General features: G+C 41.6%; 2 protein-coding genes across 4 annotated transcripts; both read left to right on the forward strand.

The window, feature by feature from the left end:
• Positions 1 to 24,899: 24,899 nt before the first annotated feature.
• Positions 24,900 to 42,534, forward strand: waca (WW domain containing adaptor with coiled-coil a). 2 transcript variants are annotated; one of them, XM_030773881.1, is made up of 14 exons: positions 24,900 to 25,109; positions 25,303 to 25,336; positions 26,180 to 26,366; positions 31,239 to 31,330; positions 34,212 to 34,327; positions 34,575 to 34,690; positions 36,041 to 36,295; positions 39,229 to 39,351; positions 39,618 to 39,766; positions 39,998 to 40,113; positions 40,682 to 40,755; positions 40,810 to 40,925; positions 41,915 to 42,042; positions 42,242 to 42,534. In XM_030773881.1, the coding sequence occupies exons 1-14, from the start codon at positions 25,069 to 25,071 to the stop codon at positions 42,309 to 42,311; spliced, it is 1,617 nt and encodes a 538-aa protein (XP_030629741.1). In that variant the 5' UTR covers positions 24,900 to 25,068; the 3' UTR covers positions 42,312 to 42,534. The 2 variants fall into 2 exon arrangements, with proteins under 2 accessions (XP_030629741.1, XP_030629739.1); XM_030773879.1 differs by having other exon boundaries at positions 40,682 to 40,925.
• A 5,720-nt stretch (positions 42,535 to 48,254) lies between these two features.
• bambia (BMP and activin membrane-bound inhibitor (Xenopus laevis) homolog a) lies at positions 48,255 to 52,642 on the forward strand. Of its 2 annotated transcripts, none has more exons than XM_030775232.1 (3): positions 48,255 to 48,662; positions 50,703 to 50,989; positions 51,620 to 52,642. In XM_030775232.1, the coding sequence occupies exons 1-3, from the start codon at positions 48,587 to 48,589 to the stop codon at positions 52,061 to 52,063; spliced, it is 807 nt and encodes a 268-aa protein (XP_030631092.1). In that variant the 5' UTR covers positions 48,255 to 48,586; the 3' UTR covers positions 52,064 to 52,642. The 2 variants fall into 2 exon arrangements, with proteins under 2 accessions (XP_030631092.1, XP_030631091.1); XM_030775231.1 differs by having other exon boundaries at positions 50,703 to 50,984; positions 51,624 to 52,642.
• The last annotated feature ends 19,447 nt before the right edge of the window (positions 52,643 to 72,089 follow it).

A 72,089-nucleotide genomic window follows, 5' to 3' on the forward strand; every position in this document is an offset into this window, starting at 1 on the left:
ATTCTCTGGTTACCTCTGGGTAATTAATTCTGCCAAGGAGTCAAATATTACTGCCACTTCAAATATTATTGAAGCCTTCACTCTAATCCACACATTAAGCTGCTTAGCACTGAAAACAAACAAGGCCAAGAGAGTACAGTAGAGGCATAGTTTTGGGAGGGGAACTGTAATGGTTCCCTTATCTACAGTTCTGACAGAGGAAGGGTTTTTTTTTGTCTTTTTCACTCACCTATCGACTCCGCCCCTCTCCTAACTAGGTTTGACTAGTACAAGGACACATACTGTCATGGTACACCTGGGTAAAATGGGCAACAAACACTCAGCCAGTTATTTTCAACAGGCTTTTGGAAAATGTTGTTTATATTGGATGTGTAATACTCAAGCTGTTAGACTTTTACGAAGCAAGCCTTATATGAAATATTGAGGAAACTAGAGATTATAAGCCTGGAGTGAAACCGGTAAGTTTCCATCCCTGTACTTCTCTATAACTATGAAGACAAATATAAAAGTGTTCAAACAAAACCCATTTTCTAACCTGCAGAGAACGGCTGTGGGGCGGGATGGCTAATAACATCTTCTCTGGCAAAAACCACGGAGTGCGCGCATAAAGGCACGTAACTATTTATTTCTTCCTTAACGAATCCAACACCTCGGTCTCACTCTCCTACTACTGCCCTCTCCTTCACTGTTCAGACTAACAGTGTCCCCTCGCCCAAAACAAGTCCTCTATCAAAGCCAGGCTGGACAGCACAATGCTGCTCTCATTTATCAGGGCCGGCAAACAGAATTCCACATCACTGAGCATGCTCAAAGCACACAGAGGCAAACTCTAAGAACTTAACGACCCTTTCAAAGACCACATCACCATCAAAAATAAATCTAAGCAGAAGCCTCCAAACGTTTCTCTCCAAAACGCTTCAGAAAAGGCCAAACGGGTAAAAACGTAACAATGGGGGGGGAAAGTATAAAACACAGAGGAGAGGTCTATCTACCGAAGAACATTCCAGAGATCCACACAGCGATCTCAATGACGTCTTCAAGTGGGAAAGAGAGGAGACATAGTAAATCACAGAGCAGGAAACGGTGTCCATGGAGGATGCCTCGAAGACTCTGGATCTCATTTGAATTAAACACACATTCGTCGCCTTATCCAATGGAGCCCACAGGAGTGTGTAAGGAAGCATATATGAGAAAAGTTACAGTAAACTCCCTCAGTGTCAACAGCCACATTGTTCACAGCAGATAGCGGAAGAGAAAGCGTTCATTTATCAACGGTCGTGCCGCTTTATCAATGGAGACTGAGGGAAAACTGACACACACACACACACACACACATAAACTTGCTGTGGAGAAGAGAGCTGGGGTGTAGAGGCCAGCTGCTGGACAATAAGGGCAGAACAAACTAGTCCACTGTGCTCTGAGACACAGCAGTTTCCATGGACCTGTGTACACAACCACACTACCCGGAGTGATTTAAGTTCTGCTGCAAAACCTACTTCTATCCTATCTATTAAACCACTTGAGTGTGATAAACAGATGAAAAAAGTCTTTGGGGTGAAATGCTTATCAGAATCACTTTAGAGAAAGTTTAAAGTGTTGGCAAACCTATTTAAATCTATTTCATTATCTTTAAACAGCTGGCTGAGTATCAAGATTCTAACAATTAGCATCCTTACCTAGTTACAGTGGGAGTGTATGAGGCCAATGTATGAGGTTTTGGTGCCATATACTGCCAAAAGAGTGAAGCTAGCATATTGGAACATAGTCACCACAGCCAATGAAGTGCATCAGCTTGCCATCAACACAGCTGGTTGGGGGGGGGGGGGGGGGGGGGGGGGGGGGGGTGAAGACTGGGACTGTGTGTAAGCCTATGGTCATTCTATATTAGTATCTATTCGTTCTCTGTGTGGTTTACATTCTCGACATTTAGCCCAAATCTCAAACCTTTCCCTCCCTCTACAGCTGTTTATGCTTCTCTCTATATCATTTGAACTCCAAAGCGTAGGCCCACTGTTTCCAATTCAAATTTAGGCGAAAAACATTGCTATTCATTATTTACTAAACTCAAACAACATACCTGTTACATATATAAGGGACACTATAAGGGACTCATATGTCGACCTGTATCAGATCTTTGACATTCGATGCTGGGCTCTAAGGCTTCGGAACATCTCACTACAGATCCTGTGATTAATCAAGCATATGCTTGATATCTCCACTATCCTACCCATGGAAGCCACACCTCCTCCCTTTCCCATTCCAGCCAACCTCACAGCATGTAACCCAAATCCCCAGGGACCACCTTCACAGCACACTGTGATACATGAGACCAGTGGAACCGAACTGGGGGGAAACAAATGTTAGTGTGACGCATTGATGAATATGTAATAAGATAGGGCAGGTGTTCTAAGGGAACAGATTGTGGGCTACAAAGTTAAAATAAAAGGCATGGCATGCACACACACGCACACACACGCACTCACGCCGGCATGTAAGGCGGGCGGTGAATAGATTCAATGAAGCACGACTTATTGCTAATTTATCACAATTAGCCATCAATCGGGCACAAACGTCTCTTCATCAGTTTGACTCTGATACAAAGAAAAGTCCTGTCAACAGTTAGAGTAAAGAGAGCAGATGCACGATGAACTGTTTCTTAATGACAGTTCTACAACCCCTAACTTAAACAAAGAACTGGCCAATTTGCCAACATGTCACAATATAATAACGACACATCATCCCCACCCGTATTTGCAATTATTTATACAGTAATGTAGGACAATTTAGTGTTACAGTGGATTATGGAGATATATGGCAATGCAAGCCATGATTCACGTGAGACGGGACGTCTGGCTGTCCCTGTGCCTGCTCTGACACATGTGTAGCCTTCAGACACAACAAAGAACAGATGCTGTCTGGCTATGACCTTGGTAGCTCTGAGTGATGTTATAGGGAGCAACCGAAGACAGAGTGAGGCTGTGTGTGTGTGTGTGTGTGTGTGTGTTTGTGTGTGAGTGCGTGTGTGCAAGTCTGTTTTTATATAGAGCCACGCTAGACCGCAGACAGCACTGTAGTTTTGTGTGCCAGAGTTACTTTTGTGTTTGTGTGTGTGTGTGAAAAAGAGAGAGATAAGGCACTGAGTGGCTTGTCATACAAAGCCAGCAGACAGGCATCATGGGATCGAGGTTTTGTTTAACTGAGCATCAGAAAGACTATCTGAGTGACTTTGAGCGTGATCCTCGGTGCCAGGCCCTCTGGTCCCACAGTCACCAAAACGGCACCGGTGTGTCTGGGGATTACGGAGAGCGCTGCGACAAGCTAAACATGACCGCCCGCTCAGCTCCAGTCCTGCGGGTAAGCTCAGCCGTGAAAGAGGCTGAAGGAGAATGGTACGAACAGTGCAGGCCAAGAGACAGGCCATAAACGAGTAGGCCCAGGGACGTGCAGAGTGGCCTTTCACAAAGCGCAGCTGGGTGGGTCTTTGGCAGGGACGGGCTGTAGCGAGAAGTGACCGTGCCAGGTCTCACTACTTTCATATAAAAGCAAGCAGCTGTTACGACTGGAATACAATTACTATTCCTGGACCACTGAGGAGTGGAAAAACATGTCCAGGTTTCACAAATTCTAATTTCTGTTGCATTATGGTACCGAGTGAAAAAAGGATTTGGACTGCTGCTGCTTGGCGTCAAGTGTCCGGGCTGGTGGCAACGGTGTAGGGAAAGTTTTCCACGTTCCTTGGGCTCAATGATACCATCTGAATACCATCAGAAATGGCTGAACGGCTTGACTCATCTGACTGTCATTGCTGAGCAGGCCCATTCCTAAAGGGCTTTTGCTTACCCTTCATCACATGGATATCGCAGGATAATGCGCCAATCTCAAGTCATATGTTGTCTCAGAATGGCTCCAGGACCACGACAGCAGGTCCATCTCAGTGCCCTGCATAGACCCCAGACCTCCAATGAATAGTGTTTCTCTGGGATGAGATGGAATGGGTTGGCTGCATAATGAATATACCACTGTCTAACCTGTAATAACGGTTCGATGCCATCATATTAGCGTGGACCAATGTCCCTGGGAAACGTTCTCTTCTGGTGGCAGAGAGGGTCTTGTCCAGCGCTAGATGTACCTAATGTACATTACAGTAACATATACAGCTGTAACATGTAAAGATCAAGTAGGCTGTTTCGCTTGTTTGTTCAGTTAGATAATAGCCAACAGACTACATGAAGTTATTAAGAGAGCATTTATGCACATGCTGTGTAATTATCCGGTGGCAGAGATTGATCGGTCACATGCTGGAGCTTCCATATGGAACTGATATTATCACCTCTCCCTGAATTACTGCCAGTGTCTGTTTATAGACTCTCTTCATTTACTCAGTGATGTGGTCTAGATGCTCCAAGCTTGCTTTACAAGGCATATTTGTTTTTATAAGTGAGCAACTTTTCATGTAAGTGTACAAATACGTATTGTTAATGTTTAAGAGACCATGTACAAGTAAGGTTCAGAGGTTCAGTAGATTGTTTTCAACTGCATATGTGTGTGGGTGTGTGTGTGTGTGTGTATATGTGCGTGTGTGCGTGTCCTAAGATAGCCCCCTCTGGAGGAAATAGCTCCTGGAAGAAATAGCTCATGGATTAGCGACGCTAAGGCAAGATCAGACAAGCTCTGAGACTCATCACTATAAACTTACTGGAACACCAGTCTGTGAGGCCTGAGCTTCCTACGTCATGAGAACCAAGCTTCTGATCAACTCCAGTATAAGCCAAGTCTATCAGCTTTCCTCTGTGCCGTCAGGGCTTTCATTCAGCCTATAAAATATAGGAGCTCTTCACAATGTGGATCCGTTTTCCTTTAGAAATCAGCATGCTGATGACACTCTGATGCAAATGAGGTGCGAGGAAAACAGCCAGCGAAACAGTAGGATCTCATTCCATTCTTATTCCCACTGGTATTTTTTTTTTTTTTTGTCAGATCATTTCTGTTTCCAAACATTTGTCTTCCATCTGATAAAGCCCTGTTACGGAGCATGGAACACACAACGGAATCTTTTCCTCATGTGAAACCTTCAGAATGTGCCTTTTCAAGAGAGGCAAAGAGAAAACCCAAGAAAAGCATTCAAATTTTACAGCTGGGAAAATTAAAGGCAGGCCTATTTAGTGGTCTACAGAATAGAGTAAGGGGAATTCTTCATCTTCATCTAGCACATCATCAATACACTGATGACAAAAAGTCAAAAGCAAGAGAGAGAAAGAATTCAGCTGTCTACTATTAAAATTATCTCTAGGCTATTTCAAATAACTTAGTAGAGGATAAGGGAAAGATAATCCACAAATGCACAGACTCTTGTCAACTCCACAGTAGAGAACAGTGAAAGGTCAATGACTTATAGTCCAGTTTCTGCCTTCAAATATTCCCACACGAGTGGAACCAGAAAAGTCTACCCAAACTGACTGTAAAAATGGTTCATACAGGAGCTGAAGAGGTCATGACTTCATCAGTACATTGTGTCTGACCCCGCAGGTGCATTCCTTTAATACCAGTGTCCCAGAGCCCTTTGACACAAGTACTGAGAGAGGACATGAGCACCAGGCCAAGGTGCCATGGTAACCCAGCAAACAGACATTCAATGTGCAACATCACCAGTAATCACACTGTCCACGATAAATTCAAATGACAGACCTGAGCCCTGCTCTCAGTCTTCATCTTGAAAAAGGAATCTGTGGAAAACAATGACCACAGGGCCTCCTTGTTGCACTGTTTAGTGTGTGTGTGTGTGTGTTCGTGTTCACTCTAACAGTCTAACATGCTGGCTATTGTCTGAAAGAGGTCAAACAAAGCAAGCAGTGCTTGTTCAGTGTGAGGACTAGGCCCTCTTCCCATAAACCTCTCATCAGTGCTACTGACCCAAATCTGTCCAGCAAGCAAAATAATCAACCACACACTGCAAATGCTCCTCCTCTGCTCCTTCATCCTCTGCTCTTACACCTCTCTCTCTCTCTCTACCCCTCTCTCCACTGCCTTATTTCTTTACTTCTTCCTTTTCTCTCCAATGGAGTATTAACGGTTTTGAATTTCACAGTCATCTGACTGGTGCTTTCAGGGTGAAATCTTAAACTGTGAGAGTATGTGTGAGTGTGTGTGTGTGTGAGCGTACGTTTATGTGTGTTTGGGTGTAGATAAATGGTTTGTGCCAAATCCACAGCTGGTAAAAATATGAAAAAAAAAAGTCCTATGTATATTTAAGAACACAGCCTGGTGTTGGTTACTATCACCAATATCAAGGATTACATTGTGTGATAGGGCAACCACCAAGTTTTAATCAATGATAAATGAGTGAAATGGTCTCCTCCACAGTATTAGCAATCATAAGTTGAAAGTTTCACCTCTCCGTTATGGGCTGAGGCCTGGACTCCTCTCCTGCCCACCATACAGAACTGATGTGGGAGAATTCTCACGGAGAGTGAACTGATGAACAAACTGAGACAAAGTCCCAGTGAGTGAGTTGACGGAGAGCCTGATGCCTTTACATGGTCAAATGAGCACAGTGGCTTGGATGTGAAAGAAGTGACGTCCACACGCTAACACGGCCAGACGCTAATCCTCGTTTTGTTCAGTGGAGACGTTAGTAGGCTCTGGAATTAATTTAATGATGCTAAGTCCAAACTTCACACCTTTAGAGGTTTAAGTGGAAAAAAACATCAAATCAACTGAATGAAATCTCTCTCATACCCAACAAAGATATAGCCCACAGTTCATTGTGAAGGTGACAGTTTTAATCTTTTATTTGAATTGAGTCATTATAATAACAGCCACCTTTTTCAAATCCCTCTTAGGCTACATTGTAAGATAAAAAGATTAAAAGCCAAATGGAATCCATAATAAGTGGACTGACGAAAGGTACTGTAATTTGTAATTTTAAAAAAATCACCATCAGACCTTGAAAAAGAAAGCAAATATCCTGTCCCCCTCGGGCTAGTACCGACACAATTTATTTCATTCATGTTTAGATAGCGTAGTCATGCTTTATTATCCCATAAACACACATCAGCGAACAAATCGTTTATGAATGACAGTTAAAAGCAGATTAGAGTCCTAATATACAAACACACCTGCTCCTTTCCCCATCAGTCTATGGTAGACCCGTTTTTCCCATGACTACTATTAAAGTGCCCAATCACTAATCCACCTGCTCCAACAGAATGGCAAAACCACATACAGCACTCCTCCTCCTGACCTGCTAAGCACTTATGCACTACCAAGGCTCAGAAACTCAGGATGATTGTGAGTAATAAAAAAGCTCTGGTGTTGTGTTAAGCTGAGATCTAGATTACATGAACGATGACTGATGGACATGAAGCGTGGAAGGACTGCTTTGCTCTTCTCATAACTCAAAGTGCTGATTTTAGTTTAATGAGCCAAAACATAACAGCACGAGACACTTAGGTAACTGCATGCTCACTTATGTAAACACGCACACATTCACACACACACACACACACACACACACACACACACACACACACACACACACACACACACAGAAACACACACAGGATCAGAAAACGTCAAATACCCTCACCAATGCAGGCTCATGGGAGAGAAAACACATTTACTGCTCCCTGGCTGTCACTCCTTCATGCATCACAGTTTCACGCTTAAGTCTCTGTCTCACACAAAACATTCTCTCTCGTTCTCTCTCTCTCAACCTCTCTCTCTCTCTCTCTGGTTCATTTCTTTCATCAGGACAGGACAGAGCAGTGTGAACAGACCAGAAATGCTCAATTAAAACCAATTCAAAAGGCACTCTGTTTTTCACCATCTTACCATGGGTTAGCTTCATATCAGGTTGCTAAATAGTTTCCCCTGGATTGGAATGAGGAAACGCTGCAACACGGGATGGAATTATTTTTCCTTTAACAACAAAACAATGACCTGGGCCACAAAGCAGTCCAACGTATATCTTACTGAGAAGATAAGAGTCATAAAAAAAAAAAAATTGGGCAGCATTTTACTCAGAGTGGATTGGGCTACCGCTGACAGACCAGATCAACTCAGCTTTGGTGAGTCACATTACCACACACACACACACAGGCCATTTCCACTCAAAGAGACAGAGATCCAAGGCCTGGCAGGAAAACAGCTGTGTTGTGGTAAGGTGATTAACACAGAAATCCAAGTGGGCAACTTCAGAACTACAAGTTTACTCCAAGAGAGGTGGGCGTGTATTATTGTTTTTGTATCTATGCATTGTTTGCCTGCCTTTCCTCTCTTATTCTCTAGGTGTGTTGCAATGTATGAAAAAACACAGTGAATGGTAATAACCCCAACTGTCTAATCATGAAGATTTTGTAAGATCGGCATCCAATATTTACAGACAAACCACCACGTAATCCACCACATAAATCCCCTAATTTATCATCAGTGGTCAAGCCGTGGGAGTCCACATGCGGTAAAAGACAATCACATGTTTTTCCTTAAAGAGCTCCACTCCCCTGGGTTATTAACTAATTTCCGTGAGGAGAGGGCGGCCAGTCCCCAGACATGCAGCAGGGACAGTACTGTTCATTAAATGACAAGTTACAAAGATGGAAAGGATTACATTAAACAAGATGAACTCTAAAAGGAAGCGATCAGTTTGTTGCTTCCAAGGAAAGTATTGCGTAACAGCGTAATTAATACTCGACAAAAGGTACATTTAAAGTAAGTAAGCAACTTAAGATAACTTGCACACTCTGGAAAACCTCTCAGACGCACATACACACACATACAGAAATGGTTCGAAAGTGCAAACAGACATGAAAGCATTCAAACATGGGAATACCACGCTCTCATACACACTCACTCTCATGACTGCAGAGGGGCGACTCAGCACTGGGAAGGAGTTTTGCTGTTCATGTGTGTGGCAATGGAAAGAGGTCAAGCCAACAGGTTGTGTAGTAATGAGTCTTGATGAGATTAAAGCCCCGTAGTGTTTATCTGGGCTGGGAAAGCCCAGTCAGGTCTCCTCCCTGATCTACTTCTGTCTCTGACTGATGTTCAGTGATGACACTGTGAACAGTCTCAACAGGTAAATCTTACTTTTGCAAACAGCTCTAGATCAAGGCAAATTTAGATGACTATATATATATTTAGCTACAGCACACACAAACACACATACCAGGTATGACTTTGAACTTCCAGGAAAAACGACACACGGGAAACTGTACTGAAAAGGAGATTAAGCACAATACATAAGAGCCTGGATATGGCTGTGTGTGTGTGTGTGTGTGTGTGTATGGCTTTGATCTATGCACCCCCAGTAACTCATTATCTGTATCCAGCCACATACACACAAATCACTGACAGACCTGCTACCATAATTTTGACATGGGTAAGTCAGATTCCAAGTTACAATTTACAATCTTACAAGTTATGTTACTTCTCAACACAGTGGTTGCTCTTAAAAGGCAGCATTGATTTCACAGATCCATGTGGGGAACAAATTAAATAGGGCTTCATTTCCCATTGCAGTATATGGCAACATGACCACAAAATCCATATTGTGACACATCGAACCAATGGTCTTGATACCAGTATTACACAACAATAATTATTTTATATCTTTTCCATTTCAAACTTGCTGCTCATTTTGCTGTAATAATTTAACACACCAGAGCCCCAAACAGGCATAAAGAGAGCATGTCAGCACAGAGGAGAGTTTTCACTATGATTTTATTTTTGTCATTTCTTCTCTACAAAAAAAAAAAAAAGAAACTACACAGAGAGAAAAGAAACTAATATACACAGCTCATACTCTGAAGAGAGATCAAGAGCTCCCTTACTGGAAGGAATGCTTCATTACCTGATTACTACATGTACCAGTATAAAGAAAAAGCTTGGCAAGAGGTCTATACCACTGGTTTCTGTCCCACTGGTTTCAGTACATTCATTCTAAGCATACTGTGAATGTAAAGTGGTTGAATAGAAAAGAGAACCAGACAGTGATCTGGTATTGTCAGTGTCACAGGTGGTTCTGACAATAGGGTGAGTATGCCCAGACCATTATGTTCTAAGGGAAAAGTGGTAAGTTGGACCAGAGCGCGTGTACACACGCATGTGCCGACACACATACAAAAACTGAACCCTGTTTGCTAGGCAGGGGTTCATTTTCCACGAACTCACGTTCTTCCAATCCATCCTTCTTCTCAAATTCTCCGACTCGCTCTCTCATCGTTAGGGCTTTGGTTTTTCCATGTCTCTCGCCCCTGATCTCTTCCACCACTTCTCATCAACCCTCTATCTTCTCCGACCCTCCATGTAAATTTACAAAATGCCGGTTAATTAGATTACAATCGGGCAGCTCAGAGGACAGCTTCAAAAAGACCAGCATGAGAATGAACGGCATTGTCTCCCGTACAACCGCATGACACACAGGAAACTGAGGGGGGGGGGGGGGGGGGGGGGGGGGCAGAACAGAAATGAAAAGAAAGAAAGTAATTTGTTGGAAAGACAGACAGAATAGAGGGAGCTTTTGTTAGAAGTAAAGGAATGTTAGGGGAATTAAAAGGGGCATCGGGAGGGGCTTTCAAAAAACCAATGAACTTCCCACCCCTCGAACTTAACACAATCCCACAAAATCTGGGCAACAGTGGCCACAACACTGTCCCCCAAACGGAAAGTGGAACAAGGCAAAAAGCCTCTGAATAGTAAGTTCTACAATTCAACACACACACACACTTTCTCTCTCTCTCTCTCTCTCTCTCTCTCTCTAACTTGTCACAGGCCAATAAAACAAAGGAACAGCATAAATGGAAACTAGAAAATGTCTCACCTGGGGGTGACAGGTTCTCTCTCATTTAAATTCAGTCAAATACATTCAAATTTCCACTGCCAGAGACATGGGCCAGAGAGAGAGACTGTGTTGGTAGAAGCCTACTATTTTTACTTAATAGGGCCATTCTCCAAGTTCACTTGAAACTCGTCTTAAAATGGACCAACTGTCTGTCCAGACTGCCTTTTATTGGATTTCACCAAAAACTACGTCTCAACCAAATCGGTTGAGACAACGTAAGCTACGGCCACAATCCATCAAGGTTACATTCTGTAAGTTTTAGCCAGAAGTACCCTTCGAACCAGACCAAGATAGTCTCAATGAACTTTAAGTCTAAGTTTTATCAGGCCTGAACACAGCAAATCTCCAAGCCCTCTCATTGTAACAGTCTACTTTCTTACTCAAGCCTTGCCTTCAAACACATCTGCTCTGAGGTTCACTATCATGCGCTCTTTTTTTTTCCTTCCATAATATCTACAATGGCCTCCACTATATATACCTTTTCTTAAATTGTGCATTCATTCTTTGCTGTGGATGCCCAAATCCAAGGCCAATCATTAGTGGTAAATGTGATTGGTACCATGCTAACATTAGCGCACAGCACATTCTTTGATATGAGGAGACATGTGTTAGCCTGTGGGATACTAGACCCTTAGTGTCACTGTTGAATTGAAATGGTTGTAAACCAAGATACCATAAACGATTTCAAACATGGCTATAAAGCAGAGCAATGGGATAAATCTGGTTTCAAATAGAACTGCCAACATTTTGCCTCTGCTACGAGACAAGATTCCATTGTTGAACCCAACCCAAAAAAAAGATGCTCATATCAAAAAGAACTGACAGCATTTGGAAGAGAAAAGTGGAAAAAATATTTTGGGGACAAATAACGACAAGAATGAGAGATCTAAGTACAACATAGTCTGGCATACCAGTGGTTCCACCACAACCCATTTTACACTAGACTCTAATCTTTTCAGATCGCTGTGGAGACAGCAAGTCCCATGAACTGATAAAATATATATATTTCTAAATATTTCATTTACTATAGTGGTTGACACTGCTGAAACTTGGGAAAAATCAGGTTGAGAAGAAACGCCATCGTAAGTAACTTGTAACTATAGGGCTAGACACTCAGGCAAAGTGATGAACTCTTTCCTGCACCACCAGCAAACAGTATCTGCCAAGTATCATCCACAGCTAATGCAATTAATGCAACAAGTTAGCACGTATGTTAGCCTTTGTGTATTAGCCTGTGAATGTTTGTCTGTGTGTGCGTGTGAGTGTGTGTGTTTGTTGCCTTTAATGGGCTTAAATAAACCCCATTCATGGAACATACACAAAGACATTAATAGTGATTGCTGGCAAATGGTCAGACAGTTGAGTAGGAGGATAAGCTGCTCACAGAGCTCTCTCTCTACAGAAGACTTGCTCTGATGAATGACCTTGAATGCCAGCCGCCCTAAAACCCCATCCTGTTCCCACAAACACACACACACACACACACACACGCACACACACACACAGTCAGGCTGGCCTGAGGGCCTGGTTGCTAAGGAATGAGGAGGCCTGGGCGTCTGCTGGAGTAATCAGGGGTCTCTGGATGAGCCCATTGCCTTTAGTGGTGGAGAGGCCACAGCTACGACTCTGAGGGTTCAGACCACAGCTCAGAACCACTTCAGATCACTTGGCTGCAACGGGGGGATTACCAGCTGCAACACATGCACACATGCGCGCACGCACACACACACACACACGGTTACAAACCACACACTGAACACAAATGACGACAATAGCCTGCCATACATTCAGGCAAACACGCACACACGTTCACAGACACACACCCAAAAAAACAAAAAAAAAGGACTTCAGGACCTGAAAAGAACCACCAGAGCACGGAAGAGGAAAGAAAAGAAGACAAGAGAAACGGCTGCCATCAGCACAATCCTGAGGGTTCAAATGTCTGGCAGTGAGCACGCTTACAGAGGATCTGTGTGAAAAAACAACAAATCTCTCCCTTTACTCTCCCTTTTCCTTAGTCCTCTGTTCTGTCTCTCCATTTCCTTGTGCACTAATTACTTATTTAAAAAAAAACAAAAAAAGACGAAAGCACAAACACACACAGAGAGTGTACAACTCAGCACAAGTGCATACTACTTGTCAGCACGACACAGTTGTATTATTGTTTTATTTTTAATTAGCTTATGACCTCACAGAGACGTGAGGCAGAATGAAGACAAGGTAAGTGCAGTGGTAAGCAGTCAGAAGAAAGTCAGCTATCTGAAGGTAATCTAAACCCAATAAAATCTACATTACCTGATCAAACTCTGCTAATCCGACAGTTACGACACACACCAAACGCGCCCACACGCAACAGACGAACTCTGGCATCTTACACTTTCCTCCCCCCCCCCCACCCACATAGGCCTGTGTTGGTTCCAGAAAAATTGTGCAATTGTGTTACTAGTGAGTAATGATTCCAATTTCAAACCACTAACTCAGTCTGAGAGTAACAAACATGAGCAGTTATTTTAGTCTGGTCCCCCCCCTCCACCCAAACCGCTTTCCCAACACCGCTGAATAATTCACAAAGAACTCCATGGAGAGTCGTGGTGGATATAATGTAGGGATCCATTCACGGAAAACCCTCATCAATAAAACACAGTGGGGCACAAACACAGCAGAGCACAGACTTACTGCGTCCTGACAACCACTCATTCCAGCACTGCTTAACGTGATGGGAGTCTTTCGCTGCCAGTGGTCGTCTTAGAACCAGTCTGGAATCCGCACTGTAAAACAGACAGATTTCTGTTATCATGTCTGTGTAATGTGCAGTTCACTGCCTCTCAGTGACTCAAAAGCTGCCCTCTGAACTAAAACTGCGCTGTAAGAATGAAGTGTGTGTAGTTAAATTATGAATGGTTTTTGCCATACATTCTACGTATTGTGGCTGTAAAAATGTGAAACTTTTATGCATTGCCTCTTGCCATTTACATCTTTAGAGAAAAAAAAAAAAGATTTCCATCATGACTGAATTTGTTTCCCATTAAGCAGAAACAGACTATCTACGCCAGTATTTTTTTCTTTTTCCAGAAAGATGCATAGTGTTGGAGCCTTCGTTTGCATTCACACTCATCCCTGCAAGTTCACCCTGCTGCAAGTTCATAGCAATCTACCACTGAATTCTGTGGAAGTTGTCCTATCACGTTGTCTGTTCACAAATACCTAATGTCATTTTGCAGTTTGTTGCAAATCATCTACAAAAAATAGCTGACCTATGTACACCATATGCAACGTTATCCTACACCAGGCTCCATAGATGACTTGTGAAGCATATTTCCCACGCTTTTAATTTTAGTCCACTATAGGCCCAACACATGTGTTCAGTGGCCCTCTGTTTTAGAGTCGAGATTCAGTTACTGTGTGAAGCAGTGTAAGGGCCAAAGGGATGGCACTACTGTTCCTTCATAAGTAAGGCGAAAGGGTCACAGAGCCTGAGTTACAGAGCTTCAAATAAAAGGTCAACATAACCGTTCCTTTAAAACAAACACTTACTATTGTCTGTTCTTGAAGCACTTTCTTCCCTCTGTCACACTCAGCGGCAGGTCAAGTCAGCTCTTGCCATACTAATGCTATTTTAGTTGAAGTGGTACCAGTCATGGGAGAGAGAGAGAGAGAGAGAGAGAGAGAGAGAGAGAGAGATCCTCTATGCTGAGGACATACTGAGATCTTGGCTTCTTTTCTCAGTCTGGTCTCCCCTCCTTCCATCGCCCCCCCCGCCCCCTCCTCTGTAAATAAGATGTCATTCTGCGACTGTTTGATAGCTGGTCACGTTTCCCCCGGCACAACTTTCAGGGGGAGATTAGGAGCAACTCTACACCTATAGAGAAACCCGCTCCCCCCAACAACCGACCGAACTCTGATACCACAAACACATAAATCAGTTTGTTCCAATCTCTCTCCCACCAACCTGAAAATTTATCCTCCATGCTGCTTTCCCATTTGTCAAATATATATCTCTCCTCATCATACGCTGTTACTACCCACCTCAACCAACTGACTCAGCTGTGACGTAAAACTTCTGTGTATGTCTGTGCTGATGAGCAGGACTCCAATTACCTCATAAATTCTCAATTTGTCCAAATTAGCATAGATGAAGCAGTTTCATGAACCCTGGGGTGAAAGGAGGACCTTCTCTACAACACTCCAAGAGTAGATCAATTAAGATGGACAAATTTATTTCAGCTGCTAAAGCTGACCATTCACCAGCACTCTCAATCATAAGGAATTAGTCTAGCACATCGCTCTCTAGATCAGTTCCTTCGCAAAAATAAAGTTTTCTCAAGAGATTCAACCACCTGATTCCTCTATACCAAACTCCATTTTTAAACTAGGCTTCATCTCCAGCATTATGTCTGTGCGGCATCCATATCTGGAAATCAGGTACCCAAATTAGAACAAGCGACCTCCTTATGGAACACTTGCACATCTCACTTTCTAATTGCTTCCTAATACAGACTGTTCCATCATGACTTCAATTAAAAAGTATTTACCCATTTACTTTCCACTTCAACAAAATAGCCTTTAAAAAAAACACTCAGCTTTACAATATCAGCGTCATAAACATTTAGCAAACAGAAATAAGAATTGAGGATTATATTTGTAGGTATAGAAACAAACTTTAAGCTAACAACTTATGACCAATCAAAATCAACACGCCTTAAAATGGACACGGACTGCAGTTTCTGATGGTGCTTGTGTACGGACAGAGCTGGTTTAATCAGGAAGAGGAAGCGTAAGGTAAAACAGTGGCCATACGGCTCTGACGTGTTCAGCATTGCTCACATAGCATTCCCAGACCTCTCTCCCCCTCTCTCCCTCTCCCTTGACCCTGCTGCTCCAGCAACAAAAACACAAGAATGCTGACCAGTCAGCACCAACCAGACAGCATCCACCTGTTCAAGCTGTGTACGCTCAGACTACTCCCTGCACCACCCACCCCACACCGACCCTCTGACATACACACACACACACACACACACACACACGTTAGACTGACTACCCCTCTTCTTCCTTTACAGTCTGCATTTAAAGGAATGTGGCAGACAAAGTTGTTGGGTTACTGTTCTGTTATGACTCCCACTTAGCAGCACCAAAAGTAAAAGGAGAAAGAAATTTCAGTCATGGCTGAACTGCTGTATGGGAAAATCAATAAGAACTTACAAACTGAAGAGGGAGTCAGTGCTAGGTGTCATTTCTTTTTAATGCTGTGTTTCTTTGACATAATGCTAACCTATACTGTCGCCCCTCAAAAAAAAAAAAAAAAAAACCTTATACAAAAAGACATGTTTTCATACGCATGCATGCGTACGGTTTGCTGTCCTCCTCATTCTGAGATGGGGAAGACTGCCAAAGAGGAAGGTCACACAGCAGAAAGGGGAAATTGAACTGCTGTCGTGCAGAAGAGCGACCCAAACTCTAGCATACACAGCGTGTTCCTACTCACGGCCTACAGAGACTCTCACACCTTCCTCGTCTCTCTCACACTGTTCCCCATAACCCAGCACTTTTCTGAGGTAAACACTCCCTGTGCCAGTTAGAGTTATTAATATCACGCTTCTGGAACAGAGGCCATATCTTACATCACTCCGCCCAATCTTCATAACCACCTTCCCGGGAGTATCAGACCATGTGCTGACTCAGTCCGTGTGTGTGTGTGTGTGTGTGTGTGTGTGTGTGAGTGAGTGAGTTACTACAGCTTGTGTGTATGTTTGTTGGAAACAGGACCCGTTTGGCCTCAATGCACCTGTTTCAGGCTCAAACATGGCTAGCAGCAGCACTGAATCAGGCAATAAGGGGGTGAGGGAGGCAGGAAAACTAGAGGTGTCTGAGGGTGTTGGGAGTTTTGACATAGACACTGGGCACATTTAACCCTCAGCTGGGGTCATCTCACAAACACTGAAGTTCAGAGAGTTTGAACTCTCCTTTTCAGTCCCTGTGGAATTCCCCGGAAAAGTCACTAACATTAGTCACAACTCCCATGCAAAGACTTCACGGTCCCTAAGAAAACTAAGGGGGACATACTTTGGCGGAAACTAAGCTCTCCAGAGTTTCATTAAAGACATGCTGTTTTCTGGCACGAGTGTTGAATTACCTGCCATTGAAAAAGGTAGAAGCTGCGAGGTCACAACAATCAGGACACCAAGTCTACCCTCAGACAGTCAGCGGACACGGAGAGAACAGGGGAGGAGAGGAGAGGAGAGGAGAGGAGAGGAGAGGAGAGGAGAGGAGATCTCAGTTTTAAAATAAAGAGTGACTGCAATGGCAGAAAAGGATGTGTCATGAGCATCACCAAAAAATAACAAATGAAAAAGCATTGGCCTCCAAGTCACCTCTTTTTCTCCAATTAAATAGAACTTTCATTACCCCATGAATGCACAATCACTACTTTCAATCCTTATTCTATATTCAAAAAGACTGTACTAAATGCTCTCTGTTATATGACGTACTGGACAGAAAATATATGATAGCGGTACTGATTTTGGAACAGATCCAAAAGATTGGGAGGTCCTGTCATGTCAAGTTCGAGGTCTTACCTCCTCATTACTACATATCAGTCTGCACTAGTCCTGATATGTCACAATCAGGAATAGTAACGTCACGTTTCGATATGTAATAGCCTATGCAAATATGGGATATCTGTCACATCAGTAAACTTCGTTTTAGTATGGTTTGGTGCATTATTTGCGTTAAATCTAAAACAGCCGAACATCATCGAAAGATGACAATGTCTAAATAACATTATCCCCGAAAATCACACAGTTCCGCTCATACCACTACCAAAGCATAACAAACAATTAAGGCTGCTAACCTTAATCAAACAGAGTCTCTTGCAGTGCGCTTCAGTCTTCACGTAATGTCGTCTAATTCAAACTCAAGCCTGCTGACAGGACATCACTTAACCACCAGCTGCACTGTTGGTTCGGTGAATACGGTGATGTCAGTGTCAAGCTCCGTGTCAACACTTTTACGTTGTAATTTGTTGTGTTTAGAACTGAGCGAGTTGTTTAAGATGGCTATTTTAAACATAAAATAGAGAATCAAGCAAAATATGAAAATGAATACAGTACTGCGAAAAACTTGAAAGTTAGTTATCTCCACAGTCAAGTGCATTCGCCTCTTGCTAAGCAATACTTCCAACACGATCAAGGGTATGTGGAATTTCTTATAAGTGATATTGTCCAATTCCCAGAAAAGATTTCAGAATACTTCCGTCGCTAAGTACACCACAGATTAAATGTAGTAATAAAAGGAACTGTTATCTTAATGAACACTGGCGCTACGAAGTTGCCACTTACCCTGCTTAGTGTTTATTGTGGTAAAGCGTGTCCTGTCCAAGGGTTTCGCACTTCCTCGAGTGCGTTCCAGTTGTAGTTCTTTGCTGCAAAATTGCATTCACTGTGAAATTTAAAGTAAAAGTGTAATCTGATAGATAAAACGTCTTTAGCTGAGGATCAACAGCAATTTCTAAATGCAGCCCTTTCTATGCGAGATGCCGTAGCCTTGTCCCAGCTCCGTTCAATGGAGCAGCCTGGCGGAAGTAATCTTTTTCTTGATTGGACCCCGCTCCAACAAAAGGGCGGCACTAGAGGATAATCCATAATTTTCAGTGGACATCTAATTATCAATCACTTGCTTAATCTACCTTCAAAATCTTAATAAACTTTATGAAGTGCAAAGGGGACTAGAATAAATCTCAGCGTTACTTTGTTGACAGTGTTACATGAAATAATTCCTTAAGGAATCGCCAAATTGTAATCCGTAACTACGATTAGTTTCTTTGTCTCCAACCCGCTAGTAAAATCATGCAAATTACTTCTTTAAGGTGGTTTGCAATCAGTATAATCGGTTAAATTTGGCAGTGTAGGTGCATTTCTTGACAATAAATTGCTGTATCTGCTCGGGTACTGTTGTTGCACAACTTTCTCTCAATGTGTCCCAACACGCGTTTCGGTCTTCTCTTGCCTGACAGCTGCACAGGAGAATAACTGGATTAGCTGGCTTGACCAGTTTAGAGCAAAACTGAATTGGGCCACCGGGCGGCGGCTAAAGCGTGACGGACATGAGTTTATCTTCATAATCACGGTATCCTTGTGAAAAGTGATCATATCTTAAGCAAAGGAAACAAGAAACACCTAATTCCGGGGCAGAATACTCGGCGAAATGACAAACTGTCATTTTTACTCGTAGTCACACACCTGATGTGTTTTCCAAACAAGGACGACTACAGTAGGGCGGTGTCTAACGGCCAATAAATTGACGTCGATTGAGTTTTACTAGCCCCCCCTCGTGGTCGTTGTGAGGCTGTTTTAAAAACTAGATGTTTTGGGTCCATGCGCTTTTGTTTTTCTTTCTTATTTTGTCTTTTAAGTAGGCATTTGATCCAGACCGTGCATTTGATTCAGATACCATGTTTTTAGACTCTGTTAACAGATTTTCTCTCATTTTAACTAGGCTACAAAAATAGACCTGCCACGTAAGGTATATCTTCACTTTCCTGGTGGGTCGTGTGACTATCACTTAGCAAATTACTTTTCTCTGTCCTTTTAATATTATGGATCATCGCTACTGCTGATGCCCGTTGGTACTGTTACCATGGAAATAACGTCGTGAGAATATGAAACACTGTTCTTTGCACTTCTAACAGTACACAGTAACTCAGCGTTATAGATTTAGTCAGATGAAGATTAGACAGGAAATTCCCACAATCCACAGTTATATAAAATACACTATAAAGACAGTCATTGACATATTGCTGTAACCATTTCTTGAGCAGATGTTTCCATTTGAATAATATCCCTTCTCAAGTGTATATGATTAGAATTGTGTAAATACTATTGGTCAAATGTTGTTGTGCCCATTGTTTTTATCACTGTATCACTGTAGTTGCAGCTGCTGCTATTGCTTCCACTCTGGCTCACGGTGATGGAACTGTATGTAATTTTATACGACATAACTTGACTACTAGGACAAAGGCCTACTCAGCATTGTGCGTAGAGCTCCAGAGTTATATGTGTGTAACCTTTCTGAAATTTCTTGGCAAGAAAAATGAATACGTAGAACTTTCTTTTAGTGTTAAAGAATTTTGAAGCATGACTTGTGAGTGCCTGAGTTCATTGGCTGACAGTTGTGATGCCTGTGGTGAAGACCGACATGCTGATATAGATTATAATGTATGCTACAGAAAACACAAATAGCATTAAGAAAGAGACCACGGTAAGGACAACTGACTGGGCGTTATTCTGGCAATATTCTGAAACAACCAACAGTCTTGCCTTTGCATGGTCCACCGTGGGTGAGATCAGAAAATATAATATTGTTTGTCATTTTCTCACAAACACATTATAAACCATACAGTAGTTGAGTTAAAACTACTTACGAAATTTGATGAGTTAAAACTATTACTGAAATTACTTCTGAAATGCTGCCATCTTTTCACCAAGAGCTGCTGCTTGACACACCAGAGGCTGTGCAATGCCTCGTAATTTTGTGTCTAGAATTCCAAACACTACAGTAGATGAGGAGTTGGCACTACCACCCAGCAACATGAGCAGACAGAGCCCTCGTGTTCTCCCAGGCCCCTCCAGAAGAAGCAGACTGCACCAGCCTCTGATCCCTCTCATGCTGTTTTAAATAGTGGACAGTAAATGACTATAGTAAACACTCTGATAAAGGTCAAGGACAACCCGGTGAACAAATGATTTAATGAATTATGATCCAGTCAAGATCCACGTCATCCTTCATTACGCATTTTACATTTGGAAGACACGGGTGACAAGCCTTCCTCTCAATAGTGCAATATGCAAAATAACATGACCTCACTGACAACGTGTCTGAAAATCAGGAAATATTTTCATATACTCTTGTTGTCAAACTGTTCTCCAAGGGTTTCAGTGATCAGCGCAAAACACACCAGCCAAATGCTGATACCAAAGACCACATTAAAATTACTGTCTGGGAGGCAGAAGGAGAGCAAAAGCAGGAAAGAGGATAGGAGGTCAATATTTATTCAGACACATATGATAAATACACAGAAAACTACACTTCACTCTTCATTTTTTATTAAGCTATATTTGTCCAGTAGATGTCACTGTGGTGCCTAATCTATGTAGATTCATACATTATCTTTACATCTATAATATTGACTGCTTGCCTCCAAATAATCATGTATTATCATATTATCATGAGCTTCCATCATGTGTAACTGCTAAAAGAATATACATACACAGACCCAAACACATAGAGAAAAGAGGTTCAGGCTTGGACACGGGCTAATATCATGTGAACTGCATCAAAAGTCAAAAACTGGGGTTTGGGCTTGATCAAGAATATAAATTTGATACAAATTTATGGACAAGGTTTTAAATTCAGACAGAGTAGACAAAACTGAATTTCATATTTAAAGTAAGTCTAGTACATCAAATATTATGCAAGAGTAGGTAAAAATATGATTCTAAAACTAACAGAATTAAAAGTACATGAAGTACATTACATTACATTGCTTTTATCCAAAGTAACTTACAAGTGATAAACCACAAAACACAAGATGTCATATTGCACACACTGATGAAATAAGCAGAGAGTTTTGAGGCTTTGAACACCCATTTTCATGAGACACAAAATTATACTTTTCAGTCCTCTTTCACTCACAGTAAAATGTTACAATAATTAATGGCATTATTTATTAATATCACAAAAATCACACACACAAAAAAATTGTATCGCTGTAACTGTCTTTGTCTTGGTAGTATTTGACCAAATACTGACAATGTAATGCTGTTCTCAAAATCTAAGAACTAAACAATTTACACTAAACTATTTACACTAGAATGCTTCAAGAGCAAGGGATGCATAAAAAATTCCTAGTTCTCTTTGAATGCTAAATTTATTTATACTGTAAAATATTCATAGCTGCATAAATATTTGGTGGTACAATCAGTCTCTTTTATTATGTCGCCCAGTTGCACTTACCTCTGTCCTTATGAAGTTCTTTGAGACACTGACAGTGAAGCGCATCGCCATTTTGACGTACTATATCATCTGTCCTCACCAAAATGCCTATGGTTTAAACAGATTAACAAAGGATGCAATCTCCATAACTATTCATCCAGCTATATCCCACCTGGAAAACAACAACACTTAAGTTAGAATCCTGTTCATAAGCTTCAGCTCAGCATTCATCATCTTTACCACTCATCAGCAGTATCTCCTAACAGTAGTACAGCGGTATGTCACAATGTTCAGAGTCCTTAATCTAAAACCCACCCTATGCAACTGGACCTTGGATGTTCTATCAGCTAGACGTCAGGCTTTCAGGTATGAAAAGCACACTTCAACCATGTGAAGGTGAACAGTGGGATCACTGCAGTTTGGTCAGTCCACTCTTGTATATTCTGCTCATGCACAGGGATTCTGAACACGTATGACCTGGCAGGTTAGCTGACAACGCCATTGTCACAGGCCTAATCACCCACAATGATGAGACAGTCTCCCTGCAGATTGGCGTGTGCACAACAACCTGCTGCCTTAACAACAGCAAGGCTGAAGGAGATAATAGTTTACTTCTGGAAACAATATTGTTGTGACTGGTTCCAGACCTTCAGACTTTTTGATGTGTTGTACTCACAAGCTGTCACATTGTTTAACTCTATAGAAATGAATTGGACCATGCTGTTCTGTCTGCCCTGTTGTCATTGTGAGGTCTGTTAGAAAAATTACTATTGCACAACATACAACCCTTGTACTACATATTGTGCACAAGATACATGTTTGAATCTTTTTGTCCTCTTCACTTCGTCACATCTCTTTTGTCCCCTGCACCTGACGTAGTACTGCGCACTGATAGTATTGTTCATTGACTGTAATGTGTAGTATTTTCACTATATGTTATGATGTTTTATCAGTCATTTGAATAGTTTGTACAATGTCTGCGCACGTTATTGGGAACATCATGTATTAGCGTCAGCACCCATGGAGAGCCAGCAAGACAAGCAGTTTGTTCTTCTGGATGTCTGTTTATGAGTGTACGGGACACTAAACTTGAATTGAATTGTACCTACTTAGGAATATCCTTTGTCCATCCAGTCTTTCCAGATTTTTTTTTTTTTACAAGGGTGTGAGGTAACCTGTTAGACTGAGTTAAGCCTTTCCAATACAGATGATACACTTTCCTCAACGTCTTTGTTGTTAACAACAGGGATTGCACAAATGTCTTTCTCCAGCAGTAAACAACTAATAAAATGTATTGTGAATATCAAAGATTGGGAACATAGCTTAAAAGCACTATAGATGCCTTGAAGGCAAAGCTTAGAAAGGCTTTTGTATTGCCTCATATGACACACCTGTCCGTACCTTGATCTAACAAAGTTTTTGCACAGTATAAACAATAATGGTCAGCTGAACTACTTGCCACAAGGCATAGCATGGAGAATGACCTGGAAAACATATCTACAAAGAGAGACCTCTCTCTCTATGCCCTTTAGACCTCTGACCAGAAGACACTGAATGTGAAAATGCTGATGCACTTATTTCTGTTGTTGGCTGCTGAAAGGCCTTCTTCTCAAAGGGACATTTTAGAACGATGTTAAGCAGAAGAGTGCATCTAGATTTGCCAGACACGAGAAGTAGAGATCTCTGTGGCTGGATCCCAGCAGTCTCACCCAGTCATGAGAGACCACCCCACACACTGCAACTGAAGAGAATGCTAATGTAGACACGTCCTCTAGCTAAACTAACAAGATTGGCTGTATTTTATGGTTATCTGAAAGACAGAGGTGCAGCCAAGTCACTGTTTTACACATTAAAAAAAGATTTCAGTTTTAATGGTAAAAACCTCAATAGGTTTGAGTGTCATGGCCTCTGATTCCAAAGTTAAACAACGTCGCAAAATGAAAAGTTGTTAAGGTGCTACCACATTACCCTCATTGCGTGCAGGTTTATCACTCTACCTGTAACCATAATTTTATGCGGTATCACATCAGGTGTACTGCATTTGTGATGAACTGACTGTATGGCGACACGCATGAGCACAGCAAACTTGTGATTGTTCTTTTGAAATCCCATCATTTAAATCTATATGCAACTGAAACAATTAAGTGGTAAGTGATAACCCACCCGAACTGAACGCCAATTGTTATGCTTCAATCTACTCTTAACGATAGTCTCGTGCACGCGTTTTCAATAATCGTTCGGGTTATTTTTGTATAGGACGAGTTGCTGAGCCGGCTCGTTCTAAAACACAAGCAGAACAGATATGTGTGACTGCACTATTAATAGTAGTGCAGAAGTAGCGATAGTTGCATGAGCAACAGTAATAGTGCTTGGTAGGATCCAGGATTTGCCTGGTCTTAGCGCTAGAGAGGAAAGCCATCAATAATGCAACAACCGCAAATGACCACCAGATGGGACAGGAGAGCAGCGCTAAGTAATTAAAAAACCAAAACAAAACTGAGCCATGGTTCACAGTACCATAAGAAAAAAGTAAACCCGGATAGTATCAAATGTGTTTATTATGATTCTTTTCATTTTAATCTGTATTATGTAGCATCACTAACAATCATTTATCTAAATGTGCTAATTTTGGGCAGTGTATAAGAATACTTACCGTTTTGAGCCACCACTGGAGCATTTCGCGTGGTCTTCCTATAGGATTTTATATCATCAGTTTTCTAGTGCTAAAATGACAGAATGGTAAACATAATTTTCTACATTCTTTTCATGTGCATATGACTTTTCTCAAGCTAGATGAACTAGTCCTCACCTTAACTGTAGCCTAACCAACCAGCCTTCATCTGAAGTATTACCGTGTGCGGGTATAAGAATTAGTTCTGCAACTTCACCACTCTACAGTGTTCAAACAAGTAAAAAGCTGGGGAACCTTCCTCCGTCTACCGGATGTGATCAGTCGATTAACATCGAGTGTAGCCGATGATAGCGATGAAGTATCCCGGATTCGATTGTGGGAGGCGGGGCGGTGCAGGCTGAGGTTCACTTTTCTGTAGATAGGGGCAGAGTTTGGTGTGTGCGAGTGGGAGATGGACCGAGGGCGCTCTTCCGACTAGCGAGAGGCGAAGAGCGACTCGTATAGCAAGAACTATTGAAATAATAGATGAGATTGGGTCGGTGTTAACCTACAGACAGAAAAATAGTAGCCCATCTTTCACATCCACTCCACACACACTAACACGGCATTGATGGTAATGTATGCAAGGAAACAACCGAGACTCGGCGATGGGTAAAGAGCTCTACGTTATATATTCCGATTTTCCTCCTTTTCCTTCTCCGCTTTGACAATCCGCCATTTTTATTGAAACCAAAATAAGTAGAAACTTAAAGAAGCCGATTCAGCTGTTGCAGAATCTCTCCCTGTCTAACAATGTTCCAGAATATTATTTTGTATCTCTAACCTGTTTCTTTTTATTTCGTAGGTGCAACGACCGAAGGGATTCACAGCCCTATCAGGTAGCTAAAAGCTAGCTGGAAACAAATAAGATTAAAAGGGGCACTCTAGTTCAGGCTCTCAAATCAGTATAGGCCTCTGTGCGGAAAATATCAGGGAAAAGTGTGTTTTTGTGGCGAATTCGTTGTGAAAATACGACCAGCTGTCAGTTACATGTTGAAGTGTAGTTTGCTATGAACTAAGCTACGCTCGACCGTCGAATTTACCACTATATAGTTAGCATTGTAAGAGTTTTAGCCACAAGCTGGCTAGGGCAGTTAGTTAGCCAGTTAGCATCAAGGCCTGGTTGTCACTGTCTTAACAGTTTAGATATTACTGAAAGCAACAAACTAGAAGTATTTTTTTTGTTTTTTGTACCTTCATTTGAGTTTTAAATGCCGAAAATCATGAATATTTAACGAGTATAGTTTGCATTTTGTTTATCAACAATCCGACATCCGCTCACCATAGCAAATGAATGGTGTCAAAATTGTCTGTCTGACTTGACGGTCGACTAAATTTCATTTACCAGCAAAACCGATGCAGTCCTCATTTAGATGTTAATTAGTCGTCAAATGTCATATGTATGGCCGAGATCGGAAAACTGAGCAGCCAGATATTGCTTTGCTATGTTTAGCTCGTCAGTGACGTACGTAAACGAAGTCACGACATCTTGCAATTTCTTTGTAATATTTTGTTGAGGGTATCTAACTACTAACCACTTACTGCAACTCTAAATCAATTATTTCCTCCTAACATCAGTTAATATATGAGTAGATCACCTGTTAATGCTTCTACCATATTGTTGTCATACCTGTATTGGTATTGGCTGAATGTTGTGAAGTCTGTGTCTGTGTGTGTTTCAGACTCTTAAATACTCATCCAAGAGTCACCCCGGCAGCGATCATCGGCATGACAAAATGCGGGACAACAGTGATGCCACCCCACCATGTAAAGTGCTCCGGCGATCTGACAGTCCTGAGAACAAACACATCGACAGCCATGGCAGACCGAAAGCCATTCACACGCACAGGGGCAGAGACCGAGATGGAGGTAAGAAGGGGTAAACCAACCATTAGATGGATCAAGTTTGAATGATGAGCCGTTAAACTGTCATTCTCATAACATATCCTCAGAGTTCAGTAGAAATTACGTGGAGGTAGTATCAATCCAAATGAATCAAAGGAGTAAAAGGTGTCAGTGTGTCCCTTTTTAAGAAAAGGAGGGTTTGATAGTAGGCAGTAGGTGAAACCAGTCACAGCAGTTTAGTAACAGCTTTGTCACATATGAACAGAGGAAGATCTTGTGTTTGAATTTACATTTTAGTCTTATGTGATCTAAGAGTGTGCTTCTAGAGTTTAAACATTATGCTCATGTTCAGTGATTGGAAGTCACTCCTTCAAACCATAGGAGGAATTGCTTGGAATAAATTAACTGAATCACATTGCATCTGTAATCAGACCATCTTCAGCAGTATCTTTGGAGACAATAGTTATAGCCTACTTTTCTGGTCTGATGATCCAATTGTTTGCTCATTTCACATTAAATGCATTTTCAAAGAGGAACAGCTTGTCTACCCACATTGAGGGCAGTTTTAAAGCAGAAGTTATGGATCAAAACTGTCCCTTTTCAGCAGCTAACAGGTAGTGTTTCTAACATTGACGGTGAAGGTTGCCCCTCCATGCTGTTAACTATGTTTGTCTACTCGTGTAAGTCTTGGATTGTGTACTGTAAAATTAGTTTCATACTAAGATCTGTCCTTTTGTGGAGAGCCAGTTTTTGTTACTCCAGTGCATTGTTCTTAATAACCACACACACACAGATTTAAGATCATCTTCTAACCTCAGTTTGCCGGACTTCTGCAGAACTGTTAACTTCTTAGCAGATTCAGCATATTCCTCTGTGGCCTTAGTATTTGCACAATGCAAAATATGGATTTACAGATGTTTTTTTTAAACAAATTTTTCATCCCTTACTATTCACTGTACATGGTTTTAGTCCCTCTTATACATTTAATCTCTGTTTATATTACCACGCACATCACTGCAACATTATTTTAGTAGATTTTGTTTGTGTCAGTACTGAGTGTGATTTGTTGGTATTTGTTATATGACAGCTACTAATTACAAGTATCAGATGACATTTATCTGTGTATGCTACTTAAACTGCCATTTAGTGACATCCATTGAAAACATTCACTTTGCAGGACCTGTCAAAATCTGGCTAGTAATAGTTGCATTCAGATAAACTCTCTGAATATCGTATAATTCAGTACGCCGATGTGGCGTGACACTGTTCGCCTTCATTTTAGGAAATGAAACAGTTAGGTGTCTGTACACACCGTCTCCAAGGTCTGCCAAGGCTTCTATTTGAAATCTCTTAATAAGTCTTGTGTGAGTGGTGGTTGTCCAGTAAGCTACAGCACCAAGCGAGTGTGAGGCTGTGAGAATCTTGTAGCTGATACAGACCCTGGGACTTCTTGTTAATAATACTGTAAACTGGATTCACTCTTTATGATGAAGGCTTGCCCGTTTTCATACTGAAACCATTCTCTCAGCCTGACATGCTCACCTTCAAAGCACTTATAAACCTCAGCTGTCTGTGAGGTGCTTTTTCAAACCCTGCATATGGTTCTTATTTCTATTTAACCGCAACAGTTCACCTCTGCTGAGCTTTAGATGCTAGTGAAGAAGATGAAAGGACTAGGGACATGTAATTAGTGAACCTGAATGTGCTGTAGTTGTGTACAGCGTAGTCTTGGTTTAATTTTTTAGACCAGGTTGTATGTAAAGATTTCTTCTGTGTGGTCAGGTTTTTGAGAGTTTCATTCGTCGCAGAAACAGATCTTACCGTAGCTGAACACTCACGTGTTCATGCTCTTATCACACTCATAAATCAATACAGGGACAGTGTTTGATCATATGACAGTCTTATTCATTAGATTGGCTCAGGCTCCACTCTCACTGAAAAACCTGAGAAACCTTGTCCTTTGACAGTTTTAAAAATGCATTCAGGCAAGTCCTAATTGCCCATTGAGTCTGGTACGAGTGACCCACCTAAAGATTATGGAGTGTCAACCTCATCCTGAATTACAGCCCTTTTCACTCCTCTTTCTAGTTTAGTTCTCGTGTGAATAGGCAGCACTTCTCCACTCTCTTTTGTAGGACCAACAAGTGGTAAACATATTGGTCTCTGCCACAGAACCTAATCGATTTAAATCGTCAAGGGCTTGCTGTGTCAATAGTGCCGGTTCTTGAATGCAAGAAATATCGGAATCAATCAAATATATCGGAATGGATTGAGAAGCACTGCGTTATCAAATCAAAGGAGGTTAATAGGCTAGGTTACTTTTAATTAAAAATAAAAACCTTGTAGTAGCTGACATTCATGGCAAACGAGCCTCTTCCTCTGACATTAATGATAAAACAGTGACAAAATGATCAGCATTCTCTTGTGTATGCAGATAGATGTTGTTCTTGTGATAATGCAATGCTTTCAAGATATTTTAGTATTTCCAGATGATATTGTACCTAACAGTTGGTTAGCAGTTTGTTTGATGGAATGTCAGATGTAAGTGTTAACTGGCGAATTGTGGATTTTAGTAGATTTGGGTTCATCTTAACCTTGTCTCTGTATTTAAAAAGACAAGTAGCATTGGCAATGCCATGTCAGTAATGAGTCCATATGTAAGAGCACACAGCCCAGTGTAAATGTCATCTTTGCAGATCTATCTGCAGATACATAATTGGGAAAGTTTTTTTTTTCAAGGATGTTGGTTTATTTCTAATCTTTTATTTGCCGTTTACCTATGTATGAATTAATCCATAGCGACTGTCTGCCCGGTGGCCTGTCTCCCTTGCCTGACGTCCTATCAGACACACGCATGAATAGCCAGAGATAGCATGCCCTATCATTTTTTGTCCCAACATCTGGGATGAGTACGTTTGGCTGTAGAAATGGTGTCTCTGATAAAAACAGACAGACATAAGGGAGTTTGGAACACTCTGTCGTATTTGCATAAACTCTCTATTCCCTTCCCAGGCTGTGACTTATGCTGAGTAAGTAACATCAACGTCTGAATATGACTGAACTCCATAATCTGTTTCATCTTCAGTGACATGTCAAGCACCAATCGAAGTTTTGGGCATGACTTTCCCTTACGTTTACCTAAGGTCTGCTCTCTGATATGTCCATATACATGTTCTAAATAAAGGAAAAGAAAGTTGAATATTGTGGTTACTGTCCATCCACTTCTTTGGACAGGAGCACATTAAACTAATGACCAGTGTCTTTTTGGGGCCATCTCTGCTGAATCAGCGCTTAAGCAAAGCTGAACGGGCCACGCTTTGCATTTCATAGTAGCTGCTCTGTCAGATTACCAGTCAGGAGTGATTTGAAATGAATGAAAGCTGTGTGTGGTAATGTTCAGTGTGAAACCTTGCTGTCTTGCAGTGCATCTGTGCTCTTTACAGCTGGATTTTGCTGTTAAGGTTTGTTAGCTGCTCTTTTCTTCAGAAATGACTGTTACCTGGGTAAAAATTTCCCCCAGAGAGATGGTTTTCTTTATTTATGGAGAGATCTGAAAGAGGTTTTTTAGCAGTAATCTTGCTGAAACACTGATAGGTCTGATCTCTATGTGTGAAGGAAATGTTCTGTTGGCACCATATTCACACCTGTTTATAACCCTGTTTTTCAAGGAAGTAAAGCTACACAGTGATACGTGTAGGAAGGGTTGATAGTCCAGAAATGTTTCTGACCTTTGATGCCTCACTGTGTATTTCCTCGCGACACTACTTACGTTAAAGATCAGACTTGTAGCCTTATATAAACAATATTTCGTGCATTTACAATTGATTGGCTTCACAATTGAAAAAGTTTTGTTGATCCCTTAAGTGAGTATGTAATTGCGGCGTTTTTTGGTTTTGCATGGATTTCATCGTTTCCAAGTAGAACGGCGCACATCAAAGAGAGAGCATGGTCCTCATTCTCTCCTTTGTCTGGATCCTGCAGAGCTGTCTGCAGCCCTCCGGTTGCCATAGATATAATGCCCTGGTGGCACTGTGTGGTTTGGCGGGGGTTGTTATCACCACCTGTCGTTTACACGGGCGTGTCCTGTTATTGAGAGGGACATTGCAGGCTACCTTTCGACCCCTGCGCGCAAACACTTTCACCTTGCTCCTGTGTGTCTAGGTCTAAAGCGCTCAGTCTGTCTTGAGAGCCCTCCTGGTAACTGTGGATGAGGCCCAGCATTTCAGGTTGATTGGTAACAGTCTGAAATTCAGTGTCTGCCTGTATATGATAGCCTTGAATATTTTTTCAGTAAATGTACAGTAGTATATAGTACACTAGTAGTATATAGTTCATTTGGTTTTGCTTTTTTTTTAAACTGAATTCTTCACAGGATGCTGTTAACTCGTGTTATATGTATACTGACTGGATTTATATTTGGAGTGATCAGTATTATTGCAGTATTTCATCAGTGTTGATAGACATTTTTATTTTGCCCGCGTCACTGTGAAAGCAGCATGTCTTGGTCTTTTTAGGTTTTCTCTAGAGCAGTATAGCAGTGAAAGCATAGCACTTTGAAGGCCTCTGAACATGTGTAATGTTCTATGGAACAAGTCTCTGTAAACCTTTCCTCTGTGTGTGTGTGTCTGTTTGTCTATCTGTCTAATCAGTGCTTAGAGCTCTTTTGAGAGTTGCAATAAATCAAATGGGAGCATGTTTATTTTGGCCCTGATGTCAGTTTAGTATTACTATTATTTAACTTGTATTGTCTTTGAGTTATTGCCTTGTCCATCTTTTGCAAACTCATGTCAAGCTGATGCATGTTTAAGAGGTGTTCATTAGAAGGCTGGAGATGGCTCAAACTCCTTATTTAGATATGATGTTGACTGATTTCTACCTGACTTTTGTGATTTACAGGAACTAGTTACTCCCCCCAGGAGAATTCTCACAACCACAGTTCTCTGCACAGCTCCAACTCTCATTCCAACCCCAGCAAAACATCAGAGACAGTAAGTACACCCCCACACCGCTGCTCTCTTCGCAGCATGTAACCTTTTGGTTTTTCCTAATAATGCATTGACTGTTTACATTTCTGCTATATACAATATATATTTTTACATATATAGATGTCAATTTGAATTAAATTTCACTGCCAGTGTAGTATCTCATGTCTACGCTTAATAAGCTCTCCCACTGTGTAGAGCTGTTTGTTGAGAGAGTGTGTTTGTCAGAAGCGGTGTTGGGCTTTAGATGCGTTGGTTTAAACCCACAGATGATTGCTCCGGTGTCTAAGACAGAAGTGTCCTAGGCCTGTGCAGCAGCACAGGGGGATGTCTGTGTTTCTTTACATCATAGTCAAGTGTGTTTCACAGTGGTGGCAACAGCAGTTTACATCGAGATAGGGATGTACCGTAAGCTTTCAGAAGTTTTGCTAACTGTATGGCAGGTTGGGGAACACTGGTCTAAAATAGTCTCCCCCATAGTGTAAGGGCACCCTTGAGATCAAATCCAAAACTTTGATTTGTTAAATTTCCATGACAGAACAAGCCAAATGATGCTTCAACACAACAAGCAGTTTGCTGCTTTTAATACTTGATTTAACACTGGCTTGCTTAGCTGAAAGAACTTGTCATGCTCTGCATGTGGACTGTTTTCACTCTGAGTCATGTTCATCAGTGGATTAAAATATTGTCCTGCCTGTCAGGGTAATCTGTATTATAAATGACTTCTCATCTCTATAGGCCATGCAGCTGTAACGTGTACTTGGCCCATATATTGGTAGTGGAATGATCTGAGTAAAAAGTTATGTCAGATCAGCGTCCAGATGACCTTTGGAGCACTTGAACCAGCTTATTACTCTGTCTCGGTCATTGATAAGCATCTTATCATTGCTAGGTTGTTTCCCAAGGCTTTGATTTTTTTTTTTGTCCTTTATTGTTTGTGCTGTGAGATGAACAGTAGACAGATCCTGGTCAAAGGGACGCTGTAGGCAAAACAGTGATGGAGGGAAGTGTTTGCTTCAGAGCTGAACCGTGGTCCAGCTCCTATGTCTGTGCTCCTGTGCCTGTGCTCTTGCGCTGTGGCAACCCCTCCTGTGTTCACACCATCTGTCACGCTCCTGTTAGCAATGGCTTCTCACGCAGGCCAACATACCTCTTAGACACTCACTCTCTGTTCAGTCCTTCCTCAGGAACGTTGAAGAGTGCTATACGGAATGCGCTGTTTTCTCCTTTGACTTTCAGAACCCTGACATCAGAGACTCGATGCAGCCAGAGAGCCTGCTGTCATGTGCTCCGTTAGTTTAACAGTGCTGCTCGGTCACTGAGCGACAAGCACTGTTCAGAAACTTTGGGGAAAACAATATGAGAGTATCATGACAAAACAAACACGTCAGACTGCCTCTGTAATCTGTAAGATTGTCACTTTATGGGGTGTTAGAGAATGACACGTGGAAGAGAGCATTGGACATGTCCTGTGCTGTATGTGCTCCATTCTCTGTGGCCACTTCAAACATGCACACATAAACAAAACCCCTGTCACTCAATCTAGATTATACTGTTCATCGAATGACGCGTATTATTTCAGGAATCGTGAGAATTTTTACTCGGACCAATTTTAGCAAAGATATATCAATGTTACACATCATGTATTCCCGGCATTACACACAGATGTCTGTATTATTGCTGTGTGGCTGTCGTCCCTGGTTTTTGAAACTGTTATAATCTTCAACAGAGCATAAAACCAAGGGTTCTGTTTTTATTCCCGTTTTCTGATTGTTGGTTGGGAAAGTTAGATGGTGTGGTGTCCTGGCATGGAAAGGCTGTCCACCTCAAGCCTTGAATCTTGGAAAGAGTCCTCCAGTTATATTTATCGATGATGCATCATGCTAGTTAAGCTGTAATTGGTAAACAAACTGTTGGTCTCGTCTCTGAAGAGGTAAGAGTAGGTCTCAGACTGTAAAAACTGCCTGTGTGTTTTCACACACAATACACTTGGCCATTTAACCCATCTGTATATTTTAGCCTAAATCACTCTCTACTCCAGATATGTTCTGTTCTCTTCTTACTCTACTTAATCAGTAGAAGAATATTTCAATGCTAAAAGATTATCTCAATTCCAGACCTGTCCTTAGTTGAGTCATGTATGGCTTTAGTAGTGTTTTAAAGGCACTACAGTAGCTCTGCTGTGATATGATGCTTAGCTGTGGTTTCTTCAGCTTGTCAGCAGGGGGAAAATCCTTTTCATTGTGGCACCTTTGTTTGTTATTAACCTTACTCAAACTGCTTGCCTTGTGGCCGTACAAGTCAAAGATGACCTTTTTGCGAAGCTGATCTCTAGCTGATGCATGCTAAAGAACTGTTTACCAAAAAACTGAGACTGAGGGCGGCCTGGATAAGTGCCTAAGTGGTTTGAGTACATGACAAAATGATCTGCGCTACTTACATATATGTGTGTGTGTGTGTGTGCATGTATGTTACACACTGTACTGAGTACGTGTGCTGTGGTAAAAGTGCAGAATGGAGATTTGACAGGTCAGAGAGAGAAATGATGAAGTCAGAACTAAAGATCTAGCCGGTAGGAGGTGATGCACAGAGATGCCCTACATGTAATATTGCACTGGCTTGCATCAGTTTTCAGCTCTCCCCTCTCTCTCTCTCTCTCTCTCTCTCTCTCTCTCTCTCTCTCTTTTCCGCTTCTTTATACTCAACCCTCCACCATCATTTTACTGCATCTCCCTTAATCTGCCCTTTTCTCCACATACGTCTCTCCTCTCTGTCATTTTTTCTTCCCTCTCTCCTTTCTTCACCTCCCTCTGATTTCTCATCCCACCATTCCCATCCCTTCTTTGTTTTTCGTTTTCTTTTCTTTTTTTTTTTTTTTGGGCACTAGCCGTATGACCCTGCAGATGATTGGTCAGAACACATCAGTTCTTCGGGGAAGAAGTACTACTATAACTGCCGAACAGAGGTGTCCCAGTGGGAGAAACCCAAAGAGTGGCTTGAGAGGTATATTACAGCACACGCACACATAATTAGCACAAAAACACTATTCCTGTATGAATATTCAGAGCATCTGTGAACTCTGATAAGTATTTAACAGTGCTCCAGAAAAGAGCGAATGCTGTTGTCGCTTTTCGGACAGATACGCTTTTCTTCTTCTCCTCTATGTCTTTTTATCTCCGTTTCCTAGTTGTTATCCTGTTCAGCTGACTATGAAATGTAAACTCGAATGTCATGTGTTTGTGTGTGGCAGAGAGCAGAGACAGAAAGAGGCCACTAAGACAGCGGCAGTGGTCAACAGTTTCCCCAAAGACAGAGACTACAGACGTGAGGCTATGCAGACCACACCTGCCGCCTTCTCCAGCACCAGTGAGTTATCCCCTGTCAGCATCACGTCTCGGGAATAGTTCCCCTAGCAATCAGTTCATTTGACTCAGCGGATGCTGGGAGTCTGAGAGAGTTTCTACTGGATATGACCTAGGCTTTGAGAGGTCACTATGTGGGGTTGACTGCTGTTGTTTCCCACAGTAAGTCACGTGTAGACTTCATAAAGCCAGACAGTGAAGTTAACCGTGATCAAAGTGCATGTTTAGTGAGCTTTTATACCGCTGAAGCTTTGGGCAGCTGTATCTGAGAGCCGTTAAGATTTACGTGAAGTGGTTTTTTTCTTGCTGTGTTTTGGGAGGCTGGACTGTTTTGTTTGACGGGCTAGTTTCTTGGTTTGTTTTGATGACCTAAATAGACAAAGGTGATCTCTGTGAAGCATGTCTGTAATACTAGAGTGTAGTTGCTGTTTTAGTGTTACAGATAGCTGGTCAATGAAAGTCCTCACTGAGTTACAGAAATGTGACAGAGAGCGTATACGCAGTGTGTAGACAGTGAGTGTTAGTGAAGTGAGCAGGTTTGGGGCTACCTCAGGCTGCCCTGTGTCTGTGTGAGCAGGCCATATGAGAGGCTGATAATGTTAGGTTTGGGTGGATGGTCTGTGTTTTTGATTATGAATAAGAGATCTCCTCAGGCTCTGCCACTCCTCTGAAGAGCCGCTGCTGCTCTCTAAAGAGGTCCCATGGTCTCTCTGAATAATTCACTGATGACTGTGGGGTTGGTTGGTTCTCTCAGGACTTGTGATTTGTTACTGTCATTACAGGATTTGGGTTAAACTTTCCTAAAAGTCTTTTAGTCCTGTATTTGAAGAGATAACATAAACAGCATGGAAATGAACAGTGATGTTGAGGCAGAAGTGCTGTGAGTACATTAGAGATGAGTCTTAAGCACATGTGAATAGTCGGGTAGATCCACAGGTTTGCCAGCATATTGAAGCTTGTCAGGTTATCACTGTGAGCTTACTCATACCACTATAACCTTCAAGGTGTGACTGCACTGGCACCATCTGTCTGAAAGGCCAGCTTCTTACATGCTTTGACAAATAATTTGGCCCAATTCGGTCCTAAATCTTATGTTTGTGCCTACTCGTTCATGTTTAATGTTGTAATGAATTATGTGATGTGTTTGTAATATAACAATCTGATGAGCGAATGATGACTGTGTTTACCGACACTTTCGTGGGAAGTTGTTGAACGGCTTGATTCTCCACATGTGGGTGAGCTTTATGTGACAGGTCCGCTTGTCTGTCTAGCTACAGCTATCACATACAGTCCTCCTCCCTCTCGCTGTGTTCTTTCGGCTCATGTTGCTCTGGTCCTGTGTGTGTGGATGCAGAGTCTTCAGCTGCAGGGGAGAAGATTTCCTCCATCGCACAGTCACAGTCATCCTCCTCTTCTGCTGGGTCTGGCCTAAGCGCCGCCAATCCCGCAAGCTCCTCTGTTTCCACGGTTCCCGTCTCCCCAGTGATGCAGTCGCCAGCCCAACCTCCTCTCCTTCCAGATCCCTCCCTCCTCCGTCAGCTCCTCCCAGCTCTGCAAACAGCGCTGCAGCTCAACAACACCAATGTAGATGTGGCCAAGATCAATGAAGGTACACACACACACACACACACACAGAATGACACAGGAGCAAATGTTTGTCTAAGCTCCAATAGTGGAGACAAACATATTTATATTTTATGTAAAATCAGCATAACCTGTAAAAACTGATTGAGGTACATGAGTAAGGAGTGGAAAAAACAAATGTTGTGTCAGGGGTCTCATGATGAAAGTGAAGAATGCTGAGGTTTGTGGTTTATGGGCAGTTTTCTGGGAAACCTTTGATGTGTAACTTTTCGGTCCACCATTCAGAAATGGGCTGAGAGAGGATTACGTTCAAGAGCGTTTAAAGTTTTCTAACTTCATTTTTTCATACTGTAACCTTTTATGTTTGTGCCAATAGTGAAATAAGAAAACCTACCCACCCAGTGTTCTTACCTGTCTGATTTGCTTGCATGGATGTGACTGAAAAGCCATTGCATTCTTGAGGAGTCAGATTGTTTGTATAGACCATGTGTGCTTTACTATTAGTTTTTTCCACCTAAACTGTGAACTCAGTTCCAGTACTTGCCCAAGCAGTGTCATTTGGAAAAGCATGCTGATGTTTTGTGAGGAACAGCAGATGAGGGTGATGTTTGTATGCAGGTTTTAGGAGTGGCACAGAAGACAGCTGGGGTCAGCTGGTCAAAAGTGCACAGTGATGAGCATGCATTGGTTTTGAGATGGAATGCAAAAGAAATGTGAATAGTGGAGAATAATGCAAACATAAGGCCAGGGCATGAGGACACCGGGGTTCATCAAGAACAGTCCAGTGAGCACTTCAGACAGCGACACCACAGTCTGCCGACATGGCACAAATCCCACATCACGCTTAAACATGTAGATTTGCAAGGAAATCGCTGCAGTGGTTAACGGAGCGGCCGGAAAAGTCCGACGAGTCATCCTTAAACCTGTTTACAACCCGTGGCCCAGTGCACGTGTGGTGGTCGCCGGGTGAACCCTACAGGCCAGTGTTTGAATCACACAGCGTCTCTGTTCTGCCGTGGGGGTGCGTCTCCCTGCCCCGGTTTAGACCTCCTCAGCCCCCTGAGAGGGAACGGTAAATATCAGTGATTTCAAAGCCGTTCTCAGAGCTCAGTTTCGTGACTTTTCCGCTGTACCTTTTTCTCTTTATGGGATCGGTCGTCTCTAGAATGACAATTTGCCTAGCCACAGGGTACCAGCGCTCACTGAATGGTCTGATGAGCTTGTGAACAGTGTGAACCGTCTGGCTTTCCAGAACTCGGCCCAAGTGAATAGTTGTGGAAGGCTTGGGAACAGTGTCTCAGACTGCCTTTTCCATCATCACTGCCACCACCACCAAATAAAATAAATAAATAACCCTCATGGAACAATGGTGTTGCCAGAGCGCATTAAAACAGCATGTCTGGTACATGGTGCTGCCTAGTAAGACATTTGTGTCTGTTTATTTTAGCGAATACCTGTAAGCTGGCGGTGACGGTGTTAAGCGTAGGTTTGGCCATCCCGGCCGTTCATCGATGTAGTCAGGGTGCAGTCTCTGTCGTAGCGCACGTCTGAGAATTTTATCTGCAAGACTTTCCAGGCTAGACATTCTGTGGTTGCTTCCCTAATTCCTCTCCGAAAATGTAACCTTAAAAGCCTCGTGTAACTGGTATAACAGTTTCTTAAACACGCTGTTCATTTTGCCACGTGTTCAGGGAGTTAAGATGGTGAAGTTGGAGCTAGTGGTTTGCTGGCCGATGGCTGTTTTAGTGTGTGTGGAGTGCTGTTGCAGACAGGGCTGTGGGACATTGCAGTTGTCAGGTATTCTGTGGAAGATAACGTTCGCTGGCTGGTATGTAAACGCAGCTTTCAGTGGAATGTACGGTAATGCAGATTTGGTTTAGCACCCACTCTGTTCTGGGACCCATTCACTGCAATGCCTAACCCCAACTGCCTGATTGAATGCAGTGTCTGGGACTTGGTAGAAACTTGAACATGGTCTTACTTGTGACAGACACAGGTTACGGGCAATATCTGTGCGCTGACACAGGCAACATATGGTTCGGCTGTGGTATGCAGTGTGTTCTCATCCGTATTGTGTAACCTTGTATAACTCAAGACAGTCATGGTAAGTCTAAGCAATTTATTTTAATTAGAAATGTCAGTTTGTGACTTGTGGAAGTCTGGTTTTAAACCACTTTAAAATGGTCTGTATTCCTGACCCTCCAGTGAAGACTTGGGAGTAAAAGCCTGTGGCACCTGTTGTTTAGCTCTGTAGAGTTTAACCACGGCCATGCTCCTCTGGGTGTTTACTTCGCTTTAGCCAAAACAGTCTTTCCCCCCCACAGAACAGTTTGTGAAGGTTATGAAAGTCCAGGTCTTCATTCACTAAAAAAAAGTCTTCCATAAGACAGTAGGTTGAGAATGTGAGGCGTGGAGCTTAGAAAACAGCAGTCAGACCAGAGTCTGTCCATGTGCCCGACAGAGACCGTCTTACAGCAGGGACTGACTCCTCCCTCTCACACCGCTCAGCGAATTGATGATTTGGTGGAGAACAGTTCCCATGCATGGGCAGTTTGAACAGTTAGACTGATCAAGATGTTGCACTGGGGCCCATGTAGTTTTAGCCTCAGTAGTGAGAGTTCAAGCATCACTGGATTCCTCTCTGTGATTTGTCCCCAGCCTTCTCAGGTTCTACTGCATCTGCCAAAGACCTGAAGCTTTAACATCTCTCATCTCCAGTCACACACACACTCACAAGCGAGCAGGGGACCAAGATTTGTGAAACTTGCTGATGTGTTTTAAAGAGCCATTTACTAAAAAACTGAAACTACAGAGAGCTTAGCTGGTTTGTCAAGTTGGTACTTTGCACGTTAATGCGAAAGTGTTGTGTGTTTCCTCGATGGCTCCAGCAGGTGTTTCACTCTTGTTTACTCCTTTCTCTCTCTCTCTCTCTCTCTCTCTCTCTCTCTCTCTCTGTAGTTCTCACCGCTGCGGTAACACAGGCGTCTCTGCAGTCTATGCTTCATAAATTCCTGACTGCTGGTCCATCAGCCTTCAACATCACAACGCTGCTGTCCCAGGCTGCTCAGCTGTCCAACCAAGGTACACACACACACACACACACACACTGTTCCTGACCTTCTCCGTTTGGGCTGCGTTGACACTGTACTTAGGGTTACTTGTGCTGTAGTTTAGGAGAAATGTGGTGTTACACGAGCCAAAAAAAAGCTGAATTTCCCAGCCCAACGATAGAGGGTTTTATTTTGCAGTTTTATAATTGTTACTGGCTTCCTTCTGTCTCCTGTGTCACTCCCTCTCTCTGACACTTCTCTCCCGTTCTCGTGTTGTGTTCTGCTCTGCTCGAGCAGCCCAGCAGTCGAGTCAGTCCCCGATGTCTTTGACATCAGACGCTTCATCTCCACGGTCGTACGTTTCGCCCAGGATCAGCACACCTCAGACTAATGCAGCGTCTCTTAAGCCCCCCCTCAGCACCACACCAGTAACTTCTCAGAGCAAGGTACAGCCTCTGTCTGTGTCTGTGTTTGTCTGCCTCACATAAATCCTTTGAAGTGAATACAAACAAACTGTGCTGCTGCTCTTGTCTGATCAAAAGTAAACTTATACCCAGCGTCCAGTTCATGTGAAAAAGGACTGCAGACCTTATTGTGAGTTAGTTCATTGATATTGGCTTGACACGTACATACTGGACTTGTTTCAGGTGGTAACAGTCTGTCTGTGTCTCTCTCAGGTGAACGCTCCTGTGGTAAAACCTGGCACCCTCCCCCAGCCAACCTCCCAACAGTCCCTCCCCTCAGACAAACACCACGACAATGGCAACTCTCCACGCACACTGCAGAGACAGAGGTAAGTTCTGTCTTTGTGTCTGTATGTGAATGTGTATGTGTATGTGTTTGTGTGTGGCCAAAGCATCAGCTACGTGATGTAATGCAGAGTCCTATGTGAGAAGAACTGGAGGGTTGTTAATTTGTTTGTATTACTTAATTGTGTCCTTCAAACATTCTGATGAAAATCGAAGGAATTGTTTTACTGTCTCTGTGGGACGTCATATTGATTTTTTTTTTTTTTAATACTAGCATATTTATAAGCATAGTAACCCTCTAAGACTAAATGTGAATATAGAAAATTGTGTTTGCTTGCCATCTTGTGGCCATTCTTTGAATGACAGTTCTGAAACATGATTTTCATTCGGTTATTGCTCACACAGTCATATACTTCAGAAACACTAATGCTGTTTACAATATAATTAGCACATGTAAATACATTTAAGCTGTTACAGTCAAAACTACATATTGTAAATAACACATTCATACATTTTTGCCCTGTTGTTTTTTTCTGGTCTTGTATAAATTTGTTCTGTAACGAACCTAATGAAGAATAATGGCTCATGTTGTACATCCTCTCCATTCTGCAGCAGTCAGAGGAGCCCGTCTCCTGGGCCAAACCACGTCGCTGGGAGTAACAGCAGTAGTAATACTAGCAGCAGCGGTGGAGGTCAGGGTCCGGGCGGGGTCAGCGGGGCGACGCCTGGGAGCTCGGTAGCTGCGGGACCGGCCGGCAGACCGTCATGCTCCTTCACCCCCTCGCTGGCCGCCCACTTCAACGAGAACCTCATCAAACACGTGCAGGGCTGGCCTGCCGAGCATGCTGAGAAACAGGTAATCACATCAGACATGCACTACTCTGACACTCAGGTAATCACATCAGACATGCACTACTCTGACACTCAGGTAATCACATCAGACATGCGCTACTCTGACACTCAGGTAATCACATCAGACATGCGCTACTCTGACACTCAGGTAATCACATCAGACATGCACTACTCTGACACTCAGGTAATCACATCAGACATGCACTACTCTGACACTCAGGTAATCACATCAGACACGCACTACTCTGACACTCAGGTAATCACGTCAGACATGCACTACTCTGACACTCAGGTAATCACATCAGACATGCACTACTCTGACACTCAGGTAATCACATCAGACACGCACTACTCTGACACTCAGGTAATCACATCAGACATGCACTACTCTGACACTCAGGTAATCACGTCAGACATGCACTACTCTGACACTCAGGTAATCACGTCAGACATGCACTACTCTGACACTCAGGTAATCACGTCAGACATGCACTACTCTGACACTCAGGTAATCACGTCAGACACGCACCACTCTGACACTCAGGTAATCACGTCAGACATGCACTACTCTGACACTCAGGTAATCACATCAGACATGCACTACTCTGACACTCAGGTAATCGCATCAGACATGCACTACTCTGACACTCAGGTAATCACGTCAGACATGCATTACTTTGACCCTCAGGTAATCACGTCAGACATACATTACCCTGACACTCAGGTAATCAGATCAAAGTCAGCTAGTTTTCATCTCTTTCTGTGAGGCACTTCTCATTAATGTGTGGTTGTAATTAAAAGTAACTGAGCAGCACAATATCCAGATTATGGCAGGCTGCAGGGATGCAGGAGTCCATGGAGAGCCATGTATGTTCTTCAGTGTTAGTAAATATTTGTAAATCCAGCCTGCTGCAACACTCTTTAACTGTTGTGGTTTGTTTGTGTTTGTGTTTGCGGTTGTGATGTGGTTTGACGCGTCACTCTTTGCTACAGGCGGCGCGGTTACGCGAGGAGGCCCACACCATGGGCAGCATCTACATGTCTGAAAACTGCACAGAGCTGAAAAACCTACGCTCACTAGTGCGAGTGTGTGAGATCCAGGCCACGTTGCGTGAGCAGAGGTAACAGCCCACTTTAATGCAGGATAATTTAATGTTTGGTTAAGACTCTTGGAGTTCAAATTTAGAAATGAACTATTATATAACGTGTCTGCAAGACCAAATAAGCCGTCATCTTTAGCTCTATCCTTGTTTTTATGAAGTTGCACAGTAAAATTTAGACCCGTCATAACAAACTCTTTTTCTCTCTCTCCTCCCTTAGGATACTGTTTTTGAGACAACAGATTAAAGAACTCGAAAAGTTGAAGAATCAGAATTCCTTCATGGTTTGAGAACTTGGGTTTGCTGGAGTGGGTTTTGGAATAGGAAAGGGAGGGGAAAGGAGAAAGTGAGATGGAACCCATTGCAAACGTACGGAACCCATGGAGAACCCGGAGTTCTGTCGCTTTGTGTTCTGGGGCCCAGTCTTACACTTAACCAAGCTGCAGCGACGTCTCGTTTTGGACTGAGGGGGGGAGTTTAGGGTGTGGCAAGGATCGGAGGGTAGTTTGGAAGGGGAAAACAGAGAGGGTTTTTTTTTTTTTTTTTTTTTTTTTGGACCTGCCTGTGCCACACCCTCTGTATATGTAGATTTCTTGTAGATGTTATTTCCATGTTGTAAATATGTTTTGTAGATGAAGCCATGGGAAGCCATGACATCCAAACGTAAAACTAATCAGCACCGAGGCTGAGGACCAGGCTGTGTGCTCTCAGTCTCCCCATACATACACTCTGTCTGCAGACTTTACAGTGAGACCAGTAAACAAGAAACTAGACAAACAATATGCTTTGGGTAAATAGATTGGTGAACCATTGCTTTGAGCATGTACCAGACCTGCATGGAAAAGGTGGATTATTCATCTGGGATGTGACACACACACACACACACAGATGCACATATGCTTAGTCAGCACCTCACAACCACCCTCACCCACCCACCCTTACCTGTTGGGTTTCATTTCCTCTGTCTTCATATGAGTAGTAGTAATAATGCAAAATGGAGAATTGTTTTTTTCTGTCACTTCCTCTGGTTGCACTATGATGGTTTCACATCTTTTCCTGCTCCCTCTCCCCTCCTGCCTTTTTAGGGGTTTAGATAATGTTTGTCTGCAATGGTTCAGTGGTCTCTTCACTGCCCCAATGGCCCAGCTTATACCCACTGTCAACACCAGTGCCTGCTAGTGTGATGGAATGTGTGTGTTTGCGCGTGTGTGTGTGTGTGTGAGAGAGAGAGAGAGAGTGCGGATGGAGCACAGGTCTTAGTGCTTCGTGAGTGACGGAGAGAGAAAGAGAGGACCATTCCTGCAGCTTGCCCTGTAAGCCCCACCCACTTGTGACATCATCTGCCTCCTCTAAGAGGTGGAGTATAGTTGTCAGCAGGAAAAAAAAAAAAGGTTTTTTTTTTCTTGGTTTCCAAACTTTCCAGCAAGATTTTCTTTCTTTTATTTTTATTTTTCTGTACTTTTTGTTTAAAAACTGTACTGTTGAAAGAAACAGGGAAAAAAAAGAAAAAAAGAAAAAAAAACAAGAACGTGAGGATCTTTTTAAGACTACTTGCGTTGACAACCAGAGTTCATTCCTATGTACAGTTGCTAAGTAATGATGGAGTTAAAAAAGAAACAGTTTTATTAAAAGTTGCAGTGATTACTAGTATATCAGATATGTTGTATTCATAAATTATTGCCACATTTTCCTTTGCACCCTGATTGGACAGATTGGAACAAGTGCTTATGGGTAACAGGAAGTTGAGGGTTGAAAGTCATAGCCGACGACTGAACACCACCAACCCCGTTTCACTAGGGTCAGGGCAGGGTCACCCGGGGTCAGAAGGTCAAATGTGAAATGTATGTATTGTAATAAACATGCTAAAGTAAAACGTTGTACGCTTCTTCTTTATTAGTTAAGCTGACTGAAATGTCTCATTTTGCATACTGCAGCATAGAGAAACCAGGATTTGAGTGTTCCTGTTCTGGATAGTTTGGAACTCTTTAGTCCCTCACAAAGTTTCTGAACCTTGGTGGAAAAGGGGCTAAGGATAAAGACTCGCTTGGAGAGCAGGATCAGACTTCTCATCACTAGCTTGAGTTTGGTGTTCTGATCTACTGCACTGTTGAAGCATCAAAGCAAGGAGGAGGTGTATAATTACACCCACACTCCAGACTTCCAAGGAGTCTGAGAAAAAAAAAAAATCTTGAAATAATTAAATGGGTTTCATCTTTGAAACCGCTAACTTTTCGCTGCTGTTTTGCTACAAACTGAAGTGGACAGGGGAAGAATGTTGAACAACCAATAACCTGTTCAGATAAATATGGGATGCTGTTCAAATATGTCTAAAAAAATATGTATAAATAAATAGCTCTCTATAATAACAAATCTGAATGTCAAAACTGTATGGACTTGTCATAATTAGTTTCATTCCAGATAATTTCTTATTTCTGTGATTACAGACATGTATCTTTCTCACAAGCAGGTCGTGTTTCATGATCCAAGCTTTTACGTGTTTGTAATTTTAAATGTGTTGTTTATTTATTTATAAGTGAATGGGATGATTGACAAATTTCAGTGAGCAGACACAAGGCAGCAACATCTGACCGCTCACACTGTCCTCATTAATTTCTTTGCACAGTAGGAATCATTGAATCTCTTCATCTTTAACACTCTTTATTTTAATAGTGGTTGACTATTCTGTTTTTAAGTTTGTTTACATCTACTTTCCTCTAACTGGTGGACTTGTAATCATTTATTTATGTCCTTCTGTAGCTGAAAGAAAGTGATGCAAAAAGGTCTATTCACTCAAACGTAAAACAACCCTCCCGTTAGGTCAAAGTCTGATGTTTCCAGGCTCTATGAGTTCTCTCCAGAGATAGAGAGAGACAACTTAATCGACATTCCAATGTTTAGACCCAACATCTAAAGCCCCTCCACCTTTTCAGCTTGGTATCTGCCCAGGTCTGTCACACCTCCATGTCCCTCTCTTAAAGGTGTGAATGTGTATCACTTCAGCTGTTAAAGGAGACAGTGGTCCATTCACACATTTCTTTCATCCCTGCTTTTAATTACGGCATCAGGAGCCATGGCTCTTTGCCGGTCTGATGGACCGCAGACTACAACTATACACACCCATCCTGCCCTCAGCCACAGTCTCTGTACTAGATATCCTTATGCATGTGTTTTTTTGTTTTGATCGATTGCTTGTTTATTTCACTTTGGCATACTGTTGTATGTTCCCATTAGATGTATATTCAAACGCAAATGAACCAAGCAGGTTTTTCAAAACTCAGCTTGGTATTTGTTGACAGTCTCTGCAGGTAATGGTATGCAAAAAGTTTACATTCAGTGAGAAACCTAAGTTGATGCACATGTATATACCGTATATCTGATGTATACCAAAAAAAAAAAATAAAATAAAATATATATATATATATATATATACATATATATATATATATATATATATATATATATATATATATATATATGCACACACACACGCACCCATTACATATATGTATGTGTGTGTGTGCACATGGCTTAACTGGGTCATTAAAATTACTTAATTTTACATGTTAAACAGATTAACGGCTAAAATTTTTAGCGAATTATCAGTAGTATCCATTTTGCATTAACGATAACAACACTAACATACCTCTTGTTTTGGACTATGGACTGGGAATCAATATTACCTGAAAAAACACACAAGTACAACTGGTATAACACAAAAACTTTCATATCCGTGTACTGAGGGCGTTCAGTATTTCATTTAAGTAGGCTATCGTATCTGTCTCATAACGCTGTTCAGGACCAGGGCTGATGTCATTTTCCTTGACTACAACCCTAAAGTACAAAGACCAGTGATTACAGAATCAGATAAATAAGTGCTGGTTTGTAAGTTGAAAACTACGATTGTGAATGAGTTCGTTTCCGTTTTGTAATAATACGTACATATCCGTACTGCAATAGTTGTGGTTCAAATTGACCAGTTTTGCCGAGTCAGTTTCGTCGACACATTATCGGAACAGTACTATTCATGGAATTTGACGTACAACTTGTTCAATTACAATTTTTAGTCACTAGGGGGCAGATCTTACCCGTATGTAAACTGTGAGTGCACGTTCTGTTAAATTGTGCTCCTGTCATTTAAGTTTCAAGTATTGAAGTTTTAAAGCAATAATAACAATAGTAATAATAACAATAACAATAGTTGTTGTTGTTGTTGTTATTTTATTATTATTATTATTATTATTATTATTATTATTATGTTGCCTTGATGAGTATCCTAGATATTATTATCGTTGTGTTGATTTTAGAGGCAGTGGTCTATTAGCAGTAGCCTAACATTTAGTTTTTTCAGTTTTCATTGGCAGTCAAAAACAGACGAGTGGTAGGGTACTTGAGGCTATTGATTAATTATTTTGTCGCCGTAGCCTGCACGTTACGGTTCAAGAGTACGTCTGACCAGGTTTGAAATGAATGCTCTACAGGTATTTCAGCAAGACAGACGCAACAGCGAGGCACTACAACAATATGGATTTGCATATCACCGAGTCAGCGATCGGTCCGTAAAAGCTTACGCTGATGTAAAATGGATGGCGCCTCTGTGAAATTACGGACAATTACGATAATTACTGTCAATCCGGTTATTTGTGTCCCCCCAAGCAGAATAGTTGGCCCTTAGCTACCCTTTGACACCAACACATCGCTGCCAGCCTATATCTAGGCTAAGGGCAATTAGGCCACAGCGTCTCTCCGTCTGTCTCTACGATTTTTACACCTGGTCTTCAAAGACCACGAGTATCCTATCACTGTTTGTGCGTCGCCAACCCGTAACCAAAGTGACCTTACAATGCCATTAAAATGCTGATCACTGCCAACGAGTCTCTGCGAAATGTAAAATTTAACCTAGAGCCAACTCTCTTAGTCAACTACTGAAAATTGAAGTTCAGCATTAAATGTCCAGCAGAGACATAGGCTACAACGCTATCAATGCTACATCAGTTATAAAACAATCTTTTTTAATAAACTTATAGAAGAGCGAATATTCCAAAGACAACTTTTGAAATAAATGTCAACTGGTGATGAGACGGATAGTGAATGCGTCATTTTGGCTCAAGCAAGAAATGCGTGGATTTTATGCCTGAGGGCAAAGTCAGAGCAAAAGAAAATGCCTTTGATAAAGCTACCGGGCCACAAGTTTAGTTTATCTAACATTATAGCCTATATCTACGTGACTTTTTGGATTAAAAAAGGAGACGAACCCACAACATCAATTATTTCCTAGTACGGAGTTACTGATGCTAGTCATCCAATGCCATGGAAGTTCTCAGAATGATAGTTTAATTCAATCATTTATTCATTCACTGAGTACATCACACACACACACACATATATATATATATATACTGTAGTCTACCTACATGTATAAGGCCCACACACGCAAGTCTTGACTCCATAAATGTCAGTCATTTTTTTTCCTGCCTTGAAACAGTAGTTCAGTAGCCTCCTATTACACATGAACGGACGGGTCGGGCAAGGCTGTTAAGATATTGATCGGGGTGCTGTGTATGTTTTGCATGGGACCGTCGGGGGTGGAGGGGGGGTAAATTGAGTGTCACTGTCTGTCTGCGTCGTCTTACTGGCGCCATGTGCCTCTTTGGATTGCTAATTTCTCAAACCGCCTGTCCGACCCGCCTACAGCCATTCTCTCACAGCAGAGACTGTTGACCTCTCCTGGGTATAGTAGCCAGAGGAAGAGGCTTCTTACAACTTCAAACTGACGCATTTTTTCATGAGTATTTGGCGAATGACCAAACACTGCTTTTCTTCTGTCTTAGTATTATACAAAATAACACTAAATCTCACGTGTGGATCTGACGATGAATGTCGAAACTAACGAAACGATCACAGGGCTGTGATATTCTGCGAAGCCAATAGTTACCCTATCAACATTTGACATGTTGCTGACTATTTTCCCCGGCGTTGCAGGCTGTGTAATGACTTGACTATCTTTCTAAACATCAGTAGGCGGAATGATAAATTGTGTGACCGTTGTGTGAACCAATACCAATGTCAATCGCACTGTTTATGTAAATATAATGACAGCACGATCCAATGAATTGCGTAGAAGGCGGAGTTATACCAGGTTGCAAAACCGTGCTCATATACTTCGCCGACATTAGGTCGATGAACCAAGTGTTGAGCTTACGGTGTGGATGAGTGAGGCTGTGTGTACGTTTCATTCTTGTTGGATTATGTATTATCTTTTACCTTAATTTAGAAATATGTGAAGTTATTGTTATCAGATACAATTCAAAGCGACACATTAAGAGTGTCTGTCTGCTAGTTTTGAGAATTCAGCTCTCTCCAGAATCATAGACACAATACGGCATTTTCTTCGATGTCTTTGCAAGGAAACAAGGGCGTTTCGTATTCGGAGCTTTTGGGGATAAAATTGTGCTCCTAAATGAGCGAGAATGCATCAGTTACTGTAGCACAGATGCAACATAGTCTTCAAGATCAACAGATTCTTGGACCTTGATACTGGATAAAAATATTTGGACATTCGTCGTAAATGGATCGCCATTCAAGTTTTATTTCTCTCTGGTTTCAGCTGGAACTTTGTGCAATGGCTGTGCTTCTCACTAAAGGTAACCATCATGGTCATTTCTTTTAAGGATTTGTCACCCGTAGAGGAATCGATTAAACTTAAAGTCAACAACGACTATAACAGGGTTAGCGTAAAACAAATACTTGCATGGCCCCAGATTTTGCGGCTTCACAAACCACCTCTTGAAATGTGTCAAATTGTTAATATTGTTCATTTTGTGGCAAGCTGGCATCGTTCACGACATGGGCTCAAATAGCCTATTAAATTATTTAGTCAACGTGTCTGGTGCATGTGAGAATGGTTCCTAACCAACAGAGTTGTTACTATTGTGAATTTTGCTGGAATTAGCTGACGATTTTTCGGTTTTCTTGAAAGAAGCTAGGTACCGCTTTGGGGTTTTTTCCTTTTCCCACGAGCAGTTTTTTTTTTTTCAAACAATGTGTAATCTCTCTAAAGTATGAAAACAATGCTTTAACCTCTTCCTTCAGCGAAGTCTCAGACCTAATGATATATGCAGCCGTCTACGGTCAACTTGTGCAGTGTGTAAAAAGGAATAGATTATGAAGACGCATTTAAGACTCTGTTCTGAACTCATTTGCAAATAGGCGAAAATTGTCTTTGTGAATGAGCGCCGTTAACATGGCCCAAATTAATTCCGTGTGTAGCCTATAACGGGGCAAAGTCAGTAGAGAATGGTTCTAGTACGCGTTCCCATTTCAGAAGTTACCCGATCGGAAGCGAAGTTTGCGTGTCGTAGGCTGTATCTCCGTTTGTTCATGCCAGTGTTTTAATGCGCGTGTTTGGATGTAACTCGTGGCTCGCGCCTTGCTGTTTCCTTGTCAGTGGTCCTCGCTAATAAGATGACATGTAACCCGACCCCCTGAAAGTGTACACAAGCTGCTTACAATAACACACAAAGGTCCGTGTTTATTTGTGTTTATGTCTAAGGTTAGGTTATGTGTGTTTTGGTGTTTAGTTCCACGTCCACATTCCCTGTCAATTAGTTAAATCCATGGAAAGGTAAGAGCGATTTTTTTGTTTGAAGTCGGACAGTGGCTTAGTTGCGGACGTCTTTTTACGACGTTAAAACTGTCCTGAAAATTGAAACAAATCCGACGTCTTAAAATCACATCGATTGTAAACTTGGAGACTGTTTATGCCGGTTTAATTACGTCTTGTATCATATGTAATTTTAGGCTACATCATCACTTTTGTAAACAGTGAGGACTGGACAAAATGTCTTTTTTAGATTAAAAATGTAAATGTTGCCCCCACCTCCTTGCCCGTTTTGACAACGAGTGAGTTTGCGTGCAAGCCGAAAAAAGGAGAGTCCTGCGCTTAGCTCTCACCCGCCTTTTACAAGTTTCCATTTGGGTTGAAAGAAATTGACTTTGGCAAACAAACCTCTAATTATAAGCTACACGGTTCCTGTTTTATAATATGGACTAAAGGGCTTCTTTTCACGGAAAACTCCGACTGAAACTTGGTAACTGTCTTATTTGACTCATAAATAGTTTTGATTTATAAAATCTCAGCATGGCATGTTTGGTAGGGTATGACAACTGCAACGGTCCATTGGCAGTATTTTTTGAACCTCCAGTTCATCATGATTCGCTGAAGTGATTTTTATATGTCCTATATTTTCGAAGGGGGCAGAATTTAAGTTTGAGATACTTTGAAGCGGTGCTTGCTGTAAACTTTTCTTCTTTGACTCGTTTTTATTTCGTGAATTTTGCAGTGAAACGGATGATTACGCTTCTGTTGAAATTAATCTGACAGACACTCCGTTGAACCCACTTAGACCTTTGGTGTGAGTCACTTTCATAAACATAGACCCACTCTGCCAGTGTTATTAAACGATGTTAAGGTTGTGCCAACTCGGACGTTTCCCACAGAGTAAATGGCAGGTCTTCGCATGAGAAGTGTTGCATACCGTAGCTATAACTACTGTCAAGGTTCCGTCATGTGTGATACTTTAAGATTTCCTGGTTCCAACTGATCCACTGTTTGTAGCTCACAGTGTTTTGTAAATACCACCGTACGTTTCACGGCTAATTAATGTTTCTCTTGTTCTTTGCAGGAGAGATCAGGTGCTATTGTGATGCGCCGCACTGCGTTGCCACAGGATACATGTGCAAATCAGAACTGAACGCATGTTTCACGAAGGTCTTAGACCCACTTAATACAAACTCTCCGCTTACACATGGCTGCCTAGACCCAATAGTCAGTTCTGTGGACGTGTGCGTTACGAAGAGGCTGGACGTTTTAAACGGAGTCTCGTCAACGATAGAGTGCTGTCATGACGACATGTGCAATTACAGAGGACTGCATGACCTCGCGCACACTCGAGGTGACTCCACAGGTAAGACTGAGAGAGAGGAGTTTATAATTGTATCCCTGTGAGATTTATGTGGACCAATTATGAGTGAAATAATTTAACTAGAAGTTTGAAGGAGTTTTTAAAATAACTAAGTTTTAAGTAGTAGTTTGGAGTTTTCACGAAATGTTTCATTCAACTGAAGTTGTGATGGTCTGGTTATTTGTGTGATAATTTGACAACCATTGCTCTGAATGTATAGCTGTGGGTGTTATGGGTAATGAAGCAGCATATTTTGGTGTTTTCAGTCACAGATCATTATAGCTTCCACATCTCCAGCATCTCATTTAACCAGTTCCAACATTGTGCGTGTGTTTGTGTGTGCATGCATGCATAGAGATTTTACCTTAGCTTTGATGCCGCTCACAAAATTTTATTGCTCATGTACCAATTAATTTCCCCACTGTATAAGACTGTGCCTTGCAGAGCAAACCATAACTCTCTGCATTGCTCATTTCATATGACCCACTCATACCTGATTGGTGAATTCTTCATGTAGCACTGGTGAAACAGAGAAAGACTCAGCATCTGATCACCATTTATTCTCATGGCTTCACTCCTAACCTTTATTTTTCATCTGTACCAGAGATTTAATCCTTATTCTTCCTCTTCTCTGTCTCTCAGACCGTTACCAGCCAGACGGCTCAAACCAGAACCTGATCACGCGTGTACAGGACCTGGCCTCAGCCAAAGAGGTATGGTTCCGGGCGGCGGTGATTGCGGTACCCATCGCGGGCGGGCTCATCTTGGTGCTTCTCATCATGCTCGCTCTGCGGATGCTCCGGAGCGAGAACAAGCGATTGCAGGCTCAGCGTCAGCAGATGCTCTCTCGCCTGCACTACAGTTTCCATGGCCACCACATTAAAAAAGGCCACCACGTGGCCAAACTGGACCTGGAGTGTATGGTACCCGTCACGGGCCATGAAAACTGCTGCCTGAGCTGTGACAAGCTAAGGCAAGGAGCTGAGCTGAACACAGGTGGGGGGGCCGGGGGAGGAGAGCGGCTGCTTTCCCTGGTGCACTGGGGAATGTACACAGGCCACGGGAAACTGGAGTTCGTATGACTACTTCCATGGTGTGGCCTTTGTGCTTTGTTTTCTTATGACATGCTTTTTAGGAGGACAGTCATGAGACATTGGACAGCTGAGATTGTTATTCACTGGTGTGTGAATTGTGTCAATTTGGTTTTTTTTTATTTTGGACTGATAATTTTATTGTATTTTCCCTCTCTGATATTTTATTGAGTCTGTCTGAATGGAGAATGGGGGAAAAGAAAAAAAAACAAAAACAAAATGGACGCACAGAATTGCGGTTTTACTTTTCAGAATGAAGCACTTTACTTGAATCAGAAGAACGTCATTGTTTTTTTTTGGCGTCAACGTTAAACTTGAGTGGGTAGAGTGGGGGAGGCAATACCTTCCCTGCTTAATGCCCCCCCTACCGTGGATCCTAAGCTGACACTGAAGACTGAAGGATTCCCAACCTGTCTTATTTTGCACATTTGTACAAAGGTTAGGAGATGAAAGTGAGTTGTTTCGGCTTTTAAATAAGCCGATTTAGCAGAATTTCACACTGACACCAGGGTACAAGAATTGACTTTTTTTATTTTAGTTAAAATCATACAAATAAAGAATCCAACATTGACTTAAGATTCACATGTGTCTGTGTGTATGATTCAAATTCTTGTTATTCACGTAACCTTTTGTGTGTACATGCTGAGGTTGCTGTTACCTTGGTAATGTCCGTTGAGAGTTTTAGTGGGCCATTAAATGTGTGTGTGGGAAAAATAGAGGTATGGATTGTATGCATACCAGCAATAATTCACTCTGCGATATGAGAGTTTATAGTTAGGTGGGTCATGTTTACGTGGACATCCACATTGAGGCCTTAACCTGCTACAGTGTCCTAAACCTGATCTAAATATCCTCCAAACTTCTTTCCTCTTCCTCTATTTCTTTCTTTTTTTCTCAGAATAAATATGAGAAGTGTTGTTTGCTATTATCGTTGTCTTCATCTTACGACAGTAACTAGCACGCGTTAGTTTGGGAGTTGTGTATCTGTGTGAGTTGATGTCAATTGTGAGTTTTTACCTTGGGGTAGAATGCGCCTTTAAAGATTATGTGTCCAAGAAATCTAAAGTACTTTATTATGTCATTTGTGTGTGTGTGTGTGTGTGGTAATGAACGCAAAAATGTTCCTCATTGTTTTACTTAGGAACTCGGATTCGTTTACTCTTTGTGTATGCGTGTGTGTGTTTCCAAAGTGCTTCAGTGAGTGTCTTTGTGATACGTGTATTCAGGCATATTCTTTCGCACACTTTATTACTTTACTTTTATCGAAATGCTCTTAAACTTTGCTCTGCTTTGTTTGTCCATAATGACAAGTGATACGTGACAGGGCCATTCATGGATAGCGTCTGTAAACGCTGATTCATATGCTCAGAATGTTCCCGACGGGCGTGATTCATTTGAGGGAAAACCTGATCTGAGATCGATGTTTTATGAGCGATTTCTGTGGCATGCCGCAGGGCAAAGATGTGAGATGTCACAGGGTGGCACAGTCTACTGACTGTTTTTACAGGAGTGGGCAAATGGAAGGTTCACTGTGAATTCTGCCTGAATCGGAGATGAGTTCAGGTCATGGACTAGAGCACTCTCATTATCCCATCACGCTCATACCAGTCTCTGTGATACAAATTGACTCATTGAACATTTTCACATCCTCTCTGTCAGGGTTTCTAGGTAACTTCTAGATATGTTCAGCAGAAACTTTTGATATACATACTTCATGTTTTGACCATTCAGTGATTGTTATATAAATGGCAATTGCACCTTTTTTTGTTGTTCTCTCTCCCTCTTTCTTTTTCTGCTCCCTCTCCCCTCCATGTGAAGTTGACCCTACCATGTGTTAAGACCACAGGAAGACACCATTAGTGGAGCAGCCACTAGGATTAGTGAGTTTAAGTTCCCTCAGGACTATTAGTGGCAGTGCTAATGATAACAAAGTGTCAAGAGTTTGAACAGCCAATGCTCTCAGTGTGTTCTCAGTTTAACATAGTTCTGTTTCAGCTGCCTTTTTCTGAGAGTGCCGCTTTTTCTCTGTTTTAGTCATTCATTCATTCATTCATGCCTTCTTGTATTTATCCAGCTATTTCCTTATTTTTAAAAGTTAAAAAGCAATACATAGTGCATATGCTTATGGCAATGTGCTATCAACCAAAGCGATAGGCAGCAAGGCTGTTTGTATTGATATGCAAATTTAATAAGGGGACTGTCTGCCCCTTTCAAAAGCTCAATTTGTTTTGAAGTAACTTCCAACTGCCCCCTCTTTCTAATTTGGCAGGCAAATTTTATTGAGGCAGTCTCCGTCTCTCCCCACTATCTGCACACCCCTCCCAAACCTGCTTCACACACACACACACACACACACACACACACACACACACACACACACAAAAGTGCAACACACTACATTTAGAATAGTCTCCGGTCCACAGACGTAACCTTGCTCGAGATAAATAATTTTTATCGGTGTGAGACATTTCCAGTCTTCATGGCCAAGTGCTTAACAGGCATGATTTAAAACAGGGGAAGGGTAGAGAGTGTTTTGTTTTTACCCTAATGGTAGTGCTCTCTGAACCAGGCGTGTGTGTGTGTGTGTGTGTGTGTGTGTGGAAAGGCTCATGGTGACTGATGTGTTAAACTTGCGTTAAACAACACATAAAATCTATGCACACACACACACACACACACACACACACGGGAGAGCTTAACACCTGCACCTGATAATAATGCACACCTCCAGGGTCAACACACTTTTTTAATATGCCTCCCCCCCAGCCTCCCCCGACACCCTCACTCTCTCACAGCTGGGACTGTGTTGGCTAATCCCTCTTGATAGTTTTTTGCCCTCAGTGATAATCTCTGTAAAGGTTGTAGTTGTTAAATTACTGCATATGTCAAACTCTTTCACTGGTGCATCACTTATGTGCACACATCACATCACTCTCCAGAACATTCTCTAATGACCTTGGGGCTGTCACTGGGTAAGGTAAGTGTAGAACACAGTGGAGTTCGGTCGTGACATGTATAAAGTTGTCCCCTGTTTCACCATTAGAATGGGAGTTTTAAAAAAGAAAAAGTGATATTTCAGAAAAAAAGTGATGTCCATCTTGTCAAATATGCAAATTATTATTCAAAGGAGGCAATGTCATATTCGCGGCTGTGATTTGCAACAAGTGTGGTTTAATATGTTCTGTGGCTGCAGTCTCTCCTCGGACACAATTTGCCTTGTTTACATTTTTTAAAAAATTAAAAAGAGATCCAGAGATAGCTATTCCAATCCTCCATCCAAATCCTAGAAGATTATTTATGAGTTTTACTAATGAAATAAACTCATATACCCCTAACAAACAAACACTGTCCATCATTTTGGAAGTCGTGTTTACATGGGTTGGATTGGGTAATGTTCCAACTAAGCTGTTGTCATGTATATAGAAGTGACAGTCTCCTGACAAGTAGCCATGGCCGGTAAATATTTGGTCGAGTTAAAAAGACGCGCTTTGATGACGGCGAAACATAAGCCGAAAGGATGTCCTCAACTACCTCCTCTGTCTAAACATTTACACTCAAGTGGGGTTGACATTTAGGTATAAATCTGCCTTAAAAAGAAAAATAATGATGGTGGGAATGTTTGGAAGACTTGGCTGTAGCTCTTAAAAAACCTAATGTCACCCTCTCTAAATAGCCTGTATGTTTTGTTTCATAAGATGGAGCTTTCTGCTACATTCCAAGAGGTATTACAATAAAAAGCTTTCACAGAGATAATCTTTGAGGAGAGAAATCTCAATAATGAGTCAAAAATGCCCCATAAAAACACACATAAAAAATAAATTGTCAAACCCAAATATTTTCCATCATAAAAATGCTCTGTTTCTCAGTCCAGTTATCCATTATCTCCTTAAAGAGCGATTTTCAAGTATCGAATGGTGGCTGCACTAATTCCTCAAAAGCAACAATGGACTCCGTATGCTGTTGTAAGATTTTTAGCAGACTGTTTGGATCACAAGATTGGATGTCTGCTTTTGTTTTGTGTGTCCACTCAGTAAATGCTTTGTGACCCTCTTGTCCACACACTGAGCGTGTCTGAGAGCTTGTAAAAGACTCCTATGAAGACATGATCCCCCGTCTTAAACCCTCCAAAGATGGCAGAACAATGTCTAGAGTCTGGAACCACTGACCTCTATCTGTTAAAACCTTGTCCCACTCTGCCCTAATGGACCAGGGTTTGTCTAAGCCACCATACATGGCCCATCTGTGTGAAGAGTCTTTTGCACTTGTGATTGAGAGAGAGACTGACTTTCTGAAGGCTGTATGAAGAGGGATGGGGAATCCAAGAGAATTCAACCCTGATATCTCTGTAAGCATCCTGACTGGCCACATTTTTGGATTGTGTGCGTGTGTGTGGACATTCAGGACTGTCACACAAAACAATTTGTTTTTTTATTTGAAATAGGCCTGTGGCAAATTGAATTTGTATTAGTAGTCCCTTAAATCTCATGAAAGTACAAAAAGTACATTGTTTGGCAATAACATCCCAAGTATTAAGAACTTTCTCAAACTCATTTACTGGGATTTTAGCAAAGTAGTTATGCAACTAATAACACTGTAATAACTATTTAATTAAGGTTTTAATTGACCCTCCTATGTTTGCACTGTACAAAATGTACTCTCTCACCATCAGTCTTAACTCGAAAGGAAAATGTCAGCAACCATGACAAAGTCCAATTCACAGTCTCATTAACTATAATACTTTAGTCTAATAAACCTAAACACTGATGTGAATATTGTCAGGCAGGAACCCTTTCAAAAGTTAAGCGCTCAAATTACTACAGAGGTTTATATTATAATTAGAAGAAATCAGCAAAACACAAACCTTGACTTAAAAGCATGGAAATATAACCTTTACAACCTATATAGACCACTTGTTCTCATATACTATTCATATACTACTACAAAACAAAGAAAATCATCCATCCATCCATCCATCCATCCATCCCAAGAAAACTTAAAGAGTTGTGCATGTGCTACGAACTAATACTATATTTTACAGAAACAGATTTGGCTCCTGGCCTGAAAGACCTCTTATCTTTTTTCCTTTCGTCCTCGTCTTCACTCTTTTTTTTTTTAAAGTGAGACACACACCCTGACTTGGCAGCCGTAGCCCGGGGCCTCCTGTGGAGATATAATGAGTGTGTATTGTGAGCACAGAGCCCCTGGATTACAGCACTGAAAGGAGAGAAGCCTGTGTCTCTCTGATGCTCTGCTTTCTGACTGCACCACGCCTGGAGAGCCTCCAGATACTGACGATGCATAATGTCTTCTCTCCAACAGATCTGGGATCAGTGCCCTCAATCTCTTACAGTAGCCTCAGCATTATGAACAGAACATCTTTAATGACTCTTGACCATATCAATGTCCAAGGTACTCATGTCAAAGAGTTGTTCCTTCAGCTTTATAGAACGAGAAGCTGTTAACAACCTGTTTGAGTAGGTTTTGAGCTGCAGTTGTTGCAGCAACGTGTAATATGGCTTATATACATTACTAAAATTTCTACCTATGTGACGTTCATTTGGCTGAAATATCTCCTAGTTTCAAGAGCTAGTTTAAAATTTCAGTAGAACCTCTTGTACATTTCTAAATAAATTACACACAAAAAAACAGCACAACAGAAACCTTGCCTCTCAGAACCCTTCACCAATATTTGCCCTTTGTTTTGCTAATTGGCTGGCAGAATAGTAGAGGTGTAATAACATTAGTTAATTTGTCTTTGTAATGGCGTACTCCCAGTTAGATTCACCCAAATCTAGTGGTTCGGATCATTTTTAGGAAGCTGCGTTACAAGTTGTAACCTGGCTTTCTTTGGTTAAATATAAAAATTGCAGGGAAGGCGAATCACTTTCAGTGGTGTTAGAGATGACTAAAGTATGTAAGAGACCACACCTGTTGCCCCACCTTTCTGTAATTATGTAGCCTAATGGGTGTGGTTGGCGCGACATTACAATGGGGCTGTTTAAATTTATTATAGTTCTTTGAACTTTGCGACATTCCCATCACGTTGCACGCAAGATCTAACCTATACAGTAACTACTGTGTATCGAGTACGAGTACACAAGCTTGTTCTTCAGTAAGAGACGATGACTGTTTTGACTACAGGACGAAACATAAATGATCTCTTTTCGTCTGTGAGCGGAAAAAAACCCATTTTACAACAACTCGATAGTTTAATTAATTAAGGGTTTCATGCTGATTTTCATGGTTCTTGGATAGTGTCATGGAACGTCTTTTGGGGAAAAATGGCTTAATTGCAAAACAATGTCATGTTACTATGCGGAGTAGAGAAAAATTCTCGCAGTCAAACTTAGTGTTGTCATAAAACTGTCTGGCAGCATGAATTTATCTGCTTGTTTATTTTAGAGAACTACATGACTATCACGTGTTGAGTATGCTGCTTCAGGGCGAGTGAATTACGACAGAAGAGCGGCAGTGTCCCAGAGCGCTTGGATAAACGCTTAGTAATTATTCTCCAGATATGTTTTCTGGCGGTTTTTCTGGCTAATGTTAAATTTAAGGCATTGTTTAGACAGAACGACAACTTTCAAGAGGAGCTGCAGAGCTAGCTTGATGAAGAGGTAAAAGTGGTATTTAAAATTATTTTTGTGTATTTTTCAAATGTTATTTTTGTGTTTATTTTATTATTATTACTTTAAATGAAATATTGCTGCAAAGAAAGACATACTGGCAGATAGATACAGATGTCTCAGTCCCTGATCATCTGTAATACCAGGGAGCTATGTGTTGTTAACAAATCAAGCCCTGAAGTGCCAAAAGACCAGGAGTCATTTTCTTATGATAGAGTTCAAGTGATGTTACTGACTGCCTTAGAGAGAAGCACACCCCCAACCATAAACAATGTAATTTGTTGTTAAATATTATAGCCTGGGTTTTCCAATAATTAATCTAACATGTTCAGTAGCTGAACGAGTTATGACCAATTAAGGTCTTTTCACAGGGGAGGTAATAAGTGACTAACAGCAAGAAGGATAGAAGCAGAGAAGTAGGGAAGGGGAGTAGGACCTCAAAGCAAGAGAGAGGAGAAGAAAAGTAAGCGGGGTTGGGGGAAGTATGAGGACTGAAATGGAAGGAAGAGGAAGGAGAGAGAGAGAGAGAGAGAGAGAGGTAGGAAGTGAAGTAAAGGGGGAAAAAGAGAGCAGGGGAAGAAGGGATGAAGCAGCTGAGTAAGAGGTAGAGAGGTAGCATGGAAAAGGAGAGGAGCAGTTTACTGCCAGGGTCAAGGTCTTAGTGACATGTTTATGAGTTCTCTCTGAACAAACAATACTGTTAAACCACGTTTAGCTTTACCCACTGCATCTCTCTCTCTCTCTCTCTCTCTCTCTCTCTCTCTCTCTCTCTCTCTCTCGCTCTCTCTCTCACTGCTTCACTTGGCTGAGTAGTAATGGTATTCAGAGGGAAAAAAACATTTAGGCTGTCTTCTGAACATTTGCCAGACCTGTCTACGGCAGGAGCAGTTAGTGTGTGTGTGTGTGTGTGTGTGTGTGGTTATTGTTGGAATTCTAGACCCTCAACAGGAAGTCAAGCTTTGGCAGGATGTGATGCATTAACTGTGACCCTGGCCCATTAAGCTCTTAAATGGTATAGTTATAACAAATAGTGCATACTGTAGTTAAATTACAGAGCATGTAGCATACAGTTTGAAGGAAAAAAATGCATGACAAGATATATGACTTCACTCTCGGCGATAGACACAGTGTTCACCGTATATTAGGATTGCCAACTAGTTTGAATTGTCCAGAACATCTCGTTTTTGGGCCAAATTTGGCTCATTCCATATGGAATGTTCCCTGTCTCGTATTACCATATGTCAAAGTCGAATCCATACAGATCTATGAGACAACAACATTACCAAAATATACCTGTTCTCAGGTCAGGTTCTCAGTCAAATCCATAGATTCAGTATAGCCCACGGGTTGTTCTATCCCACTGTCAGTCATACGTCAAGTGGTAAAGTAGTCCCCTGTTGCATTCGAATTAAATGAAAGGAGTAACCGACAAACACACTACATGCTAGCGTGTTCATTTGTTCATTCACATACTTCCAGTTTGCTGTTTCTTGTTTGATTCAACATGAGAGTGAATAGTAATATGATGATTGTCACAAGAAAAAGAGAAGCAGATAAGCAAAAAATTAAAAGTAGACTTGGTGAGTTGCTTTTCATTGCTTTAAGTCTTTAACTAGCTTTAAGTCATTCATTGCTTTAAGTCTTCAGCTAGCAATAGTAAGACAACACAGATTTACAGATACAGGGCACACCATGACAATTTGTTTGTTTGTTTGTGTGTGTGTGTGTGTATGTGTGTACGTGTACATGTGTAGATTCTGTCATATTGCAGTATGTCTTTATTACCCATACCACACTGCCAACTGTCCCATATTTGAATGATAGAAAGTTGGCAACTTTACCTTAAATTCACATATATAAGAACACGATTATATCCAGGCAACATGTTTCCCAATGCTGGGACCTAGATGGTAATGCGAAATGTTTGTGAAGCACCAACTGGACTATGTTAGAGGAAAGTACTGTGCTTTTTGACTCTTTTGCCTGGATCCATCCTACAGGTTCAAGCTGTGTGTTGCCCTTGCGCAATGGCTAATTATATGTATGTACAGATCACTACATCAACAGGTAACTGCCAAAGTAAAGAAAACACCAACATTAAGTCTCTAAATAGGGCACTGGGCCACTAGGAGTTGCCAGAACAAACCTACTGAAGGTTTCCTATGGGGTTCACCATTCATGCCCTGCTCTGTTTGTTGAGAACAGTGTGAAGAATGATCTGATCTTATGACTTTTTTTCCCCACTATTCGGTAGACCTCTACTGGTGTTCTTTCCACTGCTTTGCTCTAAAAGAATGTCTTAAGGTCTTTTAAGAGGTTTGTTCACTGCAACCCAATCTCAGTGTCCCTCTGTGAAGCTGATGAGAAACTGCTTGCTCAGCTGGTCAGTGTTACTCATCTGTTTTGTTTTGTATCGCAACCTGGTACGTAGTCATTGCTATTGAGGAGTATGCACTCTAGATCAGAGCTGACTGTTGTTACTGATGTGTTCTCCTCAGATTTCATTCAGATATCGCCTTAGCTCCTGTTCGTTATGAAATATAAGCAAAGTGAGTTGTCTTCATCACCATAGCTCTTACAAAACGTCCTTCAACTGTAACAGCCTTTTTCAGAGTTACTGAGATCTCTGTCTTGTGCCATGGTACCAAAATGGTTTATTGGGTTTACGCAGGATTTCTATACATGATGGGATATTAATTGCTTAAATACTTTAATTAAACACCTGCTTTCAGTGTACTTTGTATTTCTAAGTTACTCAAGTGTTTCCTTTATTTTGGCTGAACCTGGCACTGTATTTTGTACAGCGTTGTCTTGGCATAGAGTAGCCTGTAACAAAGTGGATCAGTGCCTGTTCTTGGCCTCACACACATACACGCACAGCTGGCCCCCAATCTCACTAGCAGCGTCTCAGTTTCCATTCACTGGCAGAAATCAAACGGAGGTCTCGGTGGCAAATAGAAGTGACAGCATAACTCTGTAATGCCAGAAAATCCAAATGGTTTTCCCAAAATGAACATAAGAAAGAGAGAGTGAGCCTGTGGTATGTGTGTGCGTGTGTGTGTGTGTGTGTGTGTGTGTGTGTGTCTGTGTGTGTGGGGGTGTGTGTGTGTGTGAGAGAGAGTGTGTGTGCACGGCAGGGCTACTCTGTTCACGCAGTTCCATACAGTGATGCTATTTTATTCTGCATGTATTTCTCAAGTAAACGTACAGAGCACGCAGCTGCACCTCTGGCTCTCCAGACAGAAAAGCAGTGGGACTACAAGACATCAAAGAGCTTTGCTTTTTCCCTCTTTGGCCTCTTACAAAATATTCTATCACCAAAGACCTTGGCCTACGCATAACTGCCCTTTACAGGACTAGTCAAAACAGAACATTTTCACAATAAGAAAAATTTGTACTCAAGGCCCCAACCACCTTCTTCACACTTAAAAACCCAAATACTCTCTCGCTTAGAAGATAAAACCAAGGCAGTGAGCTAAGAAAATACAACAGAAACCTGGCAACGGATCCCAGACAGCTTGTATAAAGTAAATACATGCATGTACGCCCATTCATAAAGATGTGCTAGGGATAGAAGATGTTCATTTTGACATTTACTGTACACTCCACTGTGGTTGAGTCCCAGGCTGCTGCTCAAAGAAACACACACACACACACACACACACACACACATCAAGAATAATAGCAGTGACCTAATACCTGAGAGTTCTGCATCTTTGAATGCCTGTGGTAAGACCATCTCAAGCCAAGATCCGACATAAACAGAGCTCCCAGCGGAAGAGAGAGGAGACAAGCCATAGAAACTCCCTAACATAACAAAAATATTGTAAAAATGAACTGACAAATATTTCACGATGGCTTCTCATTTTGCCACTTCACAGTATTTGCTCATAATGTGAGATATTCTCTCTCACAGTAGCTGAAAGAGATGTTTACATTTTCTCCAGGTTGTGTGTGCAAGTGTGTGAAAATGTATGTGAATGTGAGGAGGGGTAAAGAGAGAAGCTGACAGCAGACGCTGAAACTCATTTTACTATCAGATTACAGTTAGGGGGAGGGCTGTGTGAGAAACAAACTGTTTAAAATTCCCTCTTGTCCTTTCTGTTTTCCATGTCTTTTTTCTCCTTTTTTAATTCTGTATTTTGCTCTTTATTTGCATTGGCCTGCACTTACATTGATGTTGATGAAATTGATGATTTTACAGTTTCTCTTATCTATTCAATTCCAAGAAACCCTTGGCTATTTCATGCAGTCTTAGAGAGAGGGAGAGAGAGGGAGAGAGAGAGAGAGAGAGAGATTGAGAAAGAGGGAGGGATGGGGACTGATGACATTTTACTCCAAATTAATAACGAGAGACCTCATCAAAATCATTTGTCTCAGTGTTGTAAAAGGTCTCTAAATGTCATTTAATATCCTTAAACCTAAGGTTCTTCCTAGGTTCACTTCAACAGTAAATGTCATGACATATTTCTGAGATAATCAGAAGAACTCAGATGTATGATTTCCAAATGAAATGACACACCCAGACTGCCGAGAAACAAAACTCTAGCATTGGACTTGCTTAACACTACAAAATATGAACTTAGCGGCAAATATATTTAACTTATTTTCCTTCAAAGTCCTTTCTCTCTTCCTTCTTACCAGTATGTTTCAGTAACCAAGCAATGAAAATATCTCTGGACATAAGAGTGAACTATTACCCAAATCAAGAGAGAACCAGCGGTGGGGAATTGGCGTCATTTATTTTGAGTGACACATGAAATTAGCTTGCTTTTCACCCCTGAGCCGTACCCACTCTAACCAAACTTTAATAAGTTAGAGCGAGCTCCTGTTTAGTGCTGCTGTCGGAATCCACACTCCGTGGTGACGCAGGGCCATACTTTCGCTTGGTTAATGACGTGACAGCTGCAGAGAAAAACAGTGAGTGTTTTTTAACACATCACAGCAACTGTAGTAGAGTGAAAGGTTAGTCAAACAGACCACACAGTGAGAGAGAATTAGTGAAACTGCTCATTCATTCATTCATTCATTCATTCATTCATTCATTCATTCATTCATTCATTCATTCGTTCATTTTCTTATTCACTTGTTATTTTGCTCTCTTGCAAGCTTCTTGCTGCTGAATTCCTTTTGGTGACTAACATGCATATAATAATTTTCAAAATGCTGAATAGGACAATGTCATTTCATACTTATTCTGTCTAATGTTTCTCTCTCCCCATTTCCTCAACTCAGCCTCCTGGCCCCCTGCACCATCCATCCATCCATCCACCTCTCTTAAAATGTTACCACAGAAACCAAATCCAATAATGTGCTAGTTTATGACATGCATTTGGCATTTTGGAGTAATTGCCTAAAATTGTTGGGAGACCTTTTAAGAGGGAGCCATTTCTATAGTTGTTGCCTCAGCTGAAAAGAGCAGACTTCTTATTATATGTGAGTCCACCACATATTGTGTGTGTGTGTGTGTGTGTGTGTGGCTCTCTCTCTGTCTCTCTCTCTCTCTCTCACACACACACACACGGGAGAGAGAGAGAATGAGAGAGAAAGAAAGTGGTGAAAGCTATTTGATTACACCCCAAGTCTTACAAACAAATTCTATTTCGGTATCCTCTGGTTTGCAGCTACATGACATATAATAAGACTCCCACTAATCAAATCAAGTCATTATTTTAATTTCAGTGACGACTACTCTGTCTCACACACAGGAAGACTGGCAGACTCCAGTTGTGTGAACACCAGTGAAAACAGAAAGGATTTGGCCAACGACACATTTACTAATAACACAATGAAGACTGAATGAAACACACACACACACACACACACACATACACACATGCACACGTATACACACACTCTTAGCTAGAATCCAGAGCTCTTCCTTTAGCCCCATTAACCTCCTTCCTTTTCTCTGAGTGTGAGAGCGGGTAAAGCGGAACAGCACATGACGTTAGGGTATAATCTCAGAACTGTAGGATTATGTTTCCGGCACTTTCTCTCTCAGAGGTGAGTGTGTGTGTGTGTGTGTGTGTGTGTGTGTGTGTGTTTGTGTGTGTGTGTGTAGTACGATCCATGTCAAAGAAAGGTCCTCATCTATTTGTCATAAAGTTTTGATACAAAAGAACAATATTAACATTCACATATATTTGAGGAACTGCTAATAATACTAGCAATGTCAGTAGCTGATGTTTAAAGGTAAGCAGCGACTGCACACAGTATAGTCGAAATCATATGTAATATATAATACAACGATTGTTAAATCGTGTTGAGATCAGAAGTAGTGGTGTGTGATGTGGTGGTTGAGGAATACTGTCTCCCACGGGAAAGGCACTGCGAGTTTGTGAACAATGTAGACACACACCTGGACTCAGGGTTATCTTCCACACACACACTCACACACACACACACACACACACACATACACATACACCTGGTGGACTAATGAGGACAGCTGGTCTTTAAACACACAGTTTTGTGCGGCTGTCATCTCTCAGCCTAGAATCCCAGGTTCAGGAAGGTTAAGCAGACACCAAACCTTTGTTGTCAAAACAAAGCGAATATCCTAGATTGCAGCATCAAAAAATGCACCGTGGAAATGGAGAAATAAATATTAAATTGTATGTACAGTTTGTAAAAAAGAAAAAAAAATCCTTTGTGCTATAGCCCTGTACTTATAAACCTTGGCTAAAGGGAGGTGAATGAGTGAGAAAGGACAGTGTGTCTGATCTCAGATGGTGCACGCCTTGTGATTTAGGAGCTAACGTAATTGGGATCCACGGAGTTGTAGTGAGAGAGCAGACTGTGAGGGATGAGCCATGACAGTGATCACAGCTCTAATTAAGCTTCTCTCCAAACACTGTCATTTAGACCTCTGGAGCTCGTCACTCAAAAACCGGTTAGAACCAGCTAAATCGCACCTGACTGTCAGGATAACACTGACCTTAAACAGACACCACTTAAAACATAGCTCTACTGGAGCACACACACACACACACACACACATGCATACATATGTACCTGCTGTAATAGTAGCTATAGTGAGTTTAAAAAGACAGCACACACACACACACACACACACAAGGAGGGAGAGAAAATAGTTCTGGATAATTTTCAGTTTTCACAATGGCTCTTAAGAGCAGCTGAATCAGCATTATTTGACTCTATAAAAATGTGTTGGGCAGCACTGTGGAGAAGGAGCAGAGAAACATTGTGTCTACTATGTGTGTACACAATATATATGTATATACATCACAGATTTGACATTTTTTTATACAGTATATATTTAATATGTTATTACACACACATACACAGTAGAGGCTTCATATTCACCACATTAGCTGTACAGCAGGGTGTAAAGGTGCATGTGTGTGTCTGTGTGTCTCTGTGTGTGACAGAGAGAGAAAGAGAGATTCATGAGTATTTACCTGTACATGGTGATGCACGCTTTCATGTAACTGACCGACAGACATGGACACACACAAGTGCGCGCACACACACACACACGCACACACCTGTTATAGCCAAGTCAAATATTTGTGTCTGACTGCCTCATTTTGAGTTCTCAGTAATGACAGACAAGACAAATAGTAAGTGTGTTTGTCTGTGTGTCTTTGTTTTCAAACAGAGAGCAAGTAACCATCCAGTCATCATCTGCAAATAAGGGTTGGTAGAGTTAACTGTAAGCTCCAAATACACCAGGTACTGAAAAAATGTGCGAGTGTATGTGTGTGTGTGTGTTTGTGTGTGTGTGAGTGTTTGAGTAGGAGGTAAAAGCCATTATTTTAAGTCTGTTTATATTGACTGCAGAGAATTACCCTGGGGGTGTGGGCGGGTTGGGGATTTGAACACAGCATCATATCAACTCTAGCCTTAAGATCTATGTAACCCACTCACTCACACACACACACAAACACACACACACACACACACACACACACACACACACACACACGCAAAGTTGGATTAATGCACTTCTGTTGAACTTTAAATGCTGCATTTTTAAATCATGCGCTGCTCTTGTCTCTGACTCTCTCTGTCTAAGTGTGTGTGTGTATAAGTGTGTGTGTATGTGTGCGTATTTGTTGCTGAATGACTTTTTTGACAGCGCTGGGTTGACATTAAAATAAGTATGTGTTATGACCTTGACAAAATGGCATCATAAAGTCGTCATAACAGCTGTCGTGAGTCTTCAGAGGAGCTTATGTTAGGGAGTTATGACATGACTGAATGTACAGGACTACATTCGAAACTGTTATGGATATTGGTTTAGCGTTATCATCGTTTTTTGACATATAAATGTAGCTAGGCAAGGACAAGTCTGGCTTTGCGTTGTTTTATGACATCTAAAAACAGCAAGGAAGCTCTTTAAAAACACATTTAAAACACCTTACACACACACACACACACACACACACACACACATCACCAGTACTATGATTCACTCAAGTATTCTAGAGAACTGAAAAGTCCTCACGCTAGTTTGCGTGCACACAGAGTTAAGAAAAAAAAAAGTTGTGTAAACACTCTTTGAAGACTTAGAACAGAGAGCTCCTTGATGCAGTGATGCATAATGTGTTTGTGGATATGTCTGTGTGCTCAAGAATGAATGCGTTTGTCAGCGCAGTTTTAAGAATACTTGTTTCTTATGACTCACTGTTTCATATTTTACTGGCACGTGACATATACACGCTGTTTATATGTATGTGTGAGAGAGTGTGTGTGTCTGTTTGTGTAGCTTGTGACTTTTTTTTGTCTTGCATTTATAAGCGTGTTTATGTTTAAGTAACTATGTTTCTCCTTGTATTAGCTGCTAATAGTTGGCCTGGCTGCCTGCCAAAAAATGCAGAAAATAAACAGTGATTGGGGTCTGGCTTAAGGCTGACTGGGCCTCCTGTCAGGAGTGACTGAAAGTCATTTAAACAGCAGCGATAAAAGGGGATTAAAATAATCCTGTGTTTTTTAAGAGACTCATCTTGCTTCTTGCCAGACAAAATTAATTTACGCTTAGCGCATGTATGAAAAGGAACACAAAAGACATTAAGTTTTCTCACCAGGTAACGTGTGTGAGAGAGAGAGGGAGGGAGAGAGAGAGAGAGAGAGAGAGAGAGAGAGAGAGAGAGAGCTTGTGCGTGTGGCAGGTAGCTTAAAGCAGACTGAGAATATCAGATGTTTACCTCAGGTAATGGCTTTCATTAAAAGTCTTAACATAAACTTTGATTGCTTGACTGAAGACATATGCTTTCAGTCATTCTCTATACCCCAGGAGAAGTCAAGCAGGCAAAAGTTACTTGGCTCACGGGCCGTGGGTTTGTCTGTAGACAGTCAAACAGTACCAGCAAATGTGAAGAAACGCACTCATTCTGTGTGGTTTTGACCAATACTCTGAAACGCTACTGTAAAAAGAGAAGAGCATTGTTTTATTCAATGTGAGTTAGTCGTAATGCATCACAACATTTCTATTTTAATTAAGTATAAGACTCTTATTACATCCCTGATGCAGCCGATATTGACTGTTTGCTAACTTTTTAAAAAGCTCATCTGTAGAAAATACTCCATAACAAAACAGTTATGGTTATAACTTACGTATGGCAATGGTGTCTATACCATTACAGATCCAGTTGAGTTGCTGAGTGCAGTGAAGAGGAGTGGATGAGGAGATATGAGTGATGCCACTGACCAGTAGGTTAATAATAAATCTGAATGTGGATGGTGTCGTGTAATGGAGGATGAGGGCTGATGGGTTTGAAGAGAAAATGCAGTAGGCTTGATTTTAATGCCTTTAAGGGAGTGTAGTAGTGTTAGTCTTTCTTAAGCCAGTGCCCATCCCTGAGCGAATGTTCGAAAGCACATCCAGCAGTGTACAGTCATGCAGGCCTGTGGAGACACATTCACAGTCACACACACACACTCACACACACATACACACACACACACACACACACACACACAAGGGGAATTTCAACAGGATGCATAGAGTGACCAGCCCTCTGTCTGACTAAAGAGATAAGAGATTATCTGGAAGTAAGATGCCCCTCCCTACACATACACACGCGTGCACACACGCATGCACACACACACGTACACACACATACAATCACACACACACGCCCACATACACACACACGCGCATGCACACACACACACACACACACACACACACACCCTTGGTTGGTAGGTTACAGTATATGATGGGAGTGCATGTTGTCCACAGAGCTGTAAACTCATTATCACTCCAGTCCTGCCTGTCTGGAGGTCAGGAGCCCTTACACCACTAAAAATCAGTCTCTTCACTCTTCACATGTTTTTTCTTTCTATCTCTCTATGTCTTATCCCATCCATTCCTTTCTCTTGACATTTATCTCTTTCATTTTTTCATGCTTCCAATTTTTACAGGATAACTTTATTGTGACAGACACATCACATTACAACATATCCATGAATTTATAACTCTGTATCTGTAGTGTCCATCTCCCGTGGAGAGTTATCTAAAAGTCAATTCAAAGAGGGAGCCATTGAAATAAGTCTCCCTCATGTCTTGTTTATGTAGTTGCCTTGTGTGTATGTTGTTACATCCTCCTTTCCAACAAAAAAAAAATTCATTTTCTTTATAAAAACACGACAGCACATTCAACAAGTGATAGACCAAACAAAAACACTCTCAGACAAGAACAGCTTTGAAAAGCGGAATAAAAATGTTTGTTTTGTGATATCAAAAGATTAATTCCTATCCTTGGAAAGGAAAGAGGAACATGAATCAGGCTTTGAGCTGTAGTGGAATTCTTGGCATTTGGTTTTCTATTCATTCCCTGTATCTGTGAAGAACAAAAATATCATGGAGACTGGTCTGTCAGGGTTAAAAGATACGGGCCAAAGTGACAAATCCCATAGCATTTCTCTCTTCTCTTCTCTTCTCTTCTCTTCTCTTCTCTTCTCTTCTCTTCTCTTCTCTTCTCTTCTCTTCTCTTCTCTTCTCTTTTGTCTCTTTATAAGAAATTTGCTCCAGTCTAGGCCTCTGATTAGATATATACATCTAAATAATGTTCAACTAGATCATTTAAGATGATGAAGATCTCACTACTAGTGTGTTCAAAGAGAGTTTTTTATTCAAAAATGCCTGATAAAAAAAGACATTAGCACAATAACAGAGCTCAAACGGATGGTAATTCCTACCAAGATCTTACCACCCATTCTCTCAGTGCTACTGAAGCCTTGTTCTGCTCCACTGACCTCTGTCTCACCTCTCTGCTGTGTGTGTGTGTGTGTGTATGTGTGCGCGCGCGCGCGCGCGCGCGTGTGTGTGAGCGAGCGCGTGGATGTGTATGTGTATTGTGCATGCTTGTATGTGTGTGTGTGTGTGTGTGTGTGTGTATGTGTGTGTGAGCGCTGGGTTCAGCAAGAGACAGAGAGACAAGCCCAGCCCAATAATGAGATCATTACCAGTAGTTAATTAAATGCGATGTGTCTCCTCAAAAGTTTGCCTGTATCGCATTGTGTTCCAACAATCGCTTCCCTTGTGGACCTTTGAGGATGAAAGGGGGAAGGCAAACGGAGGAGAGCACCCATTGTCCTCTTCCTGAGAAAATATCCATCCCTCGCTTTTTGCCTCTCAATGAACCCATTGTGTTTTCCCTTTTTTCCCCTCTCCCTTTTCTTTCTGTGCCGCTGCCCTGACGACCTCCAAAGATTGGACAGTGAGATGGACAGATGAGAAGATGGAGAGATAAAGGGAGGAATGGTTGGACAGATGGGCGGATGGATGGACAGATGGGTGGATGGAGGGGTGATAGAATAGAGTGATGAAAACGATTCGCTCATAACCTAACCCTTTTCTTGTTGTTGTGAACTTGGCCGAGCAACAGAAAATTCCCATGATGGAACGGCCGACTGCTACCGTGGAGGAAGGTATATCTTTGGAACATGAGGCAAAACAGCATATTGAGTACAGCAGCACTGTAATGTCCAGTAAACCTCTTTTCAAACCCAAATGTCTTCTTACTGTTGTGTGTTACTGAATAACCAGATGGGACAACAAACAACAAACAGATCATTAGGAGGAGAGAGACATCCACGTGTACTGTGAGTGAATGTGCATTTATAAAACATGAACAGTTGCACACGTGTTCTGTGAGTGAGTGTACATTTATAAAACATGAATAGTTGTACACGTGTACTGTGAGTGAGTGTACATTTATAAAACATGAACAGTTGCTCACTCAGGCTTTGCAAAAGAAAAAAAAAATAGCAGTCCAGACAAATATGCGCAGTTATCAGTCTGTCCGGTGCCATACCACTGTCTCAGACACAATGCTGTCTGCAGCTGTGCGTGTGTGTGTGTGCGCGCGCGCGCGCGTGTGCGCGTGTGCGCGTGTGTGTGTGTGCACGCGCAAATATCTGTGCTTTGTGAAGGCAGTTCCCAGTTCCATGCAGGGAATTCAAATTAAGTTTTAGTCTTAATCTTTGCATGAAAATTGTAATTAGTTTAAGTCATATTTTACTTTAAACTTAAGTCAAGCTTTAGTCTTAATTTTACTCTAGTTTTATTCACATACGTCTCACAGTTTAATCAGATGACTTTATGTTGTCGTTAGGATACTGTTCATAGTGTTTGCTGTTGGCTCCTTCAAGAAGTATTTCAGAATAAATGAACACCCTTGCCTTATTATTGTTGTAATAACCCTGCTGAAGATGACACATTCCCTTTTTGATCACTGCAGTCAAATTTATTTTCAACAGGGTTTCACATAAAACCACATATAACAAACACACTCTTCAAAATAAATTTAGCTGTTTCAAAACAATATCCATACATGTCTCTAGAGTGATGTATAGGTTTAGATGATCCCCGTGTTTGTAATGCTTCCTACATCTCCCTGACTGATCGGCACAGAGGCCATCTCTCCCATATATTCCCAGAATTTCACACACCATTGGCTATTATTAGCTATCTTTCACCATTAACAGTTAAAATAAGCTGACTTGTGGCCAGATAAAGAGTTCTATTGGCCATAGGCATTCTGGTGATCAAGTCATCGAATGTTTGACTAAAATATAGAAGATGGTCAGTTCTTGTTTAATGACAAAGATACGTTGTCATGGCTGGTATTTAGTAGAATGGATATACACGTTTGATTGGATAAAAGTTTAGTGGAATTGTCTCTGCTTGCACCTTGAGAAGTTGTTGAGATCTTTGTAGTTCAGATGTTCATTCCTAAATTACCAACATTTTCATTGAGGGAAAAAAAGACACATTTCATCGTAGTTTTTATTTTCAAGGAGCTACTCATTTATGTCATTTGTCGCGTCATTGTCAGGAAAGAAAAGGGTTGATGACAAAAAACGTATTGTCAAACTTTTCCTTGACTAAATGAACGGGTGAAATTGGCTCTCAGCAA

Source organism: Chanos chanos, chromosome 5 (assembly GCF_902362185.1).
Source record: "Chanos chanos chromosome 5, fChaCha1.1, whole genome shotgun sequence".
NCBI lineage: Eukaryota > Metazoa > Chordata > Actinopteri > Gonorynchiformes > Chanidae > Chanos > Chanos chanos.

Coding starts and splice junctions, on each gene's coding strand:
- waca (XM_030773879.1), top strand. CDS start 25,069: ATGGTAATGTATGCAAGGAAACAACCGAGACTCGGCGATGG. Junction 25,337..26,179: donor GGGATTCACAGCCCTATCAG/GTAGCTAAAAGC, acceptor TGTGTGTTTCAG/ACTCTTAAATACTCATCCAA. Junction 40,114..40,681: donor CGCACACTGCAGAGACAGAG/GTAAGTTCTGTC, acceptor TCCATTCTGCAG/CAGTCAGAGGAGCCCGTCTC.
- bambia (XM_030775232.1), top strand. CDS start 48,587: ATGGATCGCCATTCAAGTTTTATTTCTCTCTGGTTTCAGCTGGAACTT. Junction 48,663..50,702: donor GGCTGTGCTTCTCACTAAAG/GTAACCATCATG, acceptor TGTTCTTTGCAG/GAGAGATCAGGTGCTATTGT. Junction 50,990..51,619: donor GAGGTGACTCCACAGGTAAG/ACTGAGAGAGAG, acceptor CTTCTCTGTCTC/TCAGACCGTTACCAGCCAGA.